Below are 72,089 nucleotides of genomic sequence, written 5' to 3'. Positions count from 1 at the left end.
TTGGTGCTGTCAGCAGCAACAGCTGGAGCGTCTTCCTCATTTTCTGGCCATCAGAGTAAATAAACAAACAGTGTTTTTCCTTTTCATTCGTTGCTGTGTTTTAGGCCGTAATGCTTCCTCTGAGTGAAGTTCATTCTGCTGTGGAAAATTCAGCTGGCTGACGTCAAACCAAAGCATGAAAAACTCCACGGCCCCCACATGAAGAGCGCCTTGAATGACCTGAATGACCAGGATTGTTTTCTACCATTTATTACAAAGAAATTAATATTTTTTGGAGGTGGTGGCAGATGGAGGAGGTAGTGGATGGAGGCGGTAGTGGATGGAGGCGGTGCCAGATGGAGGCAGTGGAGGACGGAAGTGGTGAAGGACTGAGGCGGTGGTGGATGGAGCTGGTGAAGGATGGGAGCCATGGAGGTGGTGGAGGATGGAAGTGGTGAAGGATGGAGGTGGTGGTGGCTGGAGGTGGTGAAGGATTGGAGCCATGGAGGTGGTGGTGGATGGAGGCGGTGATGGATGGAGGTGGTGAAGGATGGAGGTGGTGGAGGACAGAGGTGGTGGTGGCTGGAGGTGGTGAAGGATGGGAGCCATGGAGGTGGTGGTGGATGGAGGTGGTGATGGACAGAGGCGGTGGAGGACAGAGGTGGTGATGGATGGAGGTGGTGGAGGATGGAGGTGGTGGTGGATAGAGGTGGTGATGGATGGAGGTGGTGGAGGATGGAGGTGGTGAAGGACAAAAGCGATGGAGGATGGGAGCCATGGAGGCGGTGGTGGATGGAGGTGGTGGTGGATGGAGGCGGTGGAGGACAGAGGAGGTGGAGGACAGAGGTGGTGATGGATGGAGGTGGTGGAGGACGGAGGTGGTGGTGGATAGAGGTGGTGATGGATGGAGGTGGTGGAGGATGGAAGCCATGGAGGCGGTGGTGGATGGAGGTGGTGGAGGACGGAGGTGGTGGTGGATGTAGGGACGGTGGAGGACAGAGGTGGTGGTGGATGGAGGCGGTGATGGATGGAGGTGGTGAAGGATGGAAGCCATGGAGGCAGTAGTGGATGGAGGTGGTGGAGGACAAAGGTGGTGGTGGATGTAGGGGCGGTGGAGGACGGAGGTGGTGGTGGATTTAGGCGGTAGTGGATGGAGGTGGTGGAGGACAAAGGTGGTGGTGGATGTAGGGGCGGTGGAGGACAGAGGTGGTGGTGGATGGAGGCGGTGATGGATGGAGGTGGTGAAGGATGGAAGCCATGGAGGCAGTAGTGGATGGAGGTGGTGGAGGACAGAGGTGGTGATGGATGGAGGTGGTGGAGGACGGAGGTGGTGGTGGATAGAGGTGGTGATGGATGGAGGTGGTGGAGGATGGAAGCCATGGAGGTGGTGGTGGATGTAGGGACGGTGGAGGACAGAGGTGGTGGTGGATGGAGGCGGTGATGGATGGAGGTGGTGAAGGATGGAAGCCATGGAGGCGGTAGTGGATGGAGGTGGTGGAGGACAAAGGTGGTGGTGGATGTAGGGGCGGTGGAGGACGGAGGTGGTGGTGGATGGAGGCGGTGATGGATGGAGGTGGTGAAGGATGGAGGAGGTGGAGGACAAAGGTGGTGGAGGTGGTGAAGCCTTTCATAGGTTTAGCTGTGGTTGCTGCTTCATAGCCGGAGTTTGGAACCAACAACACAGGTTAAGATGTCAGATTTAACAACCTGGAGCTCAGGCTGTATCACAGGATTGTTAAATCTCCTTTCTGGAATATTCCCCTGATTTACCCAGTTAATGAATCATGGAATGATTATGGAGCTGGCTGAGCATGAAGCACTGTTTAATACCAGGGTCATTTAATTAACTGGCTGTTAGAAATTCAAGCCACAGTCAACTCTACTTTAATGTGTCACTGGGAAACCCGACACAGATTTGACAAAGAGATTTTCTCCATTTTGATGATGTATTTCACAAGGAGAAGCTAAAATAAAAACTTTTCTATCCATTTTAAATGCTGTAAACTGTTGTTGTAAATATTGTTGTGTTTTCATGAGTCCTTAGGCTTGGACTGAAGCAAAGGATCGGCTGCTTTGGTAGCAGGTCTGCAGCGCAGATAAAAACCATTGCCATCTGTTGTTTGCTGCAGATGATGAGAATAGATTGGAGTGCTCATTTTTAGCTCCTCCACAAGGCACAGCAAGACAAGGAAGGATTGTTTGTACATTGAACTTCATGTGCAAGAAGAACTCAGAGTTTTATATAAAAAGGAACATTAACTAGATGAAAAAGATGAAACAGAAACAAGGAGAAACAGACAACAGAATCCATGTAATGAGTTATATATAATACAAACAGATGTCAACAAGAACATCTTCACCACCATCATCATTCCTCCATCATCATCATCATCCCATCATCATTACAATAATTTCACAATAATATCGCTTTCATCATCATCATTATTATTATCATCATCACCGTCATCATCATTACCAACTTCTTCATCATCATCATCATCACTGTCATTACCATCACCATCACCATCATCATCATCATTACCATCATTACATCATCATCATTATTACCATCATCATTACCTTCATCATCCCTATCATTACAATCATCATAATTACCATCATCATCATTACGATCAACATCCTCATCATAATCACTTTCATCATCACCACCATCACCATCATCATTCCTCCATCATCATCATCATCCCATCATCATTACAATAATTTCACAATAATATCACTTTCATAATCACCATTATTATTATCATCACCATCATCGTCACCATCATCATCATTATTATCATCACCATCATTGTCACCATCATTAACTTCATCATCATTATTATTATCATCACCATCATCATCACCATCATCATCATTAATATCATCACCATCATCGTCACCATCATCATCATTATTATCATCACCATCATCGTCACATCATTAACTTCATCATCATTATTATTATCATCACCATCATCGTCACCATCATCATTATTATTATCATCACCATCATCGTCACCATCATCATCATTATTATCATCACCATCATCGTCACATCATTAACTTCATCATCATTATTATTATCATCACCATCATCGTCACCATCATCATCATTAATATCATCACCATCATCGTCACCATCATTAACTTCATCTTCATTATCATCATCATTATTACCATCATCATCATCACCGTCATCATCCTCATCATCATCATCATTACCATCATCATCATCACTATCATTACCATCACCATCATCATCATCATTACCATTATTACCAGCTTCATCATTACGATCAACATCATCACCATAATCAATCAATCAATCAATCAACCTTTATTTATATAGCACCTTCTCATACCCCAGGGTACCCAAAGTGCTGTACAGATAAAATTACAACAAATAAAATATCAGTCACTTTCATCATCATCACCATCATCATCATCAATACATTATTACTGTCATCATCACCATCATTACCTTAATCACCATCACCATCACCATTACCATTGTTACCATCTTCATCATTACATCATCATCATTATCATCATCCCATCATCATTATAATAATTCCGATCATCACCACCATCATTATCTTCATCATCATTACAATCATCATCACCATCATTACCTAAATAATAATAATAATAATAATAATAATAATAATAATAATAATAATAATAATAATAATAATAATACATTTTATTTAAAGCACCTTTCAGGGCACCCAAGGATGCTGTACAAAACAAATAATAAAACATTAACGGTACAGGAAAGGCACACATATTCAACACAATCTAAAAACCTAAACATAAAGGGCAGAGTGGCGAGGATGTGATACCATCATCACTATCATTATCATCATCGTCACCATCATCGTCATCATTACAATCATCATCACCTTCATCATCATCATTATTATTATCATCACCATCATCATCATTACAATCATCAACACCATAATCGTCACCATCATTACCTTCATCACTATCATTATCATCATCACCATCATCATCATCATTACAATCATCATTACACTCATGATCATCATCATTACCTTCATCATAATCATCATCATCATCATCATCTCCATTATCATTATTACCATCTTCATCATTACCTTCATCATCATTATTATAATCATCATCATCATCACCATCATCATCACTACCATTATTAACATTTTCATCATTACATCATCATCATTATTATCATCATCATCACTACATTACCATCATCATCATTACGATCAACATCATCACCATAATCACTTTCATCATCAACACCATCATCATCATCATTACATTATTACTATCATCATCACCATCATTACCTTAATCACCATCACCATCACCATCATCATTACCATTGTTACCATCTTCATCATTACATCATCATTATTATTACTATCCTCATTATCATCATCCCATCATCATCATTACAATCATCATCACATCATCACCATCATTACGTTCATCATCATTATGTCTTCATTATTACCATCATCATCATCATCATCATTACATTATTACTATCATCATCACCATCATTACCTTCATCACATCATCACCATCATTACCTTCATCATCATTATCATCTTCATTATTACCATTATCATCATCATCACCATCATCACCATCATTAACATCACCATCATCATCATCATAATCATCACCATCATCATCATCATCATCATCATCATCACCATCATCATCATTACCACCATCATTACCATGATCATCATCACTATCACCATCACCATCACCATCATCACCATCATCTTCACCATCACTACCTTCACCATCATTACCATCATCATCATCATTACATTATTACTATCATCATCACCATCATTACCTTAATCACCATCACCATCACCATCATCATTACCATTGTTACCATCTTCATCATTACATCATCATTATTATTACTATAATCATTATCATCATCCCATCATCATCATTACAATCATCATCACATCATCACCATCATTACGTTCATAATCATTATGTCTTCATTATTACCATCATCATCATCATCATCATTACATTATTACTATCATCATCACCATCATTACCTTCATCACATCATCACCATCATTACCTTCATTATCATTATCATCTTCATTATTACCATTATCATCATCATCACCATCATCATCATCATTAACATCACCATCATCATCATCATCATCATCACCATCATCATCATTACCACCATCATTACCATGATCATCATCACTATCATCATCACCATCACCATCATCACCATCATCTTTACCATCATTACCATCATCATCATCACCATCATCTTCACCATCACTACCATCATCATCATCATCACCACCGTCATTACCATCATCATCATCATCATTATTATTACCATCATCATTACAATCATCATAATTACGATCAACATTATCACCATCATTACCTTCATCATCATCACCATCATCATTACATTATTACTATCATTATTATCACCATCATCTTCACCATCATTACCATGATCATCATCACCATCATCATCATCATTATTTACATCACCATCAATACCATTATTATTACTGTCATCATCATCCCTGTCATTACAATCATAATAATTAATATCACCACCATCATTACCATCATCATAGAGCTCATGTCACTCCGCTGCTAATCGCTCTCCACTGGCTTCCAGTTGCAGCGCATCAGATTCAAAGCTCTGCTTCTGGCTTACAAAACAATAACCCAAACGGCTCCGGTCTACCTCCACTCCTTAATCCAGAGCTACACTCCCTCTCCACAGTTACGCTCTGCCAGTGAAAGACGCCTAGTGCTCCCACCACAAGGTGGCGCCACATCAGTAGCTAGACTCTTCTCCTCTGTTGTTCCCCGGTGGAGGAACGATCTACCAAACTCCGTCCAATCCGCAGAGGCCTTGCCCACTTTTAAAAGCAAGCTAAAGACTTGTTTAAGGAGCATTTCCACACTTAGCTTAACTCTTCTACTGAGATGATGATGCCAAAGCTAATTTGTCTGAGACAATAACCAAAGCTTTGTCTGGGACCAGAGTCACCTGGTGAGACACCAATATAAACCTGAGCATCATCAGTATATTTATGATCAGATATTTTGTTTTTTTTCCATGATCTCAGCATGTAGATGCTGAACAACAGGGGGTTCAACATGGAGCCTGTAGTGTTCTCATGCAGTGTGTTGAAACGCTGACCAAACATCAAGTTAAACTGCACTGAATGAAGACAGAGTTGCTGTAGGAGTCACCATTTACTTCAACACTTCTTCATCACCATTGGGTGAAAATTGAAACAAAAATAACACAAAGAACATTCAGTCCGTTCTTTAACAATGTATTTCTCTGAATTATTATCACATATTATCACATTAATATATGTCCTTAAATTAGCAAAATGAAGCTGATACCATGCAGGTTTGGCATGCATTTAAGAATAAACAAACTTCTCCTAAATCTCATAACTTCCTATCAAAACGTCACTTTTATAGTTACTTAACATTCTCAGTATTAACTTAATGAACTTACAGCATTGCCTCTATGATTCTTCATTGAGGATGACAACAGATTAAGTTTAGAGCACCTAAAGGCATCACAGGGCCTCGTGTTTGAGTGGATCCAGTGGCCTCAGGTGCAGCAATGACTGCACTACAGGTAGCTACTTACACATTGTGTACATGTCTTCTTCTATGGTGCTTTTGAGGCATTACTTATCCCAAAAGGTGCTCTGATCAAACAAGCTGCAGTTTTAAAGCGTCACACACCGAGTTGTTTGTCCGTTCAGAGACACCGTAGTAAAAGTGGTGGCAGCTGTCATCTATGTGGACCCCAGACAGGTAGACATCAGTGCTTCATTTCAGTAGAATAGCAGATTAAAAACATATTAGTTATTCTAGGAAAGTGATTAAAATGGTTTTAATTGGTATCTAATTACATTTTCCTGTTATTGATATTTGATTTTCTTACATGTTGCACTTTGGATGAGACAGAAACTGCATTTCTCCTGCTTTGATTTTCCCAGTTAAACCTTGATGAGTCAGCTTTAAGCTAGACTGGTACCACAAACCAAACGAGAGCAGGAAGATCAGCCTTTACACACCACTGAGGCACTTTGGTGTGTTGAAACATTATTCCAGTGGAATAATAAAATCTCTTCTGTAAATTTTACTGGTGAAAATGGAAGCAAAGGTTTACAGGAACAGAAGGCTTTGGGTCTGCAGGTCTCTGTCCTACATACTGAAGAGGACCAAACCAGCCACAGAAGTCCAGGACAACACAACCTCAGTAGTTTCAACCACTTCAGGGTTCTAGCTGAGCTGGAAATATATAGATGTGTGGTGCATTTTCAAAGGACACAGAGTTTGTGAGCAAATGGATTTACTTTGAAAATACTTTGAGAAAAATGTTGTTTACAAGAGGATAGATAGGATCAGGAATGAGTGCATCAGAGGGACAGCACATGTTAGATGTTTTGGAGAAAAAGCCAGAGACCAGACTGAGATGCTTTGGACATGTACTGAGGAGGGATAGTGAATATATTGGTAGAAGGATGCTGAGGATAGGGATACAGATGATTCGCTTTGGCGACCCCTAAAGGGAAAAGCCGAAAGGAAAAGATTATATATATATATATATATATATATATATATATATATCACTCAGTCTGATGACTGTTTCACAGTTATTTATTCTAACAGTCTCACAGCATCACATCTAGGTGTCACCAAAGCATGAACAGCTGTAGAAATATGCGTACGACAGCCATGAAGTTGGCATGAGGCACTGCATGTTTTCCCCGTCATTTCGCTCTAACACATCTGAACCTTCCCATGACAAAGAGCACACGGCACATTTAGTATGAGGCCCTAGGTCTGAGCCACTACCTGTCTTCTAAGAGGCCATTCCTTCTTTACATGGTGGTATGATCCTCCTATGAATTGACCACAATATGCGCCCATCAAAATAAAGTCTCACCTCTTCTAACAATTCGGCTCTTTGACATGAATCAGTTCTTGTGATTCACTACAAAGAATCGGCTTGTTCATGAATGACGCATCACTGTTGAGCTCTGTGAGAGCGAAGCAGCTAAAGGAAAAACTGGGAGGCAACTCTTCTGATTCCCTACAAACACACATCACTACTCTACATGTTTTTGGCGTTTTGTGGGACTTCTTCCTCAGCTGAGCAACGATCTTAAAGAAATAGCAAACCTAAATTCCTCTTGAACAATATTTTCCCACAAACCTGCAGAAAAGTAATGAGCCCTCCATCGTGGTTCACCACCTCTTCCTTGACTCAGTCTCCACCTTAATAAACATGCATTTACAAGCAGTTAAAGAAGCATGTGTAGGGATCCACCAGAACCAAAGTAGAAAGAGATCAGGCAAAAACTGCAGCTGACTAAAACCTCAGAACTTTGCAACATACCAGAGATAATGTGAGAAGATCTGTTCTGGTGAGACACAAACATAAATGAGTGTACCTGTCTGAGGGTAAATGCATTGCTTTGAGAATGTATTCATCCCACTTTGCATTTCACCCATTATAGTCTGAAACAAACAGAAGTTTTGTGGATATTATGTACTTGATCTTTGCACAATTATCCAGTTTGATGAAGTGAAACTAGACATGAATGTTAAAGAAAATTATTATAAAGTCTATGTGTGTGTATTAATGTCCTTTGCTTTGAAGCCATAATTACTTTAGGTGCTGCAAGTTCAGAAATTACAGAATGAGTTCAGTTAAATCCATCTGTGCAGACTTAGTGTCGTTTGATCTCATTACGCATCCAGCTGTTCTGCTTGCTGACATATGGAAGACGGCAATTTGCTCGGAAGAGACTGAAACTGGAACTTTCTGGCCAACATGAGAGGAAATCCCCCTACCTAACTACCTGTAGAAGACTTACATACATCTAATTACAGATAAATTCCTTCCTTCACCTTCCACAGAACTGAGACTGCGACGGCGGTTATTGAACCGGCTAATGGCTTGTTGATTCTCTGCCAGGTTAATGGCTGAAAAACCACCCTGCGCCCTGCTAGCTTCCGACTAGCCACTCTGCTAGCTTCTGGCTAGCCACCCTGCTAACTTCCAGAAAGCCACCCTGCTAGCTTACGGCTTGCCACTCTGCTAGCTTCTGGCTAGCCACCCTGCTAGCTTCCAGAAAGCCACCCTGCTAGCTTCTGGCTAGCCACTCTGCTAGCTTACGGAAAGCAACTCTGCTAGCTTCCGGCTAGCCACCCTGCTAGCTTGCGGCTAGCCACCCTGCTAGCTTCAGGCTAGCCACTCTGCTAGCTTGCGGCTAGCCACTCTGCTAGCTTCTGGCTAGCCACTCTGCTAGCTTGCGGCTAGTCACCCTGCTAGCTCCTGGCTAGCGACATTCAAATCTTAAATGTCCTGGGATGTCCCAGTCAAAGCCCGAGTTAGCTCAAGCAGGTTTCGTGAACCTAAACTTAAGGCAGATATCCAGGTCTGCTCGTGTCTTTGAGCTGAAACAGCTTAATACTAAACTTTAACCATCCACCCATGTAGGTTCACACAGTACCAGTCTGTTTGCTGAATTTATTCAGCTTCACCCAGCTGGTGGCTTTAGTTTTTTTTATGTTTTCTAAAGTACTCATTCTATCGCTGGAAAGTCTGTTTTCATCCATCCATTTATCTCATTTCTATACTCATTCCAGTGCAGGTGATGGGGCACTGGAGTCTATCCCAGCAGCTCCCAGGAGAGAGGCAGGAAACACATTCATGACTTCAGACTGCTGGAGGAAGCCAGAGAGCCCGGAGAAGCCACGCATTCATGGGGAAGACATTAAAACTGCACACAGAAAGACCCGGCTCGTCGGGAAATCATAAAGCACATCCTTCAGGGCAGATTTATCCATTTTTATTTCTTCTATTGGTCATTGTTGACCAGTAATTACTTATTCCCAAACTGAGCATAAAAAATGAGTCATTGCCTTTTTCTCATTTTTATAAAAGCTTTTATGAATAATCAGAGTACAGACATGTCTTTGGGTCTTTCTTAATGCGTCCTTTAGAAAGCCATTTACAAATGAATGAAGGAATGACTAGAATTATTCACAAGAACAGATATTTCTGTTTTGTAAATCAGCATATTGCCTTAAACACCTCAAATCATTCATACCTCAGCATAATGAACAGATTCATGCTCTATGATGTATAAAAAAAGAAAAAAAAAATCCTGAATTAAATCATTGTAGTGCAAATTGTTTACTGCTTCGTGTAATTTATGTTAAATAGATTCATGTGTCAGGTTTTAATCCTAATCTCCTTCGTTCTTCATCCACCGTGGCTTTGGGCATGCTCAGTTGTGCACAGAGGAGGTGAAAGCTCTGCAGGAGGCTGTAAGCCGCCCAGCTTTATGCATTCTCAGTGTAGCAGTGGATAACCTGCTTTCCTCTGAGAGCAAGTATTCCCAGAAATGCTGCAGTAAATACTTTGGTGCCCTCATGCCGGCTGTGTGGTCTTCTTCCTAATGAGCTCAGATGGCAGCCGTTGATCCGGACCAATCCAGATCTCTGAAGACTTTGTTGTTAAAACCACTCCAGACCTCACTGCTGTCGGCATTAGAGAGTCAGCAGAAGAAGCAGAGCGCAGACGCTAAAGGAAATTAAATCTTTTCTGTGGTGGCTCAAACTTTTAATTCAACAAGTTCTGTAAATAAAACTGTCAGATTGGTCATTTCTTTATATTCTTCAACACATCTCATGACTCCAGGACATTTCTCGCTATTGTTAGTTCACCTGCTTTTATTTAATCCCAGTATAAACCAATGTGTAGCAGGTTTTAATCCCAGTATAAACCAGTGTGTAGCAGCTTTTAATCCCAGTATAAACCAGTCTGTAGCAGCTTTATTCCCAGTATAAACCAGTGTGTAGCAGCTTTTAATCCCAGTATAAACCAGTCTGTAACAGCTTTTAATCCCAGCATAAACCAGTTTGTAGCAGCTTTTATTCCCAGTATAAACCAGTCTGTAACAGCTTTTAATCCCAGTATAAACCAGTCTGTAACAGTTTTTAATCCCAGCATAAACCAGTTTATAGCAGCTTTTATTCCCAGTATAAACCAGTTTGTAGCAGCTTGTAATCCCAGTAAAAACCAGCCTGTAACAGCTTTTAATCCCAGTATAAACCAGTCTGTAACAGCTTTTATTCCCAGTATAAACCAGTCTGTAGCAGCTTTTAATCCCTGTATAAACCAGTCTGTAACAGCTTTTAATCCCAGTATAAACCAGTCTGTAGCAGCTTTTAGTCCCAGTATAAACCAGTATGTAGCAGCTTTTATTCCCAGTATAAACCAGTCTGTAGCAGCTTTATTCCCAGTATAAACCAGTGTGTAGCAGCTTTTAATCCCAGTATAAACCAGTCTGTAACAGCTTTTAATCCCAGCATAAACCAGTTTGTAGCAGCTTGTAATCCCAGTAAAAACCAGCCTGTAACAGCTTTTAATCCCAGTATAAACCAGTCTGTAACAGTTTTTAATCCCAGCATAAACCAGTTTATAGCAGCTTTTATTCCCAGTATAAACCAGTTTGTAGCAGCTTGTAATCCCAGTAAAAACCAGCCTGTAACAGCTTTTAATCCCAGTATAAACCAGTCTGTAACAGCTTTTATTCCCAGTATAAACCAGTCTGTAGCAGCTTTTAATCCCTGTATAAACCAGTCTGTAACAGCTTTTAATCCCAGTATAAACCAGTCTGTAACAGCTTTTAATCCCAGCATAAACCAGTTTGTAGCAGCTTTTATTCCCAGTATAAACCAGTCTGTAACAGCTTTTAATCCCAGTATAAACCAGTCTGTAACAGTTTTTAATCCCAGCATAAACCAGTTTATAGCAGCTTTTATTCCCAGTATAAACCAGTTTGTAGCAGCTTGTAATCCCAGTAAAAACCAGCCTGTAACAGCTTTTAATCCCAGTATAAACCAGTCTGTAACAGCTTTTATTCCCAGTATAAACCAGTCTGTAGCAGCTTTTAATCCCTGTATAAACCAGTCTGTAACAGCTTTTAATCCCAGTATAAACCAGTCTGTAGCAGCTTTTAGTCCCAGTATAAACCAGTATGTAGCAGCTTTTAATCCCAGTATAAACCAGTCTGTAACAGCTTTTAATCCCAGTATAAACCAGTCTGTAGCAGCTTTTAATCCCAGTATAAACCAGTATGTAGCAGCTTTTAATCCCAGTATAAACCAGTCTGTAGCAGCTTTTAATCCCAGTATAAACCAGTTTGTAGCAGCGTTTAATCCCAGTATAAACCAGTCTGTAGCAGCTTTTAATCCCAGTATAAACCATTCTGTAGCAGCTTTTAATCCCAGTATAAACCAGTCTGTAACAGCTTTTAATCCCAGTGTAAACCAGTGTGTAGCAGCTTTTAATCCCAGTATAAACCAGTCTGTAGCAGCTTTTAATCTCAGTAAAAACCAGTGTGTAGCAGCTTTTAATCCCAGTATAAACCAGTCTCTAACAGCTTTTAATCGCAGTATAAACCAGTGTGTAGCAGCTTTTAATCCCAGTATAAACCAGTCTGTAACAGCTTTTAATCTCAGTAAAAACCAGTGTGTAGCAGCTTTTAATCCCAGTATAAACCAGTCTGTAACAGCTTTTAATCCCAGTATAAACTAGTGTGTAGCAGCTTTTAATCCCAGTATAAACCAGTCTGTAACAGCTTTTAATCCCAGTATAAACCAGTCTGTAGCAGCTTTTAATCCCAGTATAAACCAGTCTGTAACAGCTTTTAATCCCAGTATAAACCAGTCTGTAGCAGCTTTTAGTCCCAGTATAAACCAGTATGTAGCAGCTTTTAATCCCAGTATAAACCAGTCTGTAACAGCTTTTAATCCCAGTATAAACCAGTCTGTAGCAGCTTTTAATCCCAGTATAAACCAGTATGTAGCAGCTTTTAATCCCAGTATAAACCAGTCTGTAGCAGCTTTTAATCCCAGTATAAACCAGTAAGTAGCAGCTTTTAATCCCAGTATAAACCAGTTTGTAGCAGCGTTTAATCCCAGTATAAACCAGTCTGTAGCAGCTTTTAATCCCAGTATAAACCATTCTGTAGCAGCTTTTAATCCCAGTATAAACCAGTCTGTAACAGCTTTTAATCCCAGTGTAAACCAGTGTGTAGCATCTTTTAATCCCAGCATAAACCAGTTTATAGCAGCTTTTATTCCCAGTATAAACCAGTTTGTAGCAGCTTGTAATCCCAGTAAAAACCAGCCTGTAACAGCTTTTAATCCCAGTATAAACCAGTCTGTAACAGCTTTTATTCCCAGTATAAACCAGTCTGTAGCAGCTTTTAATCCCTGTATAAACCAGTTTGTAACGGCTTTTAATCCCAGTATAAACCAGTCTGTAGCAGCTTTTAGTCCCAGTATAAACCAGTATGTAGCAGCTTTTAATCCCAGTATAAACCAGTCTGTAACAGCTTTTAATCCCAGTATAAACCAGTCTGTAGCAGCTTTTAATCCCAGTATAACCAGTATGTAGCAGCTTTTAATCCCAGTATAAACCAGTCTGTAGCAGCTTTTAATCCCAGTATAAACCAGTAAGTAGCAGCTTTTAATCCCAGTATAAACCAGTTTGTAGCAGCGTTTAATCCCAGTATAAACCAGTCTGTAGCAGCTTTTAATCCCAGTATAAACCAGTTTGTAGCAGCGTTTAATCCCAGTATAAACCAGTCTGTAGCAGCTTTTAATCCCAGTATAAACCATTCTGTAGCAGCTTTTAATCCCAGTATAAACCAGTCTGTAACAGCTTTTAATCCCAGTGTAAACCAGTGTGTAGCAGCTTTTAATCCCAGTATAAACCAGTCTGTAGCAGCTTTTAATCTCAGTAAAAACCAGTGTGTAGCAGCTTTTAATCCCAGTATAAACCAGTCTCTAACAGCTTTTAATCGCAGTATAAACCAGTGTGTAGCAGCTTTTAATCCCAGTATAAACCAGTCTGTAACAGCTTTTAATCTCAGTAAAAACCAGTGTGTAGCAGCTTTTAATCCCAGTATAAACCAGTCTGTAACAGCTTTTAATCCCAGTATAAACTAGTGTGTAGCAGCTTTTAATCCCAGTATAAACCAGTCTGTAACAGCTTTTAATCCCAGTATAAACCAGTCTGTAGCAGCTTTTAATCCCAGTATAAACCAGTCTGTAACAGCTTTTAATCCCAGTATAAACCAGTCTGTAGCAGCTTTTAGTCCCAGTATAAACCAGTATGTAGCAGCTTTTAATCCCAGTATAAACCAGTCTGTAACAGCTTTTAATCCCAGTATAAACCAGTCTGTAGCAGCTTTTAATCCCAGTATAAACCAGTATGTAGCAGCTTTTAATCCCAGTATAAACCAGTCTGTAGCAGCTTTTAATCCCAGTATAAACCAGTAAGTAGCAGCTTTTAATCCCAGTATAAACCAGTTTGTAGCAGCGTTTAATCCCAGTATAAACCAGTCTGTAGCAGCTTTTAATCCCAGTATAAACCATTCTGTAGCAGCTTTTAATCCCAGTATAAACCAGTCTGTAACAGCTTTTAATCCCAGTGTAAACCAGTGTGTAGCATCTTTTAATCCCAGCATAAACCAGTTTATAGCAGCTTTTATTCCCAGTATAAACCAGTTTGTAGCAGCTTGTAATCCCAGTAAAAACCAGCCTGTAACAGCTTTTAATCCCAGTATAAACCAGTCTGTAACAGCTTTTATTCCCAGTATAAACCAGTCTGTAGCAGCTTTTAATCCCTGTATAAACCAGTTTGTAACGGCTTTTAATCCCAGTATAAACCAGTCTGTAGCAGCTTTTAGTCCCAGTATAAACCAGTATGTAGCAGCTTTTAATCCCAGTATAAACCAGTCTGTAACAGCTTTTAATCCCAGTATAAACCAGTCTGTAGCAGCTTTAATCCCAGTATAAACCAGTATGTAGCAGCTTTTAATCCAGTATAAACCAGTCTGTAGCAGCTTTTAATCCCAGTATAAACCAGTAAGTAGCAGCTTTTAATCCCAGTATAAACCAGTTTGTAGCAGCGTTTAATCCAGTATAAACCAGTCTGTAGCAGCTTTAATCCCAGTATAAACCATTCTGTCGCAGCTTTTAATCCCAGTATAAACCAGTCTGTAACAGCTTTTAATCCCAGTGTAAACCAGTGTGTAGCAGCTTTTAATCCCAGTATAAACCAGTCTGTAGCAGCTTTTAATCTCAGTAAAAACCAGTGTGTAGCAGCTTTTAATCCCAGTATAAACCAGTCTGTAACAGCTTTTAATCCCAGTATAAACCAGTGTGTAGCAGCTTTTAATCCCAGTATAAACCAGTCTGTAACAGCTTTTAATCTCAGTAAAAACCAGTGTGTAGCAGCTTTTAATCCCAGTATAAACCAGTCTGTAACAGCTTTTAATCCCAGTATAAACTAGTGTGTAGCAGCTTTTAATCCCAGTATAAACCAGTCTGTAACAGCTTTTAATCCCAGTATAAACCAGTCTGTAGCAGCTTTTAATCCCAGTATAAACCAGTAAGTAGCAGCTTTTAATCCCAGTATAAACCAGTTTGTAGCAGCGTTTAATCCCAGTATAAACCAGTCTGTAGCAGCTTTTAATCCCAGTATAAACCATTCTGTAGCAGCTTTTAATCCCAGTATAAACCAGTCTGTAACAGCTTTTAATCCCAGTGTAAACCAGTGTGTAGCAGCTTTTAATCCCAGTATAAACCAGTCTGTAGCAGCTTTTAATCTCAGTAAAAACCAGTGTGTAGCAGCTTTTAATCCCAGTATAAACCAGTCTGTAACAGCTTTTAATCCCAGTATAAACCAGTGTGTAGCAGCTTTTAATCCCAGTATAAACCAGTCTGTAACAGCTTTTAATCTCAGTAAAAACCAGTGTGTAGCAGCTTTTAATCCCAGTATAAACCAGTCTGTAACAGCTTTTAATCCCAGTATAAACTAGTGTGTAGCAGCTTTTAATCCCAGTATAAACCAGTCTGTAACAGCTTTTAATCCCAGTATAAACCAGTCTGTAGCAGCTTTTAATCCCAGTATAAACCAGTCTGTAACAGCTTTTAATCCCAGTATAAACCAGTCTGTAGCAGCTTTTAGTCCCAGTATAAACCAGTATGTAGCAGCTTTTAATCCCAGTATAAACCAGTCTGTAACAGCTTTTAATCCCAGTATAAACCAGTCTGTAGCAGCTTTTAATCCCAGTATAAACCAGTATGTAGCAGCTTTTAATCCCAGTATAAACCAGTCTGTAGCAGCTTTTAATCCCAGTATAAACCAGTAAGTAGCAGCTTTTAATCCCAGTATAAACCAGAATGTAGCAGCTTTTAATCCCAGTATAAACCAGTCTGTAGCAGCTTTTAATCCCAGTATAAACCAGTCTGTAGCAGCTTTTAATCCCAGTATAAACCAGTCTGTAGCAGCTTTTAATCTCTGTATAAACCAGTCTGTAGCAGCTTTTAATCCCAGTATAAACCAGTCTGTAACAGCTTTTAATCCCAGTATAAACCAGAATGTAGCAGCTTTTAATCCCAGTATAAACCAGTCTGTAGCAGCTTTTAATCCCAGTATAAACCAGTCTGTAGCAGCTTTTAATCCCAGTATAAACCAGTATGTAGCAGCTTTTAATCCCAGTAAAAACAAGTCTGTAGCAGCTTTTAATCCCAGTATAAACCAGTCTGTAGCGGCTTTTAATCCCAGTATAAACCAGTCTGTAGCAGCTTTTAATCCCAGTATAAACCAGTGTGTAGCAGCTTTTAATCCCAGTATAAACCAGTGTGTAGCAGCTTTTAATCCCAGTATAAACCAGTCTGTAGCGGCTTTTAATCCCAGTATAAACCAGTCTGTAGCAGCTTTTAATCCCAGTATAAACCAGTCTGTAGCAGCTTTTAATCCCAGTATAAACCAGTCTGTAGCGGCTTTTAATCCCAGTATAAACCAGTATGTAGCAGCTTTTAATCCCAGTAAAAACAAGTCTGTAGCAGCTTTTAATCCCAGTATAAACCAGTCTGTAGCAGCTTTTAATCCCAGTATAAACCAGTGTGTAGGAGCTTTTAATCCCAGTATAAACCAGTCTGTAGCGGCTTTTAGTCCCAGTATAAACCAGTATGTAGCAGCTTTTAATCCCAGTATAAACCAGTATGTAGCAGCTTTTAATCCCAGTATAAACCAGTCTGTAGCAGCTTTTAATCCCAGTATAAACCAGTCTGTAGCAGCTTTTAATCCCAGTATAAACCAGTGTGTAGCAGCTTTTAATCCCAGTATAAACCAGTCTGTAGCGGCTTTTAATCCCAGTATAAACCAGTCTGTAGCATCTTTTAATCCCAGTATAAACCAGTATGTAGCAGCTTTTAATCCCAGTATAAACCAGTCTGTAGCAGCTTTTAATCCCAGTATAAACCAGTCTGTAGCAGCTTTTAATCCCAGTATAAACCAGTGTGTAGCAGCTTTTAATCCCAGTATAAACCAGTGTGTAGGCATGATGTTTCCAGTCTCAGCTGTCAGATTTGACTAAAATCATGGAAAATAAATGTATCTTGGAGTGTTAAATTTAACCTACAGTCAGATTTGATTGTGTTTTGGGGGAAATTTGGAACAAAATTGTGATCTAGAACATGCAGAACCTTGTTTTTTCGTCTGTGGCTGCAGAAGGACGTGGAATACATCCTCATGATCAAGTTGTCATTTTTAAGCCTGATTTCCTCTTAAAGGCGGCGTTTTGTTTTTTTTATGACTAAGCATGGAAAGCAAAGCCATCCAACAGGGTCAACTATCACATGAAATAAAAATAAAAACTTTTTTGATTCATGAAGAAAAATGATTAAACCATTAGTAATGATGGCAACTGTTTGCAGCATCTTGTTTTTCTGCATGAAGACGTAAACCTGGAGCTATTCACCATTTCTTCCCTTCCCTGAGTCTGAGGAACTCCCCGTACCCTTCTCTCTTCCAGCCGTCTCCATTTATAAAACCAGAAGTTCTTAATCATTTGTTTCGTCTTGATTACCGGGTCCTGCCCTCTCCCTCGCTGTCTGGTTCCCTGAGTGCTGTGGCGCCACTGGACGCTCAGAGCTACAGCCGCCATCACCTGATCTGCTCTTTTCATCCACGGAAATGAGCAAATGCAGAGGCTGAAATGCTTTTCATACTGTCAGCATAATGCTGCTAATGGCTTTTAGAATACAGCTCCAGCCTTGTGCATGATGTAACCATGAAGAGTTTAGCTGCCGTTCCCGTAACAGACGTATAGACCCGCCATCTTTTCAAGTGGAAACCACTGAGTCAGCGAATGATACAGCTGGGTTAAACTTCTCCTTGCTGTCATTTCCCATCTTTTAATGGTATTTTTGTCTCCTTGCTGATGTTTTTATCTGGGTGATGATTGTGGATTGATTTTGCTGACATATTCAGGGCGTCCCGCCTCCTCTGGTGCAGATTGTGACATCGGTCTGGCTTCAGAGACGTAACAGTGGAATGAAACCTGGCATTATCACATGACTGAGGCTAATGAAAACATCGGATATGGATCTGATGTAGGATGACTGAGAAAGGACTGGGTCTCACCTGGAAATGTCAGATTTGTGCTGTTCAAAGAAAAAAAAAGAAATCATCAAGGTATGGAAAAAAAAGTTCTTTTTCTCTGCAGTGTGAATGCAGTTCAGTGTCTTCACAGAAAATCTAATGCAGACTATTGTGAGTTATATCATAAAAATCACTGTAAAACTAAAACCATGTGAATAGAAACTACAAAGCTCAGCAAAATGAAAATCAGATCAGGTCTAGCCTCCGATAGAAACCAGTGATGCTGCTGGACATGAATCACACCAGTTAGAGCTCCGTGTCACCGGAGGCCGTCACATCCAAGTAGCTGCAGTACTTTAAAATAAAAGATTTTGTGGTCGGTGGCTTTTATAGACCAGGGTGACATGCAGCGAAAAGTCAGGACTGGAAGCAGGGCAACTGAGCTGAGGAACAGTAGCCACCTCTGTGTATACCACACCTGCTCTACCAGGTGAGCCAACCACAGCTCCATGTGTTGCACTTGGATCGTGAGGAACTGGCTGAATCCCGATGGATGAAGTACAGAAATGACTGGAAGAAATTTGGCTCAAATCACAATTAAAACCACTAAAACTTTTTAAAAACCATCAAAACTTGTATTCCAGGTGAAAAACCGCTGCTGAGGTCTACTGCTTTGACTCTGTGCTAGTTGGAAATGACCCACAAAGGTCCGGTTATTTATATGAAGAAGTTCTTTTGCTGCAAATGCAACATCTTTCTACGATATACCAGCTCTGGGTTCATTTCCTTCTGGATCATTGCTGTTCGGACGAGCTAGCCCTCGTCTCTCCTGACTGACACTCACATCAACTAATCATCAAAAGTGATGCCCCCCCCCCCCCCCCCCCCCCCCCCCCTTTTTTTTTTTCTTTTGTTTTTTTTTTCTTTTGTTTTTTTTTTGTCCTGTCCAGCACGGTGGAGGCAGAATGATGGTCTGGCTGCTGTGTTGTGATAAACAAATTAGCTTTGCCAGGAGGAGATTTATGGGTTTAAGGCTTCTCTGGACAATCTCATTTCTTATTTCTTAGTTTATTTAAATATATTATTTTATCTTATTTACTTTAAATCATGGAATTTATGTAATCGTGCTGGAACTGACTGGAGGAGACAGAAAAAAAGGACAGTAATGAAGTAAAAAGGAAAGTGGGAATAATGAAGAGGAGACAAAGATCCAGTAGATAGAAGCAACAAGCTTCAGTCCAACCTAACAGCAGACAAGCAGCTGCTACACCTGTACAGAAACACAACAGAGAATTTCCTACAGCTTTTACAGGTAAACTAAGCAGACAATCATCAGGAGTTCCTAAAAAATAACCAAGACAGCAACAACATGTATCACAACAACAACCAAAGAACCAGAAACACACACACCTGAACCAAAGCATCTCTTAGTGTGTAAACTGGACACCGCAGTGCTGAGTCAGCATGCAGAGGATGAGGAATGAGGAGGGATCAGAGATGAGGCCACGCCCCCTCAGAGGATGAGGAATGAGGAGGGATCAGCGATGAGGCCACGCCCCCTCAGAGGATGAGGAATGAGGAGGGATCAGAGATGAGGCCACGCCCCCTCAGAGGATGAGGAATGAGGAGGGATCAGAGATGAGGCCACGCCCCCTCAGAGGATGAGGAATGAGGAGGGATCAGAGATGAGGGTGATCCTGCAGATGTGACCACGCCTCTACGGAGGCTAGAGGCAGACTGGGGTGGCCCAGAGACCCGGGCCAAGGAACCAGGGCACCATTTATCACTCCCCCCATCCTCCTACACCAGCCCCCCTATAAATCCACCCTGTAACCCCTCACTCACAGCTTCCTCCATGCTGTACCCACAAACACTCCTGTTCACACACCCACATCTCATCACACTGAACCCTCCCACCATGCCCAGTAGGAGGCATCCCCCGCCACCTATAAGCGCAGCCAGTCTGGATCCTGGTGGTCTCTGAACTCGCCGTTGAGAAACACTTTCATCGATGTTCTCTCGACTAAGTGAAACTTATCTTTAAAAATGTTAAAACTTTTATTTCTGACACCAAGACGCTTGAATTGCTGCAGTTTCTTTAGAAATATTTTATTCTTTAAAGACGATTGTTGATTCAGTTACAAATCATGTTCATTTATGTTCAAAAGTCCCTCATGTCTTCATGATTACCACAGAATGAAACAACGTTTTCATAACACAAGAATTTACTATAATTTACTATAAACAAGCCAGTGTATACATCACTGAAAATATGAGAAACAGGAAGAAGAGTTATTTGGGGAGATCCGGGAGGGAAACGGTAGCCTGGAACGGTTCAGGGAGAGGCTAAAAGCACATCTCCATCTCAGTCTGATTACAGCTGCTGTTATCTCAGAGCTGAGACTTCACACAGAAAACAGTCACTCCAGTATTTAAAAACAAAAAGCAAAAACCTTGGAAACACATACAAGCAGCATCTTCTGAAGTGAAACTTGATGTTTGAAAGATGAAGAAGCTGGAGCGGAGTTTGCTGAGGCACATTTTAACAAGCTCATAGTGGAGCATCCTCAGGCCAGATAAAACTACACCAGACCCCTTTGTTACGTTACATCAGCCTCATGCTCAGAGAAAATAGAAAATTTGAAGCTTTCAAAGAAAAAAGCTGCAGAGTTGCAAAGAAAAGTGAAGGACAATCAGTGGGTTATGGAGTCCATGCAGCATCTGTCCTTTGATCTGTTCAGTCCACAATCACATCAAAGATAATTGTTACATGAAACCAGTCTGAAGTGGCCTGCTATAAATCCTGATCTGAACCCTGTCAGTCCTGTTTGAGGAGCTGAAAGAGAGCCAGGAAATGAGAGAAGGTCTGAGGAAGACCACCACTAACAGACCGGTGTGAAGAGAAGGACTGGGACCCAACTCTGGACCTTCAGATTTTGGTCTGACTTATGGCTGAACCAAAGGTCTTGGTCCAGTCAGTTTAGCATTTTCTCCCAGCATCAGCTAACCACCCCGGCTAGAGCTGAGGATCTGGTCTACCTCCCTTCAACACAAATTACTAGACCCGTTTGGTAATTTATGCATACGTCCAGTGTGCATAGCGCCGTAGAAGGACAGAAAGCCAAGCTGTCAAGTGTGTTCGTCTTTACCGAGGAAGTTAGATTAATTCCAGACGGTGGTCGTGTCTTTTAGTGTCGCAGGTGAGTTACACAAAACCCCGGAAAACACAAAGCTGGTTCTCCATCTGAGTTCATACTAAGATATTATTGGAAAAAAATGGTAGATAATAAAACTGTAGAATTAGAATTTAACTTTAATAGGACTGTTTATTTGCCTTTACTTTTTAAAAATATTATATTTCATAAAAAAAGAAACATCTTTTCCAGTAAAGGTAGAGAAGGTAGCTTTATAACAGCAGCCACCCTCTTGGGACAATGACAAACATCAGAAAACATCCATTCGTCTGCTGTCTTGTGCTTCCTGCCTCAGAAACATGATGAGTTGTAAAATGGAAAAAAGCTCAGCTGTGTCTTGTTATTGGAAACAGTCGCATCATCGCCCAACAGGTAGAGGTTAGAAAAGTACAAACACAGCTACACAACGCAGAGGATACAGCTGGTACCGTGTGATGGGACAGGTCAGAGGTTAATGGATAGAAAGTAGAGGAAAGGAAGGCAAAACTTGGACCTGAATGAGTGGGAAATGAACGTCGAACAGACAGAGAACTAAAGACTGAAGGTATGATGCAGGGAAGAATGCATGAATTTATCCAACGTTAAGAGAAGGGAGCCCTGGGCCGGGTGGCCTGGCTGTTCTGGGACAGGCTAGGCTGGTTCTGAACTCTGGTGCCTGGAGGTGGCCGCCTTGCTTCAGGGTGGAGGGGTTGGATGCCCTAGTTGCCACCCCAGGACCCAGGGTATTGCCTGGCGGCAGGAGGGGTGTAGGGCTCTGTGTGTGTGCCAGGATGAGTGGGCGACAATATAGGTGTGTATGTGTGGGCTCGGGGGTGGTGGGCCATGGGCCTGGGCTCTCCCACTACCCTCCTTCCCCTTCTCTCCCTCCCTCCCCCCATCTGCATGGGTACTGGTTAAAAGACAAGAAAGTGAGAAAGATTTAGAAGAAAAATCACTTGTGCGAACGAACGAGCGAACGAACGAACGAACGAACGAACGAACGAACGAACGAACGAACGAACGAATGAACGAGCAAATGAACGAACGAACGAACGAACGAACGAACGAACGAACGAACGAACGAACGAGCAAATGAACGAGCGAACGAACGAACGAACGAACGAACGAACGAACGAACGAATGAGCGAACGAACGAACGAACATGCAGTTGTTTCTTTGTTGGTTGCTTATCCCAGAGGAAAGGTATGAGCTGCCACATGGAGTTACCTCCGCCAATGAAGCACATCACTTAACTGCAGCTTTGAATGCAGCATTTAATCAAGGACAGCTCAGCAGGTCCAGTGGCAGGGTACCGGGTCCACCATGGTCATACATCTCAAAGAGTCTATCTTGGTGACAGCAGTTCATCTGATGACTCAGGGCCGTAAGAGATTCAGAAGTCAGGGATCAGCCTTTCATGTGGTTGCTTCTCACATTCAAACCCTTTAGATGGAAGCCTGAAAGCAGCTGGATGTTATTTCTACTGTGTTTCGAAACCACATTAAAGAACTTAACACGTCCAGAGATCATAACTACTATTTATCAGTCAACTCAGACACAATGACAAACTTCCACGAGAGGATTCTGGACTCATTTTTATTTCTTTAGTTTTCTGCTTGTGAATTGAGAGTTTGTTATTTCTGTAATGGTGAAACCAGCATGATTCTAGCATAACTAACCTTTTTTCCTGCTCATAGAACTGCCTACCATGCATATGAATGAAACTGTTGAAAACAATTATACTGGATTAGATCATTGGAATGATGAGCCTGCTCTACAACAGCCATGTGGTTGATGCTGTTTTCATCTGCCTGCATGTTGGCTGCAGCTTCATGTCTGCCATTTTTCAGATTCAGAAAACTTTATTTACAGCATGTGGCCAATCTAAGGTCGTTGGATTTACATGTGTGCTTCTCTCCCATTCTGTCTGCTGATGTAAGCTGCATATTAACACCTCCAAATTCATGAGTTTCCTTGATCCATTTATTTTAGTTTCTTTTGTATAATAGCTAAATGAAGCTGAAACTGTGACTTTTTGATTTGACAAGCACAGCAATACACTGACCTCAAAGGAAAACATGGTGCCAGGCTTTAGCAAAGATGCTAACTTCAGCCTAAATAGTGGTTTATTAAGAGTCAAAGTTCAAGTTCAAAGTATTGTCAGGTGGTTGTGTTCTGATGAAATTCCCCATACATACATACATATATATATATACATACTCACACATATATATATATATATATATGTATGTATGTATATATATATGTTTTTTTTTATTTTAACTAATGTTGTCTTAACTGTGTTTGTTGGTGATAGAAATGGTTTTTACTGAGCTGGTAGCTGAGATTCTGGACTTTCTGTGGATACCACACATGTTTATAGTTACATCTACAGACCTGACGCTACACCCGGAAACCAGATGTTAACTCTTAACTCCCGGTAGCGGAGGCTGCAGGTGCAGAGGTGAAGCTAAACAGTCAAGCTAAGAGTGAAAGTTTAGAGAATTTATATCCAGAAATCTGGATAATGAAGCAGTGAAGCTGCATGGATGGAAGTTATTGTGCATATTGTGAATATTTCTCTCTCCTCACCATCTAGAAGCTGTGAGATTCTCATCCTGCTTTCTGTCTGTTCACCTGATGCTGATATTCATCACATATTGTTCCTTCTGTGTTTAGAAGGAAGCAGCTTCACAGCTTTAAATCATTTATGACAAGACATTTATCCTGGAAGTGGAGACTCACAAGATTCTCCTGTCATTTCGTGATCTCTGATCCTGCTGGGCGGATGGTCATACATCTAGATTTTCTACTTCATGTTGCTCAGGCTTGGTGGAAAACATCTAAATTAGTGGGGATAATAGTTAACAACCTCATATGAGCAATTTCACCACATTCCATGTTTTACAATTGATTCCAGCTTCCGTGATTCTCGTCTGTGTCGTCGGTCATACCGGATGTCTAACATGCACTGCTGCTCATTTCAGACCAACAACATGGTGTCCACCTGAAGACCAGAGCCAATCACAGGTGAAGACCCACCCCTTCTTTTGGCTTTTTATCAGCGTGTTGCTCTTCTCTGAGCTCGGGTAAGGAGGGAATGAACACAGAATATGCAGACACACATTCAGGGCGGTAGTTAAGGGCCTTCGCCTGGACCTGGGAAATGTTAAGGTGTATTTATAGTCGCGCAGTGTCTGCGTCACCGCCGTAGGCTCGGCGTAGCTCCGCAGAGGCTCGGCGTGCACCTCTTCCAGACCTCACGTGCACCTCTTCCAGACCTCACGTGCACCTCTTCCAGACCTCACGTGCACCTCTTCCAGACCTCACGTGCACCTCTTCCAGACCTCACGTGCACATCTGCTATGCAGATGGTTACAGGGATCACGTGTTGCCGATATCTGGATCTTTTTGCTGAGTTTGTGTGTTAACCACTGTTTTTAAAAACAGTAACCGGTGGATCAAGTTGATGAGATTATTCAGAGTTATGCATCTATTTTTCTATTGTTTAAAGTTTAGCTCTATTTATTAACATTAAATTGTATTTTAGTTTTTCTGTTTGGTATTTTCCAGATTTTTTTCTGTATGCATTTAGTTTTTTTTTTTAGGAATTTAAATAAATTTACGTGTTATGGGGTCAAACCTGTTGAAACACCATTTTTATTTCCGTTTAATTTATTTTATTTTTTATTTGCTTTTTCATTTGTGTTTTTTTTCATTTATTTATCATTTTGCTTAGTTAATTCATTTATTTAATTGTTTATTTTATTTTGGGCTTTTTTTGTGGTATTTTTATTCTATTCTATTCTATTCTATTCTACAGTCATTTAGCAGACGCTTTTATCCAAAGCGACTTACATTTTTTCCTGTATTTCTTTAGTTTTTATTGAACTGTAAATAAATTCATGCATGGAGAGTAAAACCTGTTGAAAGAACAGTAAACATGTAACTGGAAAGTAGACTGTTAATATTGACATGACTGGCGGCTGCAGCAAGGAAACAATAGGGGGACAGTAAATGCACCTTCTGTGAAAATTTGCTTGTAAAAGACTAATTAGCTCAATTACCAGATGCATGAGCAGCTGTGTTGGAGATGGAAGTGAGAGACCATCACACAAACCCTTTTCCTTCATTGTAAATCCTCCAGCGTTCATGCATCGATCACTTCCAACACACCAAAATCTCTCATAACATTTGATTTGTGATTAATCTTTTTCCATATTTTAAATTCACGTCAAATCTACACAGTAATTATTGCAGTGGGGTTACAGTTAACACAAACACATAAATCTAACTGGTTATTGGTTACTGGACAAATTATTACACCCATAACACCCTAATTCTAATAAGAATATCTCTGCATCAAAGACGTCTTTAATATACTTTAAAAAACAACAAATTAATTTCAGAATAAATACACGGGTACACCACGAGGCATGAAGCTGAAAATACCTTCACACCTAAAGACAAAACATATTCTACCAAAAAGACAAAAAGAGTTTTTGGTACCAGGATTATGGGGCTATTATTGTAGCAATATTATCTACAAATCCGTGTTGAAAGTCACAAATGCATACAGAGAGTCGTGTATCCGTATCTTAATTTGTGTGTGCACAGTTGGATTCGCAAATGTGTAAATAAATCCACAAATGTGTGATGAGATTTCTGTGTCTGTACAAGAATCTGCAAATGTGTAAAACAACTTGTGTGTAACCCGGTTTGCAAATGTGTAAAAAAATTCCACAAATCTGTATTTAAAGTTGCAAATGTGTAGACCAATCTGTAAATGCGTGCTAAGATCTGCACATGTGCAGACCGATCTGTATCCACAGAGAGACATGAATGCCTGGAGTATTTCAGCTACAAGACCCAGAAATACAGACAAATCGCTGGTTACGAGTCAAGCAGCTTCTGGATTGGCTCTCTCTACACACGTGGATTTTGCTACACTTGTTCCGTGAGAAATCCACAAATGCGTGTCAGGATTCGTATCCGTAACGCTTGGGTTTGCGTGCCCTGACCGCTGGCTCACAGGCTGCCTCACTCCGGCTGCCGTTGGATCGCTTGCTCTGCTGCTGGCGGTAATATAATTACTGCGGTCAAGCCAGCCGCCTTTCGTTTTCGCGTAGTCAAGCCAGCCGCTCCTACATTTTCAGTGCGCACCTACCGTCAGTTTACGGTAAATGCAAGCGTACTGCTGCAAGGAAATTATTTCCGGTTCACAAAATAAAAGCACGAATTTAAATGTGTATTATCAAGTGATGTTTTAAGAAACTGATTCACGTTAACTGTAAACTATCGGGGTATACTGCTAACATTTACACTAAATAAATACCTTAGAATGTATGGAGTTGAAAACAGTTTTATCTATCTATCTATCTATCTATCTATCTATCTATCTATCTATCTATCTATCTATCTATCTATCTATCTATCTGTCTGTCTGTCTGTCTGTCTGTCTGTCTGTCTGTCTGTCTGTCTGTCTGTCTGTGCTAATAAACATATACTGAGGCCTTAAAGCAAATACTAAGTGGTGTATGTTGACCATCCTTGACGGCACTATCATTCTGGACTGCTTTGGGGTCAATAGGTCACATGACCTCAAAGCTATTGAGCAAAAATGCTCATATTTACACTTTAAAAATCATTTAAAATATATTAAGACCTTAAAGCAAATACTAAGTGGTGTATGTTGACCATCCTTGATAGCACTATCATTCTGGACTGCTTTGGGGTCAAGAAGGATGAGAATGGACAGTAAACCAGAATCTGAAGCTATAAGGTCATTGGAGATTTTGAGGAGTGCCGTTTCAGTGGTGTGGAGGGGACGAAAACTGTACTGAAACTGCTCGTAAATATTGTTTGTGATGAGGTGGTTATGAAGCTGAGAGGCAACAGACCTTTCAAGAATTTTGGAAATGAAAGGTAAATTGGACATAGGGCGTAAGTTATTAAAATTGGTGGGGTCCAAACCGGGTTTTTTCAGGATAGGTGTAACTGTAGCCGTTTTAAGTGCAGGAGGGACGATTCCGGAAAGTAAAGAGGAATGAATGATGTTGGTAATGAGAGGAGCAAGAGAGGAGGAACAGGTTTTGTTTTTTGTTGTTGTAATTAGGTTACACATGTTAAGGAAATGTTTTTGTTTTAAAACTATTTGAAAAGTGCCTTTAAGATAGTTTGATATTGATGTGTAAATAGTTACAGTAAATATATATATGTTTACCATTTTTGGTCATTTAAATATTATTGTCTTTGTTTATTTGTTATTATTATTATTGTTGTTATTTTCAATTTTATTGGTACTATTGTTGTTCTTATAGTGATGAGGTTACACATGTTGAAGAATTATTTTTCTTTTAAAACTATTTGAAAAGTTCATATACCATTTGACCATTCTATTTATTTTATTTAATTTTATTGTTCTATTGGTTTTAGATCTACTTTACTTCCAAATATATATTTTGATAGACATTTTGAGAGTGACATGTGTAAATAGTTAAATGTATATATTAACTATTTTATGGTCATTTCCTAATTCAAATTGTTATTATTACTAGTATTATTTTTATTTATTATCATTGTGTATTTATTGATGTTGTTTTTGAGGTCATTTTAATGTTAGATATCATTATCATCATTTTTTTCCCCACAATGCTTAAGTTACACATGTTGAAGAATTGTTTTTGTTTTAAAAAGGTTTGAATTTGAGATATCTGAAGTCCTTTTACTGTGTGACCACTGTATATATTGTATTTCATTTCATTATTCTATTGGTTTTTGATCAAATTTACATAACAAATGGGAGCATTTTCGGCTCAATAGCTTTGAGGTCATGTGACCTATTGACCCCAAAGCAGTCCAGAATGATAGTGCTATCAAGGATGGTCAACATACACCACTTAGTATTTGCTTTAAGGTCTTAATATATTTTAAATGATTTTTAAAGTGTAAATATGAGCATTTTTGCTCAATAGCTTTGAGGTCATGTGACCTATTGACCCCAAAGCAGTCCAGAATGATAGTGCCGTCAAGGATGGTCAACATACACCACTTAGTATTTGCTTTAAGGCCTCAGTATATGTTTATTAGCACAGACAGACAGACAGACAGACAGACAGACAGACAGATAGATAGATAGATAGATAGATAGATAGATAGATAGATAGATAGATAGATAGATAGATAGATAGATAGATAGATAGATAAAACTGTTTTCAACTCCATACATTCTAAGGTATTTATTTAGTGTAAATGTTAGCAGTATACCCCGATAGTTTACAGTTAACGTGAATCAGTTTCTTAAAACATCACTTGATAATACACATTTAAATTCGTGCTTTTATTTTGTGAACCGGAAATAATTTCCTTGCAGCAGTACGCTTGCATTTACCGTAAACTGACGGTAGGTGCGCACTGAAAATGTAGGAGCGGCTGGCTTGACTACGCGAAAACGAAAGGCGGCTGGCTTGACCGCAGTAATTATATTACCGCCAGCAGCAGAGCAAGCGAACCAACGGCAGCCGGAGTGAGGCAGCCTGTGAGCCAGCGGTCAGGGCACGCAAACCCAAGCGTTACGGATACGAATCCTGACACGCATTTGTGGATTTCTCACGGAACAAGTGTAGCAAAATCCACGTGTGTAGAGAGAGCCAATCCAGAAGCTGCTTGACTCGTAACCAGCGATTTGTCTGTATTTCTGGGTCTTGTAGCTGAAATACTCCAGGCATTCATGTCTCTCTGTGGATACAGATCGGTCTGCACATGTGCAGATCTTAGCACGCATTTACAGATTGGTCTACACATTTGCAACTTTAAATACAGATTTGTGGAATTTTTTTACACATTTGCAAACCGGGTTACACACAAGTTGTTTTACACATTTGCAGATTCTTGTACAGACACAGAAATCTCATCACACATTTGTGGATTTATTTACACATTTGCGAATCCAACTGTGCACACACAAATTAAGATACGGATACACGACTCTCTGTATGCATTTGTGACTTTCAACACGGATTTGTAGATAATATTGCTACAATAATAGCCCCATACAGTATGTAATTTATGACTGGAATTAACCAAGGTGTGTTGGAGCAGGTAAACACTGAAAACATGCGTATGCATATGGATTTTAGTCCATGAACAGAAATTTACCACGAAAAGAAGCTCAGGAAACACGACGGGCCCCAGACGGATGCTCTGACCAAGAGACAACTGAAAGCAAGGGGAATAAATACACTGAGGGAAGCTAACAAAGAACAGGTGAAGCAAATTAAACCAGCTGCTCAAACTGGGGAGGGAAGGAGCTAAAAGATGAAACCAGGCAAGACATCGAGCCCAGAGGACAGCAAAACTAACCTAAAACACTCAGACCATCACCACTCCTACTTTCCCACGTCTACCAGTTGGAAGCTGTGACTTTGACAGGAATAAAATTCCAAATAAAACAATTAGAAAGATATTTGATGACGCCGCACACCTTCTTTCCAAAACTCCATCAAACATAGATATTATATATTCTTTAAGCTCTAAATAATTCAAATTCCCCATAAATCCGAAAGCAAAAGAAATCCATTTTAAAAGTCTAAAAGGTGTCGATCCATCTGGTGAATTATTACGACAGAGATTTGGTCTGGAAACAAATAAATGGGTGTTTTATGATGATGTGGAAACTTCTGATCATTTATTGTTTCAGTGTTTTCTAAAGCTCTGGATTATTATCTACGACAAGAGCCCAAACAAAGCCTTTCTCTTTGTTTAAAGAAGATTTTACTTTCTCCGGTTGACATTCGCCTCCGTAGACGTCCTCTGCTCCTCCAAAACGTAAAAAAATATGTTTAACATGTTTGTGATTTTGTTAAATAAAGCGAAAAAGAAAAAGCTTCCATCTTCTGTATGAAATGACTACGGAAAGACTGAAGGGACAAAACACACACTGCTCTACTGCAAAACATTTTTATAGATGTCCCAGTAGTAATGATGTTTCCTGATATTATGAAATAGAAACTAGATAGATAGATAGATAGATAGATAGATAGATAGATAGGTAGATAGGTAGATAGATAGATAGGTAGATAGGTAGGTAGGTAGGTAGATAGATAGATAGATAGATAGATAGATAGATAGATAGATAGATAGATAGGTAGATAGATAGATAGATAGATAGATAGGTAGGTAGGTAGATAGATAGATAGATAGATAGGTAGATAGATAGATAGATAGATAGATAGATAGGTAGATAGATAGATAGATAGATAGATAGATAGATAGGTAGATAGATAGATAGATAGATAGATAGATAGATAGATAGATAGATAGATAGATAGATAGATAGGTAGATAGATAGATAGATAGATAGATAGGTAGATAGATAGATAGATAGATAGATAGATAGATAGATAGATAGATAGATAGATAGATAGATAGGTAGATAGATTGATAAATAGACTTTATTAATCCCAAGCTGGGAAATTACAATGGTTTACAAAGGTTTGAGCAGGACTGAAGTTTTTCCAGAAATTTTTAGAGTAAAAGCTGTAAAAATAGGATTCTGTAAAGATTTATACCATTTATTTGGAAGTTTTTGGTTGTAATGACTTAAGAAGGTGGTAAATTAAACTGATCCTGAGGGTTAATGGTGAGAATTTACATTAGAAATAAATACCAGTGAACTGGTAAATACGTAAATCTTCTTTTTTGGGGTGGCTGACATGGGGTGTGTGTGGGTGAAGGGGGGCCTTTGGGCCCCCAAACGGCTAGCAGCGGCCCTGGAACTGATAAAAATGAATTGACATCAAACACAGCATAAAAGAAAACACTAAAACTAAAAGCACATTTTCCTTAAACACTGTCAGGAAAGGAAGTGAGATTCATCTGGTTCCCTACAGGCCCCGTCACCGGTTGGATGGTGTCACTCATCAATACGCCGGCTGACACTGAGGACCATATTGACAGTTCATTACCCCATGTGTCCGTCCTGCCTTCCTATTTCAGCTTCACATCTCTATCACTCGGCTGAGCTGTCAGTCATTCGGTAGCTCTGGGTGTCATCATGTTATCTGCAGGTCTGAGATGGGACCACATAAACATGCACTACAAATTCATTTAGCATTAGCATGTTCCTGGTTATACTCGGATTTTGGCTGGTTGCTGAAGCCCAGATAAGCCTCTAGCATCAGAGAGGAGCCGAGGTTTTGGTATTTGGAGGTATCACGTAACTTTTAAAATCAGAGCAGTATCTAGCCCGGATCACCAGCCCCCCACCACCGTGCTGACAGCTGCTGGGAGGTGTTTGTGCTGATATGCTGTTTGTTTTTTGTTGTTTAGTTTGAATATGATGGTCTGAATTATGGCCGAAGATGATTATTTTAGATGCAGCCCTGCAAACGTCTCCTGCAGCCGTTCCAAACAAGCCATACAGGATATTTTATTTTCTAATTTTACTATCATTTACTTTGAAATTAAACATTTTCCCCTGCATTAGGTTTAGTTGGCTCTGGTAGCCATTTACAGCAAAGACTGGGAGATGGCATGCAGCAGGACTTCCTACTACAAGCAGGGGTGGAGCTACAGGGGTTGGAATCTGGAATCTAATTGGACACCACAGGTGCCACCCCAGGTGATTGACAGGTCACTGGAGAAGGACTAAAAAGCATCTTTCCAGACCGGCATGGATCAGCATTATCACTACACCAGTTTGAAGTAAATTTTAAAGTAATTAGTCAGCCTTTTAATCTTTATTTATAGAGCCCTTCTTCATGCAAAGATATGCAACACAAAGTGGTTTAAAATAAAAAACAACAACAACAACAACAACAATAATAATAATAATAATAAAAACATCTTTACCCATCAAGTAAAGCACCCCAGCTCATTGCAGTCAGCTCTACTCCTCTTCCTCCCCCAACCCCAACAAAGGGCCTCCCTCCCCACACACACACTAAATCTGCAGCTCCAAAATACCCATCCTAGCCCCCCCTTAAGTAGCTGGGTGTTCAACCCAACAAAACCTGGACTGGACAGACAGCACAGACCTGATCCAGGAAGGGCCAGAGTCACCTCCACCTCCTTCGGTGTGCATGGAGCTCTGCTCCGGATGTTTTATGACACTGTTGTGGACCCTGCAGCCTTCTATGCCATCATGCTGGGGAGGGAGCAGCTCAGACTGAGACAGGAAGACACTGGTTAGAAGAGCAGGATCTGTCCTGGACGCACCACCCGTCTATCTGCCACCTCATTACCTGTCTATCTGCCACCTCATCACCCGTCTATCTGCCTCCTCATCACCTGTCTATCTGCCACCTCATCACCCCGTCTATCTGCCTCCCCATCACCCGTCTATCTGCCTCCTCATCACCTGTCTATCTGCCACCTCGTCACCCCGTCTATCTGCCACCCATCACGCTGTCTATCTGCCACCTCATCACCTGTCTATCTGCCATCTCATCACCCGTCTATCTGCCTCCTCATCACCTGTCTATCTGCCTCCTCATCACCCGTCTATCTGCCTCCTCATCACCCGTCTATTTGCCACCTCATCACCCCGTCTATCTGCCTCCCCATCACCCGTCTATCTGCCTCCTCATCACCTGTCTATCTGCCTCCTCATCACCCGTCTATCTGCCTCCTCATCACCCGTCTATCTGCCACCTCATCACCCCGTCTATCTGCCTCCCCATCACCCGTCTATCTGCCTCCTCATCACCTGTCTATCTGCCACCTCGTCACCCCGTCTATCTGCCACCCATCACGCTGTCTATCTGCCACCTCATCACCTGTCTATCTGCCATCTCATCACCCGTCTATCTGCCTCCTCATCACCCGTCTATTTGCCACCTCATCACCTGTCTATCTGCCACCCGTCACACTGTCTATCTGCCACCTCATCACCTGTCTATCTGCCTCCTCATCACCTGTCTATCTGCCTCCTCATCACCCGTCTATCTGCCTCCTCATCACCCGTCTATTTGCCACCTCATCACCCCGTCTATCTGCCACCCGTCACGCTGTCTATCTGCCACCTCATCACCCCGTCTATCTGCCACCTTATCACCCGTCTATCTGCCTCCTCATCACTCCGTCTATCTGCCACCTCATCACCAGTCTATCTATCACCTCATCACCAGTATATCTGCCTCCTCATCACCCCGTCTATCTGCCACCTCATCACCCTGCTATCTGCCACCTCATCACCTGTCTATCTGCCTCCTCATCACCCGTCTATCTGCCTCCTCATCACCTGTCTATCTGCCTCCTCATCACCCCGTCTATCTGCCACCTCATCACCAGTCTATCTATCACCTCATCACCAGTATATCTGCCTCCTCATCACCCCGTCTATCTGCCTCCTCATCACCCGTCTATTTGCCACCTCATCACCCCGTCTATCTGCCACCCGTCACGCTGTCTATCTGCCACCTCATCACCCCGTCTATCTGCCACCTTATCACCCGTCTATCTGCCTCCTCATCACTCCGTCTATCTGCCACCTCATCACCAGTCTATCTATCACCTCATCACCAGTATATCTGCCTCCTCATCACCCCGTCTATCTGCCACCTCATCACCCTGCTATCTGCCACCTCATCACCTGTCTATCTGCCTCCACATCACCCGTCTATCTGCCTCCTCATCACCTGTCTATCTGCCTCCTCATCACCCCGTCTATCTGCCACCTCATCACCAGTCTATCTATCACCTCATCACCAGTATATCTGCCTCCTCATCACCCCGTCTATCTGCCACCTCATCACCCTGCTATCTGCCACCTCATCACCTGTCTATCTGCCTCCTCATCACCCGTCTATCTGCCTCCTCATCACCTGTCTATCTGCCTCCTCATCACCCGTCTATCTGCCTCCTCATCACCCGTCTATTTGCCACCTCATCACCCCGTCTATCTGCCACCCGTCACGCTGTCTATCTGCCACCTCATCACCCCGTCTATCTGCCACCTTATCACCCGTCTATCTGCCTCCTCATCACTCCGTCTATCTGCCTCCTCATCACCTGTCTATCTGCCACCTCATCACCCCGTCTATCTGCCACCCGTCACGCTGTCTATCTGCCACCTTATCACCTGTCTATCTGCCACCTTGTCACCAGTCTATCTGCCAACTCATCACCCCGTCTATCTGCCACCTTATCACCCGTCTATCTGCCTCCTCATCACCCGTCTATCTGCCACCCGTCACGCTGTCTATCTGCCTCCTCATCACCCCGTCTATTTGCCACCTCATCACCTGTCTATCTGCCACCCGTCACACTGTCTATCTGCCACCTCATCACCTGTCTATCTGCCTCCTCATCACCCTGCTATCTGCCACCTCATCACCTGTCTATCTGCCTCCTCATCACCCGTCTATCTGCCTCCTCATCACCTCTCTATCTGCCTCCTCATCACCCCGTCTATCTGCCACCTCATCACCAGTCTATCTATCACCTCATCACCAGTATATCTGCCTCCTCATCACCCCGTCTATCTGCCACCTCATCACCCTGCTATCTGCCACCTCATCACCTGTCTATCTGCCTCCTCATCACCCGTCTATCTGCCTCCTCATCACCTGTCTATCTGCCTCCTCATCACCCGTCTATCTGCCTCCTCATCACCCGTCTATTTGCCACCTCATCACCCCGTCTATCTGCCACCCGTCACGCTGTCTATCTGCCACCTCATCACCCCGTCTATCTGCCACCTTATCACCCGTCTATCTGCCTCCTCATCACTCCGTCTATCTGCCTCCTCATCACCTGTCTATCTGCCACCTCATCACCCCGTCTATCTGCCACCCGTCACGCTGTCTATCTGCCACCTTATCACCTGTCTATCTGCCACCTCGTCACCAGTCTATCTGCCAACTCATCACCCCGTCTATCTGCCACCTTATCACCCGTCTATCTGCCTCCTCATCACCCGTCTATCTGCCACCCGTCACGCTGTCTATCTGCCTCCTCATCACCCCGTCTATCTGCCACCTCATCACCAGTCTATCTATCACCTCATCACCAGTATATCTGCCTCCTCATCACCCCGTCTATCTGCCACCTTATCACCTGTCTATCTGCCACCTCGTCACCAGTCTATCTGCCAACTCATCACCCCGTCTATCTGCCACCTTATCACCCGTCTATCTGCCTCCTCATCACTCCATCTATCTGCCTCCTCATCACCTGTCTATCTGCCACCTCATCACCCTGTCTATCTGTCACCCGTCACGCTGTCTATCTGCCACCTCATCACCCCGTCTATCTGCCACCCGTCACGCTGTCTATCTGCCATCTCATCACCCCATCTATCTGCCACCTTATCACCCGTCTATCTGCCTCCTCATCACTCCATCTATCTGCCTCCTCATCACCCCGTCTATCTGCCACCTCATCACCAGTCTATCTGCCACCTCATCACCCCGTCTATCTGCGACCTCATCACCCCGTCTATCTGCCACCTCATCACCAGTCTATCTATCACCTCATCACCAGTATATCTGCCTCCTCATCACCCCGTCTATCTGCCACCTCATCACCCTGCTATCTGCCACCTCATCACCCCGTCTATCTGTCACCTCATCACCAGTCTATCTGCCACCTCATCACCCCGTCTATCTGCCACCTCATCACCCCGTCTATCTGCCACCTCCTCACCAGTCTATCTGTCACCTCATCACCAGTATATCTGCCTCCTCATCACCCGTCTATCTGCCACCTCATCACCCCGTCTATCTGCCACCCGTCACGCTGTCTATCTGCCTCCTCATCACCCCGTCTATCTGCCACCTCATCACCAGTCTATCTATCACCTCATCACCAGTATATCTGCCTCCTCATCACCCCGTCTATCTGCCACCTCATCACCCTGCTATCTGCCACCTCATCACCTGTCTATCTGCCTCCTCATCACCCGTCTATCTGCCTCCTCATCACCTGTCTATCTGCTTCCTCATCACCCGTCTATCTGCCTCCTCATCACCCGTCTATTTGCCACCTCATCACCCCGTCTATCTGCCACCCGTCACGCTGTCTATCTGCCACCTCATCACCCCGTCTATCTGCCACCTTATCACCCGTCTATCTGCCTCCTCATCACTCCGTCTATCTGCCTCCTCATCACCTGTCTATCTGCCACCTCATCACCCCGTCTATCTGCCACCCGTCACGCTGTCTATCTGCCACCTTATCACCTGTCTATCTGCCACCTCGTCACCAGTCTATCTGCCAACTCATCACCCCGTCTATCTGCCACCTTATCACCCGTCTATCTGCCTCCTCATCACTCCGTCTATCTGCCTCCTCATCACCTGTCTATCTGCCACCTCATCACCCTGTCTATCTGCCACCCGTCACGCTGTCTATCTGCCACCTCATCACCCCGTCTATCTGCCACCCGTCACGCTGTCTATCTGCCATCTCATCACCCCATCTATCTGCCACCTTATCACCCGTCTATCTGCCTCCTCATCACTCCATCTATCTGCCTCCTCATCACCCCGTCTATCTGCCACCTCATCACCAGTCTATCTGCCACCTCATCACCCCGTCTATCTGCCACCTCATCACCCCGTCTATCTGCCACCTCATCACCAGTCTATCTATCACCTCATCACCAGTATATCTGCCTCCTCATCACCCCGTCTATCTGCCACCTCATCACCCTGCTATCTGCCACCTCATCACCCCGTCTATCTGTCACCTCATCACCAGTCTATCTGCCACCTCATCACCCCGTCTATCTGCCACCTCCTCACCAGTCTATCTGTCACCTCATCACCAGTATATCTGCCTCCTCATCACCCGTCTATCTGCCACCTCATCACCCCGTCTATCTGCCACCCGTCACGCTGTCTATCTGCCTCCTCATCACCCCGTCTATCTGCCACCTCATCACCAGTCTATCTGCCACCTCATCACCCCGTCTATCTGCCACCTTATCACCCGTCTATCTGCCTCCTCATCACTCCATCTATCTGCCTCCTCATCACCTGTCTATCTGCCACCTCATCACCCCGTCTATCTGCCACCTGTCACGCTGTCTATCTGCCACCTCATCACCAGTCTATCTGCCATCTGATCACCCCGTCTATCTGCCACCTTATCACCCGTCTGTCTGCCTCCTCATCACTCCATCTATCTGCCTCCTCATCACCTGTCTATCTGCCACCTCATCACCCCGTCTATCTGCCACCCGTCACGCTGTCTATCTGCCACCTCATCACCTGTCTATCTGCCACCTCATCACCCATCTATCTGCCTCCTCATCACCCGTCTATCTGCCACCTCATCACCTGTCTATCTGCCACCTCGTCACCCGTCTATCTGCCACCTCGTCACCAGTCTATCTGCCACCTCATCACCCCGTCTATCTGCCACCTCATCACTCCGTCTATCTGCCACCTCATCACCCGCCTATCTGCCACCTCATCACCCCGTCTATCTGCCTCCTCGTCACCAGTCTATCTGCCACCTCATCACCTGTCTATCTGCCTCCTCATCACCTGTCTATCTGCCACCTCATCACCAGTCTATCTGCCACCTCATCACCCGTCTATCTGCCACCTCGTCACCCCGTCTATCTGCCTCCTCATCACCTGTCTATCTGCCACCTCGTCACCCCGTCTATCTGCCACTTCGTCACCCCGTCTATCTGCCTCCTCATCACCTGTCTATCTGCCACCTCATCACCTGTCTATCTGCCTCCTCATCACCTGTCTATCTGCCACCTCATCACCTGTCTATCTGCCTCCTCATCACCTGTCTATCTGCCACCTCATCACCTGTCTATGTGCCACCTCGTCACCCCCGTCTATCTGCCACTTCGTCACCCCGTCTATCTGCCTCCTCATCACCTGCCTATCTGCCACCTCATCACCCGTCTATCTGCCACCTCATCACCTGTCTATCTGCCACCTCATCACCCGTTTATCTGCCACCTCATCACCTGTCTATCTGCCACCTCATCACCCGTCTATCTGCCTCCTCATCACCCGTCTATCTGCCTCCTCATCAGGATCCAGTTGCCATTGACTACAGGCTACCCAGTAACCCATTTTAGGGTGAACTTACTGGGACTTCCACTCACACATGTTAATAATGTTTTCTACTGTAAAATGATGGGCTTGTTCGGACGTGGTCATGTGATTAGTGGACGCTGGCAGCAGCCTCCATGTTGATGTCTGTCCTCCATGTAATTGTACTAACACCCCTGGATGCTGCAGAAAGGAGACTTCTGGTTTCCAGACCAGAAGAATACGCTTATGATGCTTATTGTTCACTCACTGCATCTTTAGCTGAAAGTTTTAATAGTGTAAAGTTTAAATGTCAGGTTTTCTTTTTCAATGTAAAGAGTAAACTTATGAGAGGGTGCACTTTTTTTTTCTCCATAACAACAAAACCTGAACACAAAGCAGTGTGTAGATGTCTGGAGCAGCTGATCAGTGCTGACTGGTCCTCTGAGGACAGCTTATTCATAAAATCTCTCTCTGGCTGGGTTTGCAGATTTAGGTGAACGCCTCGTGTGCAGAGTTGTGGCAGTAACCTGGGCCCAGGTGGTCCAAGAGATTGCTGCAGTTTTTCCATGTTCCATGTTGATAAGAAATAGGTCTGTCGCCTTGGAGATAAAGATATCACATCAGATGATTTTATTTTTACAGGCTCTCTCAGTCATTCAGGTATAAGGTCTATTTCCCAGCTGTATTCCCGTTTCTATTCCGAGCCACTTTTTCACAAAAGGCTTTGAAGATCAATTAGAAGTAAAGCGGTGACTCAGTCAGCAGCTTGTATCACTTCTCTGTGATCGATTCTGCTACCTGGGACTCTTAGATGTAATATTTTCTATATATTCAATGTATTTGTGTGGCACGAGTGCAGGATAACAACACAGATGAAGCTTATAATAAAAGGACATTCCAGGATTGCAGGAGCGACTTTCTCCTCAGTCAGTTTGCCATCCTCAGCCAAAGCTCACATCCTTCTTGGCACCATCACTGTGATATATGGCCACCTCTCCCAGGTAATGAGGTCTAACTGTTATGACTCAGTGAAGCTGGCAATCCAAATTAAAAACAGTGCATTAGCAGTCCTTGCTAACATAATTAGCTACTCTTTGAAAGTAGCTATAATCACAGAGCAGAATCCCCTGGGCCACCATGCCAACGGAGAGGGTAGGCAACACTGAACTGATTAAAAATCTGTCATGTATAGACGAGGAGGGAGAAAACCTCCACAGCAAATCGGCTTCTCATTTGGCAGCTGATTCAGACATGAGTTGGACATTTGCACCATAAAATCCTCATCCATTAAACTCCTGTTTAAAGCTGATCTGTGCACATGAATCTGTCCAGATGAAGAAATGTTCCCGTCCATTTAGCTGCAGTTATAACCTAAATCCAATCTCCTTCTAATGATGAAGCTATTAACCCTTAAAAACCCAGTTAAAACTCTTCATAAGGGCTGAAACATGATCTATCTATTAATAATAAACATGATAACAGTGTTTATTTAAAGTGTGAGCTAAACAGAAACAAAGAACGTTTATGGTATCAGTAAATACTACAATATTAGATATATCCAGATATTAGAAAAGAGTCAGATTATGGGGCTAAAACACAAATTGTTGCAACTATCAACACAAATTCAAAGGGATGGAACACATACAATAAAAAATGGAGCCAAATTTCCCATATTAGCAGGACAACATGGCCTGTTGCTGAAATCACTTTCATTTGGCTCAGTTTGTGTTTCTGGAGGGACGATTCGGGCTGAGATTGCTGTTGTTACAACATACAAAGACGAGACTCAGCAGCTGCTTGCTTGTCCTCACATCGTGTCCTTGTCCTGCTGCTGCGTTGCCTCCGGGATTTACATGCTGAGTTTATTTGTAATTCTTCTGGTGTTGGTTGTGAAGTGTTCAGCAAACTACTTAAATATGTATAGATAATTTGTTGTATTACATCTCTATTTCAGAATGTCATTGAACAACCCAAACCGAACCTCTCTCTGTACGTCTGTCGTAGAATAATTACCTTGACATGACGTCATGGCATCAGCAGATATCGACTTTCTGCTAATCTAAGTGAACGAAACACGAAACAATGCAAACAGTCTGATAGATACATGTGGGTGGAGCTACATCTGCCAAACCTCCTCAGGAAATGCTTTAGTTCTTATCAGATAACACGAGAACTAAATCAGCTATAGAAATTATAGACACTATGAACTTCATTGGATTAACTTCTTAAGGACAATAAAGTCTCCGTCGGGTCGCTCACATGGCCAGCTGTGCCTGTTCGGTGTTTTATGAGCACAACGGGCCTCGTGCACACTTTTGTTTCCTTTCCCTTGAAGTCATAATGCCAATCAGCGGCTCTGACACGAGACAGAGGGTGGGCTCAGATCACGCCAAGCCACTCAACATGTCTGTAACCCCGGGTCCTCATGTCAGCCATGTCAGCAGACGGAATTGATTGACACGGTTGCTACAGCAACTGTCCAATCAATAATCGTACTGCAGTGACTCCAGGTGCTGCCAGATAGTCTCATGATGAACCCGCAGCAGCAGTTTTATTTAGAGAAGCTGCTGCTGGCAGATGGTGAATTTTCAGCTAAATGAGCTTAGACCAACATGAACTGGTCTAGTCAATTTGTTTTAGATGTTCCTGTCCTCTGATGAAATATGGATTCAGTCATGATGTGATGGAGAGAGGTCATTTTCATCTCTGGAGCTGAAACTACACGGCAGTTTGAATGAAGCTGGATTTAATGGTAGACAGTAAAACAAACAGTCCAGGTCTGGTAAAAGTTATAATTCATCCAGAAGAGAATTAACCAAAGAAGAACGATGCAACTGTATACTGAAACATGAACAAATCAGAGACCATGGACAGCCAGGCTTCTTGCAGGGCGTCCTGTGGGTGGGCATCCGAGCTTTTCCCACCTTCATTTGATGGTGGGCGGTATCAGGGTGGTAGTGGGTGCCACCAAAACACACCAGCCCGACAATGTGGGAAAGATTCATCTTTTAAATGACAGGGGATGTATGTGAAAGGGAGACCGTGTCCAGTCCAAAAATCCTCTGAACCCTATGAGATCATCAAGGCCAAGCAGTGAAACTTCCATCACCTGCGGATGAATAAGCCATCATTCTAACACACATCTGCATATATTTGCTTAGTATTCCATTTCTGTTGCAGATTTCAGTGTCTACCTCATCGTGCAGCTTTGACTTAATCCTCACAAAACTTTTGACAAGATGTGCATCTTGTTTGGGGGAACTGTGCTTCGACTTCTGCTCTGCTCCATTTAACAAAAAGTCAAAGCACTTCACATACACATTCATACCCTCCTGATAGACACACGGGGAGAAAACACATGCTTCAGTGTCTTGTTCGGCTTATAGTCGGGGGAAGCCTGGAATCAACCCACCGACTTCCAGGTTTGCAGACGACTGCTCTTCCTCCTGAGCTACAGCTGCTCGTAGCTAACTCTTAAGTCTGCTGTGGTTAATTATGGAAACTTGAGTGTGCAGGTGCTGGGCCAGGATTGGTGCATGCTCTTCCTGCTGTTCAGGGATTGGATATCCATGAAGTGGTTCCATTTAGAGGCCTGGATCACGGGCAAAGACGTCACTCAGCTCCCCCTTTTCGCCGAATCAGCCACAGCTTATCCACAGCAGTTCACATGAAGGGTTTGAAGGGTTTGTAGGGGTGGGCTGCCATGTTCCTTTCATTTTGTTTTTATCTAAGGCTGGGTGATACTGCAAATTTTGGTATTGATCTGATACCAAGTAAATCCAGAGCAAGTATCACTGGTACCAAGAAGATACCAATCGGCCCATTTTAAAACATTTTGTACATTTTCTGCAATTCTGTGACAATGGCTTTGACATCATCAAGTACCTTCTGGTCCAAATGCAGGACGGGTTTACTCGCGTCCTACCATCCGTGGACGTTTCCACATCCTAGTCAAGTCCAGATTAGCAAGTGTACAAGTACAAGAAACAACTAATGTCTGTCGTCATAGCAACAGTTACCAGCACGTACAGTTCTGTGTCTGGGTGGGTGGATGGATGGATGGATAGATAAGATAAGATAAGATAAGATAAGATAAGATAAGATAAGATAAGATAGACTTTATTAATCCCAAGCTGGGAAATTACAATGCAGCAGCAGCAATACACACAGGGACAATAACAATACCACAAAATAAAGAGAAAGAAAAAACCTATACATATTTAAGCAATATAAGATGCTATATAGAATTGTATAGAAAAAAATGTATAAATAAGTTGTCTTGGTTACATATAAGGTGCATTGAACATATACAGTGAACAATGTGTATAAAAAGTGAGTTATGACCAGAGTATTAGCCGTTATTGTACAGTGAGATGGCGGGTGGAGGGAAAGTATCTGTCCTTTCCACAGCGGAGCTGCAGCAGCCTCTGAGGGAAGGTCCTCCGCTGTCTATCTACTGTGTGATGGAGAGGGTGCTGATCATTGTCCATGATGGATAATAATCCATCCAGCATTATCCTCTCCACCACGGTCTCAAAAGACTCCAGCCTGGGACCAAGCACAGAGCCAGCCTTCTTGATGATTTCATCAAGTCTGTTAGTGTCGCCCCAACACACGGCAGCAAAGAAAATGGCAACAACAGATTGGAAGAAGATCCCCCACATCCTGCTGCCCACGAACCACGTTCTGGTTCTGATTAAGGTTTTTGATCCTAGTTCTGGTCCTGATGGAAGATTTACTTCTTGTTTCTGGTCCTGATGGAGTTTTCCTTCCGGGTTCTGGTCCTGATGGAGGTTTCCTTCTTGGTTCTGGTCCTGATGGAGGTTTTCCTTCCAGGTTCTGGTCCTGATGGAGGTTTCCTTCTTGGTTCTGGTCCTGATGGAGGTTTTCCTTCCAGGTTCTGGTCCTGATGGAGGTTTCCTTCTTGGTTCTGGTCCTGATGATGGTTTTCCCTCCGGGTTCTGGTCCTGATGGAGGTTTTCCTTCCAGGTTCTGGTCCTGATGGAGGTTTCCTTCTTGGTTCTGGTCCTGATGGAGGTTTTCCTTCCAGGTTCTGGTCCTGATGGAGGTTTCCTTCTTGGTTCTGGTCCTGATGATGGTTTTCCCTCCGGGTTCTGGTCCTGATGGAGGTTTTCCTTCCAGGTTCTGGTCCTGATGGAGGTTTCCTTCTTGGTTCTGGTCCTGATGGAGGTTTTCCTTCCAGGTTCTGGTCCTGATGGAGGTTTCCTTCTTGGTTCTGGTCCTGATGATGGTTTTCCCTCCGGGTTCTGGTCCTGATGGAGGTTTTCCTTCCAGGTTCTGGTCCTGATGGAGGTTTCCTTCTTGGTTCTGGTCCTGATGATGGTTTTCCCTCCGGGTTCTGGTCCTGATGGAGGTTTTCCTTCCTGGTTTTGGTCCCGACGTTTTCGCCCTGCTGCTCCATATGAGCTCATGACCGTGGAACCTGGTGGTTTTACCAGCTAAATATCTCATTTATTTATATTTTTTTAATATTTGGTTTTGGCAAGCAGCAGGTCTGTTAGCCAGCTAGCTAAAGAAACTATTAGCTATGTATAAATGGAGGCTCCTCTGGTAGTTTAGTTTATTATTAAGCTTTCCAGGTTGGAGCATGTGCAGAGCAGTTGGGCCGTTTAACTCAAGACGTCTTGGATCATCATCGACTTTATACAGATGTGTTAGTCTGACTTTGAAAGGTTTGATTTCAGTCAGTTTCATTTGGACTAACCTGTTTACATGTTTAAATCAGCTTAGCCTGATGAACATGTACATGTTCCTACAACACGGGTGTGATGTTGACATTGGAGGAGGTGCTCAGTGGTTACCGTGGAAATGAAAACTACGGAGGAAAGTGTGCAAACTGAAATCTTTAAAAACTATTAAATTCTCAAGTTCTGGTTTTATGAGGCCATGAAATAATAAAACTAACAGCTCTTCTCGTGATCCTCCCTCTCCACCTCTGCAGACTTCATGTGTGTGATGTTTCCACACGTCAAAGACATGAGCGTGCACGTATGCTGAGTAAGCACTGGTTTGACTGGTTAGTGACTGATGATCAGTCATTGTTGGGGGGTGAGGGGAGATTTCCATATTGATCACCATAAGTGCAAAGTATTGATCCCATAGGTTCTCTGCCGTGGTTAATGGTGACCTCCTTCGCTGTAACTCATCTCTCCATCAATCCCTCAGTTCTTGGACTTCATCGTCCTTCTTTCCCCTCGTTTTCCCTCCAGTGCTGCTCTTTTACCCACTTCACCTCTTTTCATTCACTTCTAGGTTCTCTTTGGTCTTTTAGGTTTGTTTCATTGTAACTGTAATATTATAACTCAGACTGAACTCCTATGATGCCAGCAGCTCGTAAAACCCGTGACTGGCTGACATGTTGCTGCCTGACACTGAAGTTAACACTGCATGGCACTTTATTAGCATAATTTGTGACTCAATCATCGCCTCATGACACTTGCTGTAAATGCTGCAGGATGGACTCTGCTTTCCTCTGGCAGGTGAATATTACTCAGCCTGAACTTGACCCTTGAGTAATTTTCTCTGTGAGCTTTCTCTGCATCTTTTCTGGCTTTTTAGCTGCTGATGTTGAGACATGTAAACTTGACCTTTCACTCTGCTCTGCAGCTGAACTCAGTAAGAAGGAAGAAATGTTCTTTGTCCTGGTCGTGCTTGGTTTGTTTCTATCCTGTTGTTGTTATAACTTGTTGGTGGACGTGAATGTGTTTGACAGTTTTTGAGCCCATGAAGTGATTTTCTGTCACAGAATCACTGGATTTTATAGAGCAGCCTCAGGGTCTGTGCATCTCCACCGAACAGGCGTGTTTTCAGACCACTCTCTTAGAAACAGAGATTAATGTGGACTCTCTGAACCTTCTGATGAAGAAGTGAACTGTAAGATAAAATTTAAACAAAGTAATTTGGAAAAACCCTTCTAATGTTACTCTCTGGAAACTCCAAGAGGCTTTTTTATGCTCAACAAGATTCAAATACTTGGAAGGAGGACAGGGGTTAACCTTCAAAACTGTAAGCTTTTACTATTTTTACTCCGTATCAAAATCTAAACCAGTCTGTAGCAGCTTTTAATCCCAGTATAAACTAGTCTGTAGCAGCTTTTACTCCCAGTATAAACCAGTCTGTAGCAGCTTTTAATCCCAGTATAAACCAGTCTGTAGCAGCTTTTAATCCCAGTATAAACCAGTCTGTAGCAGCTTTTAATCCCAGTATAAACCAGTCTGTAGCAGCTTTTAATCCCAGTATAGACCAGTCTGTAGCATCTTTTAATCCCAGTATAAACCAGTCTGTAGCAGTTTTTAATCCCAGTATAAACCTGTCTGTAGCAGCTTTTAATCCCAGTATAAACCAGTCTGTAGCATCTTTTAATCCCAGTATAAACCAGTCTGTAGCAGCTTTTAATCCCAGTATAAACCAGTCTGTAGCAGCTTTTAATCCCAGTATAAACCAGTCTGTAGCATCTTTTAATCCCAGTATAAACCAGTCTGTAGCAGCTTTTAATCCCAGTATAGACCAGTCTGTAGCATCTTTTAATCCCAGTATAAACCAGTCTGTAGCAGTTTTTAATCCCAGTAGAAACCAGTCTGTAGCAGCTTTTAATCCCAGTATAAACCAGTCTGTTGCAGCTTTTAATCCCAGTATAAACCAGTCTGTAGCAGCTTTTAATCCCAGTATAAACCAGTCTGTAGCAGCTTTTAATCCCAGTATAAACCAGTCTGTAGCAGCTTTTAATCCCAGTATAAACCAGTGTGTAGCATCTTTTAATCCCAGTATAAACCAGTCTGTAGCAGCTTTTAATCCCAGTATAAACCAGTCTGTAGCAGCTTTTAATCCCAGTATAAACCAGTCTGTAGCATCTTTTAATCCCAGTATAAACCAGTCTGTAGCAGCTTTTAATCCCAGTATAAACCAGTTTATAGAAGCTTTTAATCCCAGTATAAACCAGTCTGTAGCAGCTTTTAATCCCAGTATAAACCAGTCTGTAGCAGCTTTTAATCCCAGTATAAACCAGTGTGTAGCATCTTTTAATCCCAGTATAAACCAGTCTGTAGCAGCTTTTAATCCCAGTATAAACCAGTCTGTAGCAGCTTTTAATCCCAGTATAAACCAGTCTGTAGCATCTTTTAATCCCAGTATAAACCAGTCTGTAGCAGCTTTTAATCCCAGTATAAACCAGTTTATAGAAGCTTTTAATCCCAGTATAAACCAGTCTGTAGCAGCTTTTAATCCCAGTATAAACCAGTCTGTAGCATCTTTTAATCCCAGTATAAACCAGTCTGTAGCAGCTTTTAATCCCAGTATAAACCAGTTTGTAGCGGCCTTTAATCCCAGTATAAACCAGTCTGTAGCGGCTTTTAATCCCAGTATAAACCAGTCTGTAGCAGCTTTTAATCCCAGTATAAACCAGTCGGTAGCAGAATTTAATCCCAGTATAAACCAGTCTGTAAGAGCTATTAATCCCAGTACAAACCAGTCTGTAGCAGCTTTTATTCCCAGTATAAACCAGTCCATAACAGCTTTTAATTCCAGTATAAACCAGTGTGTAACAGCTTTTAATCCCAGTGTAAACCAGTTTGTAGCAGCTTATAATTCCAGTATAAACCAGTCCATAACAGCTTTTGATCCCAGTATAAACCAGTCCATAACAGCTTTTAATCCCAGTAAAAACCAGTGTGTAGCAGCTTTTAATCCCAGTATAAACCAGTCTGTAGCAGCTTTTAATCCCAGTATAAACCAGTCTGTAGCAGCTTTTAATCCCAGTAAAAACCAGTCTGTAGTAGCGTTTAATCCCAGTATAAACCAGTCTGTAGCAGCTTTTAATCCCAGCATAAACCAGTCTGTAGTAGCTTTTAATCCCAGTATAAACCAGTCTGTAGCAGCTTTTAATCCCAGCATAAACCAGTCTGTAGTAGCTTTTAATCCCAGTATAAACCAGTCTGTAGCAGCTTTTAATCCCAGCATAAACCAGTCTGTAGCAGCTTTTAATTCCAGTATAAACCAGTGTGTAGCAGCTTTTAATCCTAGTATAAACCAGTCTGTAGCAGCTTTTAATCCCAGTAAAAACCAGTGTGTAGCAGCTTTTAATCCCAGTATAAACCAGTGTGTAACAGTTTTTAATCCCAGTATAAACCAGTCTGTAGCAGCTTTTAATCCCAGTATAAACCAGTCTGTAACAGCTTTTTATCCCAGTATAAACCAGTCTGTAGCAGCTTTTAATCCCAGTATAAACCAGTCTGTAGCAGCTTTTAATCCCAGTATAAACCAGTCTGTAGCAGCTTTTAATCCCAGTATAAACCAGTGTGTAGCAGCTTTTAATCCCAGTATAAACCAGTCTGTAGCAGCTTTTAATCCCAGTATAAACCAGTCTGTAGCAGCTTTTAATCCCAGTATAAACCAGTGTGTAGCAGCTTTTAATCCCAGTATAAACCAGTCTGTAGCAGCTCTTAATCCCAGTATAAACCAGTGTGTAGCAGCTTTTAATCCCAGTATAAACCAGTCTGTAGCAGCTTTTAATCCCAGTAAAAACCAGTCTGTAACAGCTTTTAATCCCAGTATAAACCAGTCTGTAGCAGCTTTTTATCCCAGTATAAACCAGTCTGTAGCAGCTTTTAATCCCAGTATAAACCAGTCTGTAGCAGCTTTTAATCCCAGTATAAACCAGTGTGTAGCAGCTTTTAATCCCAGTATAAACCAGTCTGTAGCAGCTTTTAATCCCAGTATAAACCAGTCTGTAGCAGCTTTTAATCCCAGTATAAACCAGTGTGTAGCAGCTTTTAATCCCAGTATAAACCAGTCTGTAGCAGCTCTTAATCCCAGTATAAACCAGTGTGTAGCAGCTTTTAATCCCAGTATAAACCAGTCTGTAGCAGCTTTTAATCCCAGTATAAACCAGTCTGTAGCAGCTTTTAATCCCAGTATAAACCAGTGTGTAGCAGCTTTTAATCCCAGTATAAACCAGTCTGTAGCAGCTTTTAATCCCAGTATAAACCAGTCTGTAGCAGCTTTTAATCCCAGTATAAACCAGTGTGTAGCAGCTTTTAATCCCAGTATAAACCAGTCTGTAGCAGCTCTTAATCCCAGTATAAACCAGTGTGTAGCAGCTTTTAATCCCAGTATAAACCAGTCTGTAGCAGCTTTTAATCCCAGTAAAAACCAGTCTGTAACAGCTTTTAATCCCAGTATAAACCAGTCTGTAGCAGCTTTTAATCCCAGTATAAACCAGTCTGTAACAGGTTTTATTCCAAGTATAAACCAGTGTGTAACAGTTTTTAATCCCAGTATAAACCAGTCTGTAGCAGCTTTTAATCCCAGTATAAACCAGTCTGTAACAGCTTTTTATCCCAGTATAAACCAGTCTGTAGCAGCTTTTAATCCCAGTATAAACCAGTCTGTAGCAGCTTTTAATCCCAGTATAAACCAGTCTGTAGCAGCTTTTAATCCCAGTATAAACCAGTGTGTAGCAGCTTTTAATCCCAGTATAAACCAGTCTGTAGCAGCTTTTAATCCCAGTATAAACCAGTCTGTAGCAGCTTTTAATCCCAGTATAAACCATTGTGTAGCAGCTTTTAATCCCAGTATAAACCAGTCTGTAGCAGCTCTTAATCCCAGTATAAACCAGTGTGTAGCAGCTTTTAATCCCAGTATAAACCAGTCTGTAGCAGCTTTTAATCCCAGTAAAAACCAGTCTGTAACAGCTTTTAATCCCAGTATAAACCAGTCTGTAGCAGCTTTTAATCCCAGTATAAACCAGTCTGTAACAGGTTTTATTCCCAGTATAAACCAGTCTGTAACAGCTTTTAAGCCCAGTATAAACCAGTCTGTAGCAGCTTTTAATCCCAGTATAAACCAGTCTGTAGCAGCTTTTAATCCCAGTATAAACCAGTCTGTAGCAGCTTTTAATCCCAGTATAAACCAGTGTGTAGCAGCTTTTAATCCCAGTATAAACCAGTGTGTAGCAGCTTTTAATCCCAGTATAAACCAGTCTGTAGCAGCTCTTAATCCCAGTATAAACCAGTGTGTAGCAGCTTTTAATCCCAGTATAAACCAGTCTGTAGCAGCTTTTAATCCCAGTAAAAACCAGTCTGTAACAGCTTTTAATCCCAGTATAAACCAGTCTGTAACAGCTTTTAATCCCAGTATAAACCAGTCTGTAGCAGCTTTTAATCCCAGTAAAAACCAGTCTGTAACAGCTTTTAATCCCAGTAAAAACCAGTGTGTAACAGCTTTTAATCCCAGTATAAACCAGTCTGTAGCAGCTTTTAATCCCAGTATAAACCAGTCTGTAGCAGCTTTTAATCCTAGTGTAAACCAGTCTGTAGCAGCTTTTAATCCCAGTATAAACCAGTCTGTGGCAGCTTTTAATCCCAGTATAAACCAGTCTGTAGCAGCTTTTAATCCCAGTATAAACCAGTCTGTAGCAGCTTTTAATCCCAGTAAAAACCAGTCTGTAACAGCTTTTAATCCCAGTAAAAACCAGTGTGTAACAGCTTTTAATCCCAGTATAAACCAGTGTGTAGCAGCTTTTAATCCCAGTATAAACCAGTCTGTGGCAGCTTTTAATCCCAGTATAAACCAGTCTGTAGCAGCTTTTAATCCCAGTAAAAACCAGTGTGTAACAGCTTTTAATCCCAGTGTAAACCAGTCTGTAGCAGCTTTTAATCCCAGTATAAACCAGTCTGTAGCAGCTTTTAATCCCAGTATAAACCAGTCTGTAGCAGCTTTTAATCCCAGTAAAAACCAGTCTGTAACAGCTTTTAATCCCAGTATAAACCAGTCTGTAGCAGCTTTTAATCCCAGTAAAAACCAGTCTGTAACAGCTTTTAATCCCAGTAAAAACCAGTGTGTAACAGCTTTTAATCCCAGTATAAACCAGTGTGTAGCAGCTTTTAATCCCAGTATAAACCAGTGTGTAACAGCTTTTAATCCCAGTATAAACCAGTGTGTAGCATGTAACGTAAGTGGACCTTCATTAATCAGGCTGTACGGATGTCTTTAACTTTTTACTTCGAACTTGGTATAAACAGAACAACAACATACATTTCTCCGCTGACATCGTCAAAACATTCCATCAAGACCGAACTTCCTGTCCTACAAAATAAAGCATTACAAAATAAGACATTCATAGCTCTAAGAAACCAAAGATTCTTGTACATGTCACAATTATAACAGCAACTAATGAATGAATACAGACTAACTCTTACTCAGTAAACGAAACTTGTCAACATCAGCCAGTTAAATGAACATTTTACAACATCCTCCCTGCCAAATGAACAGCTGTTCATTACTAATCAGCACATCGGTCCAACTTATCTCTAAAGGATTAATTAGCTGGACAGGCCTCCTTAACAAGCTACCGGAAGAGGCTTGAATAGTACATGAACGAACGAGTCCATCTCTTCCTGGAAACAGTTCCATTATTCTACCCATTTTCCAAGTCTGCCTGGACATGTTGTTCTCTTCGATCAGGACATGTCCCACACTGAGCACAGTGGGTGTAGGTGTCTCACACCTGTGGGCTGACTTCAAGCTCATCAAATAGTCCTTTTGCCAGCTGTTCCAAAAACTGGTCAAAAGTCTCTGTCGGTATCTCCATCGCCGTCCCATATCCTCTGTGCTTGGTGATGAGAGGTGAGTGAGGCACAGTTTTTGGTGGTCAGCCTTGTCCCGACCAAGAAGTGAGAGGGTGTGAGAGGCTGAGGTTCTGATGCTTCACTGTGTACATAAGAAAGAGGTCTAGAATTCAGTACAGCTTCCACCTCTGCCAGAACAGTTGCTATTTCTTCAAAGCTTAGTAAAGCTTTGCCCAGAACTTTTTTAAACTTGTCTTCACAGATCTCACAAGTCTCTCCCAGAAGCCTCCCCACCACGCAGCTCACTCTGCTATATACGTCCAGGTGATCCCCTTGTCGGCAAAAACCCTTGTGAGCTCGGAGTCCTTTAAGGATTTCCACAGTTTTTTGAGGTCTGCCCTTTTTAATGTCCTGGCATTGTTTGAGTAAATGACTCTACACAGTCCACGCCTTGTGATAAACCTCCGAAAAGCTAAGACAAAACTTCCAGTGCTGAGATCAGAGACCAGCTCTAAATGTACTGCTCTGGTGGCAGCACGAGTTAAAACAGCTATGTAGGCTTTCTTCGATTCAGAACATGACTTGACATACAGTGGCCTGCAAAGTGTACACCAGTAACTTCAAAAGGTTGAGACTCAGTCACTCTTTCTCTTGGTAATGGAGCTGTGATCTGTTGTGCTGGCTTTAGCCTGAGTCTCCTGCAGATGAAACACTGATATCAGCTGCTTGATCAACTGTCTCCCTCTTAAAATCCAGTACCCCTCTCTCACCTGGACTACTGTGTCCCTGACTCCAGAGTGCATCACCTTCTCATGAACTAACAGCTCAGAAAATCTATGATTTGTAGGTAGCACATACGGATGTTGCTCTCTGAAACTAAGATCCGAGTGCTGTAGTCTTCCACCTACACACACAAGACCATTTTCATCTAAGAAAGGTTTCAGCTCCGTATCTTTGAATCTTTGTGAACATGATGTCCTACTTTCAGCGGATCGTTTTCTTGCCTGAAACTTTGCTCCTGAGCCAACTTCATCCAATACTGTTCAGCTACATGAAGTTCCTCAGATGTTAGCTCTCCCAACTTCTTTTGGCTAGAACGAGCATTAGCAACAAATCTTTTCACCCACGCTCTCAGCACCGTCTTTAAACTACCATCTTTCTCCAGATCTCATAGTGGCTGGATTTGCTCGGTGCTTGCCAGCTGTTTGAAACGTAGGCCTGACTTCATCATGTGTAACACGGTCCATGTCAGTGTTCTCTGCTGTGTCATTTGTGGGGTCCTTTCCACCAAGGTTATAATAGTTTTGGATTTTTCATTAGTTTTAGTTTTTATTTCGTTTTGACTTTTTATTTTAAAATTCAGTTAGTTTTAATTAGTTTTTACAGCAAATTTTCTAGTTTTTATTAGTTTTCGTTTTTTTAAAAAATGCTTAGTTTTAGTTTTTTGTTTGTTTTTTCTAAATTAGAGTATTTGCCAGGTACAAAATTCAAAATAAGCAGAATAAGCAGTGTATAATAAAAACTTAAGATACTATTTTTAAAAACTGTATCAGGAGGAAACATGAACAGCCAACGACAAATCAAAGACAACAGCCCATAAGACAGCAGCCTTAAGTAAAAAAATGTGTGCAATGCTGCTTCTGAGATAGTGTGCTCGGTAAAAATCACCATACTAAACACACACATCAACATAACATGAATCCATTTCACAGTCCCTGGCAGCCAGGCGTCTAAAGGAGCTCAATCTGACTCATCATGAACCTCAACAACCCAACAAACATTAGACCAGAGCTTTAATGCATTCAGATGAAACAATTCATAATTAACTACATAAAGAATTGAACTAAAGGTGCAGCAGCTTTAGTACAAATCACTGCAGCTGGTTAACAGAACCTCACATGTTACACTGGACATGATAAAGTAGTGGATATTTTACACACTGAAAGTGAACGTTTCTGGTAGAACACAGAGCCAGCAGCTGGTTAAGATACTGATGGATCAGCTGGATGATGATGAGCTTTTCTTTTCCTTTCAGAATTAAAAGTTTAGTCTCCCAGAAAGACCAGAAGAAACTCATCCATGCATTCATCTCCAGTAGGCTGGATTACTGTAATGGTCTTTTAACAGGACTTCCTAAAAAGAGCATTAAACATCTGCAGCTCATCCAGAACGCTGCTGCTAGAGTTTTAACCAGGACTAAGAGATCTGAACACATCACACCAGTTTTGAAATCTTTACACTGGTTTCCAGTTTAAACTGGTTTCCAGTCAGTCACAGAGTAGATTTTAAAACCCTTCTGCTTGTTTACAAATCCCAGAATGGTTTAGGCCCAGAATCCATCTGTTATATGTTCAGAGAATATAAACCTAGCAGAGCTCTTAGATCCAAAGACTCTGGTCAACTAGTCCAGACCAGAGTCCAGACCAGAGACCAGACCAGAGACCAGACCAGAGTCCAGACCAGGGTCCAGACCAGAGTCCAGACCAGAGTCCAAACCAGAGACCAGACCAGAGACCAGACCAGAGTCCAGACCTGGGTCCAAACAAGAGTCCAGACCAGAGTCCAGACCAGAGTCCAGACCAGAGTCCAGACCAGAGACCAGACCAGAGTCCAGACCTGGGTCCAAACAAGAGTCCAGACCAGAGTCCAGACCAGAGTCTAGACCAGAGTCCAGACCAGAGACCAGACCAGAGTCCAGACCTGGGTCCAAACAAGAGACCAGACCAGAGTCCAGACCAGGGTCCAGACCAGAGTCCAGACCAGAGTCCAGACCAGAGACCAGACCAGAGTCCAGACCTGGGTCCAAACAAGAGTCCAGACCAGAGTCCAGACCAGAGTCCAGACCAGAGACCAGACCAGAGTCCAGACCTGGGTCCAAACAAGAGTCCAGACCAGAGTCCAGACCAGAGTCTAGACCAGAGTCCAGACTAAACATGGAGAAGCAGCATTTAGCTGTTATGCTGCAAACAAATGGAACAAACTGCCAGTGGAGATTAAACTTTCCCAAACGTAGACATTTTTAAATCCAGGTTAAAAACATTTCTTTTCTCATGTGTATGCATGAAATCTGCACGTTAACTTTTTAACTTATCTTACTTTTAATCATTTTAATGTAATTTATGATTTTATTGTGATTATGTGTTGATGCTTTTTATTATTTCTTAATATCTGTAATGTTTTTGTTTTATGTAAAGCACTTTGAATTGTCCTGTACGTTAAATGTGTTATAAAAATTAACTGCCTTGTCGTCTATAGGCACGTTGACAAGTGACGTCACGCCCACGTGCTCATTGACCCAGTTTCTAGTTGGAGGGCAAAAAGCTGGTGCCCTCCACTGTTAGAAGACGTGAAGTTGACAGCAAGTTATGTTAAATCTAAATCTCGCCCTGAAATATTATTAAATCAGTGTGGTTAACACGTGTAGCGCTGTAGGCTGCACAAATAGACGAAAGAAGGACAGTCATGTAAAATTTCATAGGTTTCCAGCGGATGTAAAACGCAGAAAGCAGTGGATAACAGCCATGAGGAGAATGCGCTGGATATGAATTCTTACTCTGCTTTGCATGTGCAGTGGGCAGACACTACGTGACCTTTTAATTTGTCCAAGCAGATCCACACCTGATGCTTCCGTTTCTTGTCGGTTATCTTCTGCGATGGCATTACGGCACACTTTAAGAAACACACTACATTCATGTGTTCATTGCTGTGGTACAATATCTGCCCCACATGTCCAGACACAAAGACGTTATAGCCATCTAGTGACTTGTATGCCTTCATCGCCTCTGCTGTATAAATTCCTGGCATGTTAATGAGGTAGTTGTAGATATCGCCAAACTGAACTGGCGGTCATTTCTGAGGACTGTCAACCCATTGATCGTCAGCTATTTTAAATGGGTCTGTAAGCTTTTCGCTAAATACAGTTAGCTTTGCACTGTACCTGTCGCGATCATCTGCACAAAGATGATCTAAACTAGTAATACCTAAATCTTTAGTTTTCATTATGTGAACAGATTTGGTCAAAATGACGACATACTTGTACACTACAATGTTTTGGTCATCACGAAAGCAGAGCTTTTTGCCCTCCAGCGTAGTGCGCATGCGCGGGATTACCGGACGTAAATAATAACATTCAACGTGCGTATACTAAACGTACATAACCTGCTGTCCAACATTGTAAACAAAAACGAATTTAAGCCACTCAAATTCAGCTTTTCAAGATTTTGTGTGCGACTGAGTGTGTAGGTCTGTTTGTGTGTGTGTATGCATGCGTGTGAGACTGTGTGTGTGTGTAACTGTGTGTGTGTGTGATTCATGTTCCCCCCCATGCTGCTCGGCCTGGCTGAAGCTTATCTTTCTAGGGAGGGGGGCAGAGAGGCTACCTGGTCCAGGGATTCCTGGTTAACCTTCTCGTGCAGCTTTTTAAATGGATTTTCAGATTTGTGGTTTTTCCTCCTACATATTGAACCACCTGCTTCTTCTACAAGGTACTTTATCTTTGACATGGTCATTACGAAAGAAATCCCAAACAGGACTCTCCTCGCTTTCTCCTAACTTTCTCCGTAGCATCACGCTAGCCGGCGTGCGGACACGCTGTTGACACGTGACGTCATGGCCGTACGACGCACACACCTGGCGTAAATCCGGCAGAGCGAAGTAAACAGATTTCATATCAACCCTGAGGCCTTATGTATGAAATAAATTTACAAAAAACGAAAACGAAGGACATTTTTGCTAAAATTTTAGTTAATTTTCAGTTCGTTTTGTAAACACACAATACAGTTTCAGCTAGTTCACCTAACAAGAATGTTTTTTTTTATTTTAGTTTTCGGTTTTTCGTTAGTTTTCGTTAACTATACGCTTTCGATGAGGGATGCTACACTCTGACCTCTGGTAGGTAAATCTGCTGGGTTGGTTTTACCACTGCAGTCAGACCATGACTCTGGATTGGTGAGAGTTTGTATTTCACTTACTCTATTTGCCACAAATGGCTTCCACCTTTGTGCTGTGCGACTCACACAGTGAAAAACAATTGTTGAGTCTGTCCACATGTTTAGTTGATTTTTCTCCAGGATTAAAGGCTTGAGAAGGTTGTTCCCTAACCTTGCTCCAATCAGTGCACCCATAAGCTCCAGACGTGGTAAGGTCATTTTTTTAGTGGTGCAATCTTTGACTTGGATGCCACAAAACTAGTAACAACCTCGTCTTCCTTGTTCTGTCCTTGCAGATAAGCAACAGCACTGCATGCTTTTTCACTGGCATCGCAGAAGACGTGCAGTTTTCTGCCATCTGAATTCTGCTGGATCTCAATTTGATACCATCTTGGAATGACCACTTAGTGGAGCTGTGACAGTTCTCTACACCACTGATCCCACCTTTCAGCCAGGTCTGGAGGTAGCTGCTCATTCCAGCCCACTCCCCTTTCCCACAGTTCTTGAAACAAACACTTTACTCGTATAGTGAAGGGGGTGAGAAAGCCAATAGGGTCAAAGATAGGAGCAGAAATCTGTAGTACACTTTTCTTTGTGTTTTCCTTAAACCTTAAAAGGTTAAGCAGTCCATTCAGATCAAACACAAAGTCATCAGTGTCAAATTTCCACACCAATCCCAACATTTTCAGTGGACCTCCAGCAGTCTTTGCTTCTTTTGTGGACTCCATTCCACATTCTGTCCACTTCGTTCTCAAATCTGGTGAGTTTGTTGCCCATTTGCACAAATCCATGCCAGCATCGTGCAGAATCTCCTTTGCAGCTGTGGTGATGGAAAGGGATTCTGTTACACCAGGAGAGCTTGAGATAAAATCATCCACATAAAGGGACTCTTTCAGAGTCTCCGTTATCTCTGGCCTATCCATCTCATACTGCTTGATGTGTTTTCTTACTGTTGCGGCTAACAGGAATGGGCTGGGGGACACTCCAAACACCACTCTGTTCATTCTCAGTATGCGCAATTTATTTTCACGGTCTTTGGTTGGAGGTCGCCTTAGCAACAGAAAACGAACGGCATCTCTGTCTCTCTCTTCTAAAGCTAAGAAAGCCTTTGTGATGTCTGCAGTGAAAGCTTGACTGTGCTGTGATTGGCTGGTTACTTCACCATGTCTACATGACTGTGTGCTGTGATTGGCTGGTTACTTCACCATGTCTACATGACTGTGTGCTGTGATTGGCTGGTTACTTCACCATGTCTGCATGACGACGTGCTGTGATTGGCTGGTTACTTCACCATGTCTACATGACGACGTGCTGTGATTGGCTGGTTACTTCACCATGTCTACATGACTGTGTGCTGTGATCATGGATGTATTATAAGAACTGGATAACGGACTGAAAATGGCGGCCCATTCATTTCTATGGAAGTTGCTCACCCAGCGCATACGCCGAAAAAGTTCTCAGGCTTCCGGGTTACTTCCGCATATTGGGCCCATAGAGCATGCGCAGTAGTGTCACCTCCCATCATGCTTCACGTCACTGCGAACGAGCAATGCGCAGCCCAGTGACCTGATCCAGCGACGCGCGGTCACGACATTAATCTGCAGTATGAGAGCTGTACAAACTCAGATGATGATTTTCTACGGCACACGATCGGACCTCGATGTAAAGTAATGATATAATATACGTGGAAAAAGTTGTGTAGTAATTGTTAAAATGATGGTTTGTTTTAATCTGATGAATTTCTATATGGGATTCGTAATAGCCCAATATAAGTCAGTCTATATTGTATATTTGTATAATCCCGTGTCAAATTTTCACGATGACTTACAATTCCTACCTTTATTCATGAATAATTTCAGGCACATCTTTTGTAATAAATGTTAGAAGTCCTTGTTAATGCATTATTTCATTGTGCTACCCATGCATATTCTCTTTATTTTTCTGCTATTCCCTGGATGACACCAAGATTATCAATTGCGTCTCTTAAAATGTTCCTTTCTTGTGTTTTGCCGGATTCCACTTTGTTAAATGCTGCAGTTTTTTAATTGACAAAGAAAAAAAAACTTTGTTTAAACTGAGGACTATGTTAAGGAAAACTAGGCCACTTGGGTTATCACCATTCTATATTTATTATGTAGTTATGTATTTTATGTATCGTGATTTCCGTTAGGGATTGAAAATGGTTTTGTAGGCTATTTTACCTAACTTGGCGACATTGTGTCGCTGTCATGAAATGGCTCAACACTCCCAAAATATTTAACTGTATATGTATAACAAAATATCACTGACAGCGATGCGTCAAGACTGTTATTCATATTTTATTTGAACTAACGAAAATAGAATAGCAGCTCATAAGACAAAATATTTTAATTAAAAAAAATTCTATTGCCCTCTGGGTGAACAGTGTGATTAAACTACTTAACAAAAAGTGAACTAATGTGAACCAAAATATAAGAAATTAACAAATAAAAAAAAAAGCCACCCTCACTTTCCCCGATCTATTCATGGGCTGAATCTCTCTTTACATAAAATAAACCAGTAAAACGCACTATCAGGTGGTTTAAACAGGTGGTCGTAACTACAACCTAGAGCTAATTAGGATTTAGGTCACAATACGTTTAAAAACAGGAACTATCATGCATGTAATATCAAACATTAAGAATACAAATGTATTAAGTTACTCGATATCAGAAAAAAGAAACTTAACTTTAACTTAACTTTTACGAACAGCTTTCCCATCATATTGAAGTCAACAGCCGTCCTCCTCGCTCCCGACACAGCATGACCGCGCTTCGGCAGTGCATGTACACAGCCGTGACGTCACCGGAGAAATAGAGACTTTTCTGTGGCTTTTATGGCCTTTTGAAAAATAATTGACGGATTAAATGTCCATGAATTAAAAATATTGAATAGAAAGATTAGTAATTAGCTGTGTTTAAAGCTGAAGACGTCCTGTCAACAGTTTTACAGCCGTGTCTTTTACCATTGTGGCCTATGGGAAAAATGCTTTTTGGGCCCCATGGGATTTTTTGTTGCAGTACCACGAGTGGCCACTGGGAAAAATCGGCGTGCCGCCATTGTTCAGTCCGTTATCCAGTTCTTATAATACATCCATGGCTGTGATTGGCTGGTTACTTCACCATGTCTACATGACTGTGTGCTGTGATTGGCTGGTTACTTCACCATGTCTACATGACTGTGTGCTGTGATTGGCTGGTTACTTCACCATGTCTACATGACTGTGTGCTGTGATTGGCTGGTTACTTCACCATGTCTGCATGACTGTGTGCTGTGATTGGCTGGTTACTTCACCATGTCTGCATGACTGTGTGCTGTGATTGGCTGGTTACTTCACCATGTCTGCATGAGGACGTGCTGTGATTGGCTGGTTACTTCACCATGTCTGCATGACTACGTGCTGTGATTGGCTGGTTACTTCACCATGTCTACATGACTGTGTGCTGTGATTGGCTGGTTACTTCACCATGTCTGCATGACTACGTGCTGTGATTGGCTGGTTACTTCACCATGTCTACATGACTACGTGCTGTGATTGGGCTGGTTAGATATTTATGATAACAGGAAGTAGACAATTTTGACAGAGTTGGGAGTAACGCGTACAAAGTAAAGTAGCAATATTACTTTTTTGGGTAACGAAGTAAAGTAGTAGGTTACGCTTAAAATATTGGTAACAAAATTACTTTACTGGACTACAGTAACGTGTTTTTTGCGTTACTTGAGCCATGTCTGCCTGTGTGTAAAGTCCTGATCTGCTGCTGCCTGTGTGTGTGCTTGCCTGGGCACGTTGCCATAGAGATCGATTTGTGTGATGTAGCTGATTGTTGCGCCAACTAAAGAGAAAGAAAAGCTTTCTCTGGAGAGTCGGAGATACGGGCTGGAGTAACTACCCAAGCACAGGAAGTAGAACAGGTGGAGCTGATAAAGAGGACGGTGGGTGTAGATTTATTTTTAATCTTTAATCCCAGTAAACTGGAGGGTTTAAGTAGTATTTAGAAGTTCCAGACCTCTAATGGTTCTCTTTGAAACAATGAAGACTGGAAGAAAAAGTCATTTAAACATAATTTTCACATGTAGACTCCACCCGTCTCCGTCCATCCACGGTTGTGAGCACGAGATCCGTCTGCTTTTCATCCACCTCCAGGGCCCAGGAGCCTCTCATTGAGAGAGAAAATTAGTTTACCTCCAATTAGCATATTACTCCAATTAGCCTGCGCCTAATTATCACTGAGGTCTAATGAACAAAGTCTAATTAGAAATTAATCATCTTTTTTTACTTTTGGTATTCAGATGACCTTCAGGCATTAATACAGGATAAGACAGACTAAAAAATAAACCATTCCTAGTTTCAATGCTACAGAGTTTTATGACTACTAAAGCTAAATTTAATAATAATAATAAAAAGCACCAATTATCAGGTTAATATGTTTAGCTGGATGCTGGGAGAAGCTGCGAGATCCTGTTTCTAGCTGACAGAAAGCGGCTTTTTGATGATCTGAGCAGGTAATTAGATGCTAATTGAAAAACGGTACGGTGTCTGAGAGGATGCTGACAGCTTCATTAGAGGCGGCTGCAGAGGCTGATGGCCGAACAAAACACAGACCGTGTCAACTTAATTTTAACCTCTCAGCTGGCAGCTTCCTTATCATCTCGGAGCATGGGAGTTCAGACAGCACTTAAATGCCCCGCAGCACAACTGGCCTCCAGTGAATGAGACAGTGGGATGGAGGAATGGTGATCTGCAGTCCTGAGGTGTGTTTACCTGTGCAGTCATTTTGTGTGAAGCAGCTTTAAAAAGAAGAATAAAGTCTTTAACCAGAAAGGTGGTCTAAACCAGGGGTTCTTAACCTTTTTTTTATGCTGCCCAGTGTTTCCAGTACAAACTGGTTCACGGCCCATTCAAATATGAACTCTGTACTGGTTTAACTGATGTCACTTTTGGATTAATTTGTGTTCGATGAATACATGGGCGGCAGTGGCACAGGTGGAAGAGCGAGTCGTCAGTCTGGGGCAGCTACCATCACCAGGTATGAATGAATAATGGATACAAAGGGAAGCGATATATAAATCTAATCCATTACTATTAAACCAGATCTACTCACAGCTTAACAGCTAAAACCTTGTAAAATATGACATGATAAAAAAGATCTAAAAAATACGACATGGTCCAATGACATCATCAGAAAGACATTTCTGTGTGACATGTATGTATAACTGTACATACAACAAGACGCCCAGCAGGCTGATAGTTCATGGAATAACCAGGCTCCTGCAAAAAACCTTTAAAAGTCAGGATCATAAACACAAAATCGACTAAATCTGATATTTTACTAAAGGAAGAAACTGATGGAAAAAGATGGAAATGTGATCAATAAAATGAGGAAGTGATAAAAAATCTAGAAGCACTCAGAGAGCAGACCTCCACCAAGCCACAGGGTCACTGAGAAAACCAACAGCTCACCCCCTACATTACAACTTTCTGGATCTGGTGATCCAGAATATCAACATGATCCAGGTCAAACAATGTTGGATTATCTACCAGGATGTCACCTTAAAGGAAATAATCCTCCAAACATTCCTGGATCCAGACGGTGATCCGGATCACCCCCAGAACATGGTCACTTGTTCCTTATTCTGGAAAATGTAATCAAACTCCATCCGTAACTTTTTGAGTAATGTTGCTAACAGACACTGCTGGAAACATCCGCCTCGGCAGAAACGGTTCAAATCAAATAAACTGTAGATAAATTAATAACTTAAATAGATGTTTAAATGGAAAACATTTAAGTAAAGTATTTATTTTCTAGAGTCCAGACATGACGGATGTTTTCTGCATCTGTAGCTCATTTTCTTCCAGTACCTTCCGTCCAGTGTTGGCTGTCTGGTTTCTAGATGTTCCTTTGGTGTTTAAGGCTTCAGAGCATCGGTGATGAATAGAGTTAGCTAATGTTAGCTAGCATAACGTTAGCTAGCATCAGCTAACTCTCCATACCGACCTCTTGGCTCTGCCTTGTTAGCTTGTTAGCATACTTAATGAATTTAATTATTCTAGTGCAGTATATGCAATATTTTACCTTTAAGGGGATATATATATATATATATATATATATATATATATATGTATGTATGTATGTATGTATATATATATTAGTGCTGGGCAACGTTTTGAATTTTTAAGCACCAATAATCTCATGAAATTCTGCGATTAATCGTGATTAATCACATTGTTACCAAAAAAATGTCCTTTTCCTCTAGAAGCAGACCTGCTGCTATATGAAGAAAATGCAGTAAATTTTGCTTTACAAACACTAAATCAGGGGTGTTCAACTTGCGGCTCCAGAGCAGCAAGTGGCCCTCTGGACCTTCTACAATGGCTCTTAATACACGGCTAAACATGCTAAAAACTAACTCATGTTTTTAAACACAGATATAATAACAAATGCAAATTGTCCCATGGAATATTTGTATTGAATATCCAAAACACCTGCATCTTCAAATGAGTTTTATTTAGCTGGCTGAGGGAAAAATGGCTCTTTGAACCAGAAAGGTTGCAGACCCCTGCACTAGAGGGTTAAACTGAGATGGACGAGTTTGTATCAGGCCCTGAATCACATTAAAACTCATACTATCAGGAATCCAGAGGACTGGTACGTTGCACATCCACTCCAACATCCCAGTGCTGAACAGTGCTTTCTACATGAAAGCTCTTGTTAACCCCCCCAGGAAGGTTAAAGCTCCCACGCCTTCCCTTGTTAATCTGATGCCTTCCTTCTCTGTCTCGTCCTGAAATGTTTTCACACTTTGTTCTCAGTCTGAACTCAGAATTCAACCTAAAATCAGTTTGTTGCCTCTCCAGCCCCCTTCCCTTTTCATCCTCCTCATTCCGTGTCAGAAGGCAAACCCACATCATTTCCCATCTCTCCTGAGCTTCTTTCCTTTTACTACCCATTCTGTAACCAGACCTGGAAACGGTGCAGTAAAAACTGATCTAATCCGGACATCCGGGAGCCATCCTCCTCCGTCCACCGTGTCCACCGTGTCAGCGCTGTGAAAAACATGAAGCTCGCCGATGTTTGAGCACCAAATATCACTGAGAACACACAACCTGCAGAAAAATTTATTCTAATTATGGTAATTTATTATTATTTATTATTATTATTATTATTATTATAATAATAAATAAATGTGACATTATTAGGAAAATTAGCCTCTGCATTTCTCATCTGTGGTTCATATCTTATCTCTATCAGAGAGCAGTGGGGGCCATTTTTCGGTGCTGGGGGGCAGTAGGTGGGTATGGGGGCCTCAGTCAGGGGCCCTAAGTGTTCCTCCTGTATTGGCATTTATTTAGTGCCAGTATGAAAATAATTATAAATAAATAAACTGTAAATTATAACAAGGTTTGAAAGTAAACGCTGGTTCCCAATGGAAGGCCTGACATGTAAATGGCCCACGGCGAAGGTTCAGGTCTCTGCTACTGGATTTAATGTCATGAAGGCAGAACTTGGAGAGACTGATTTCCACTGAGGTAGAAGGTGATTTGAAGAACTTCTGGATTTGAGCATAAATGCTGTGAAACCAGTAACTCAGAGGCATCTAGAGCTTTAGCTTAATATCTGAACCGAACAGAAAAACAACTTACAGAAAGTTTCTGAGAGGAAATCTAAGCTACAGACACAAGAGTAGAAACTTTGCCTGGTAAATCTTTCTCTACCATCCCCCTATCCACCCATCCTCTCATCCTGCCTTTAGCTCCTCTGGTTACTTGTTTGTATGTGGCCGAGCTTTAATCCATCTATGTGCCTCTCCAGGCCTGCATCCATCCATTCCTGCCTCTGGCCTTCCATTTCTCTCCACCTGCTGCAGGAACTACACATTTTTATCACCTGCTCTGGGCAGAAATCATCCTCAGAACTTCAGAAAATGTGACGAGTTCAACTCGTCCACTAGTAGAAAACAAGATCTGAAGGACTGTCAGAGCATTGTCTCCATAGCAACAAGGCATGTTGGCCCTCACAGGAAAACCGTATGTGAACCGCATGTGCTAACATGAGCTAACATGAGCTAACATGCGCTAACATGAGCTAACATGCGCTAACATGAGCTAACATGAGCTAACATGCGCTAACATGAGCTAACATGAGCTAACATGAGCTAACATGCGCTAACATGAGCTAACATGCGCTAACATGAGCTAACATGAGCTAACATGAGCTAACATGTGCTAACATGAGCTAACATGAGCTAACATGCGCTAACATGAGCTAACATGAGCTAACATGAGCTAACATGCGCTAACATGCGCTAACATGAGCTAACATGCGCTAACATGAGCTAACATGAGCTAACATGCGCTAACATGCGCTAACATGAGCTAACATGAGCTAACATGCGGTAACATGCGCTAACATGAGCTAACATGAGCTAACATGAGCTAACATGCGCTAACATGAGCTAACATGAGCTAACATGTGCTAACATGAGCTAACATGAGCTAACATGAGCTAACATGCGCTAACATGAGCTAACATGAGCTAACATGAGCTAACATGTGCTAACATCAGCTAACATGAGCTAACATGAGCTAACATGTGCTAACATGTGCTAACATGAGCTAACATGTGCTAACATGAGCTAACATATGCTAACATGAGCTAACATGCGCTAACATGAGCTAACATGAGCTAACATGCGCTAACATGAGCTAACATGTGCTAACATGCGCTAACATGAGCTAACATGCGCTAACATGAGCTAACATGAGCTAACATGAGCTAACATGTGCTAACATGCGCTAACATGAGCTAACATGCGCTAACATGAGCTAACATGAGCTAACATGTGGTTTTGGAACATTTTAGAGGGATCCACATGTGAAACGTGGTTGACAGAGGCGGTTTACAGGATTTTCATGTGTATTTTCTGTAGGGGGAGTCCAGTGAAGAGAAGAGGTGCAGTGGGTTCATATTTCAGCTTTAATGGTTCTTCTGTTGTTACTGGGCTGAAACCACTGAGCACCAGTTTAACTCCTGATGCTGGTTGTTTTAAATGACCAATAAACCGTTTTTAGATTTTATTTATTTAATTCATTAATAAGTATGTTTTATCTATTTATTAATATTGGATTTTCTTTTCATATTATTTATTACTTATTTGTTTTTAGTTATTTAAAAAAAAACATTTAATAAATATTTAACTGTAATTTATTTTATTTCAGTTTTTTTCTTTTTATGTTATTCTTACTTTTTATTTTATTTGTTACTTTTTTCATTTATTTATTTATTTTTTTCTGGATTTATTGGTGTCTAAATCCAGGCTTTAGGGGGTAAAGGCTTTTCTTTCATTGCTTGGTAAAAAGTAGAGTATGACCAGAAATTTCAATCTGATAAATAAAGCTGAGCTATGAATGATTAACAATAAAAACATAAAGTGCTTTAACACAGATGTAAACTGTGACACAATAAACCGGTTTTACAACAAACCCAGAAAACCCAGCCAACCGGTTTAAATAAAACCTGAACGGCTTAATGTTCAGTTTCCAAACCCTGATGTATTTAGAGAAACATTAACTGAAGTCGACTCGAGTAATTGATTATAAGCAATGCTACTAGTCTGAAGTAAGCTAGCAAGTTAACACTGCTCTAACAACAGTAACTGAGATCCAGAAACTATTTACCGGGTAGGCCCACCCCCCTCCCTCACAGAGGATGGGTAGGCCTGCACCCCTCCCTCACAGAGGATGGGTAGGCAACCAGCAGTGAAGCAACCATGGAACCAGAAAAAATGCCTCAATCATTGAGCTACAACACACTAGAATCTAGAAGTTTTTTTGTACCTGGGCTTCCTTCTTTGGAGGGTTTTGTGGTCCTCATTTAACATTTTATACAAACTACATAAAAGCAAGTTGTAGTCTGCAGAGGTGGAATGGGAGGGATAAACGCATTTATATGGGTGTTTTTGTTTGTTTTACATCATTTCGAATGGCTCTTTAAACAGTCAAACTGAAATGCTGACTTTACCTACAGTGTTTTCAATATTTGTCAGAAAACGGTGGTGTTCCACATCTCCTGCCTGATGCATTAATTCTGCATACCTCAACAAAAGAGGCTCCTTTCTGCCAATTAAAAGCACATTAGCCTAATCACCCAGTAAAACTACTCATTCATTATTTCTCCCTTTGTAGATTTTATCGGTGCATTTCATCAGAGAAATGGCTGCACTTCACTGTGAGGGCCCTGTAAGTCATTAGTGCTTCTGCTTTAACGCAGCTAAAAATGTGTTGACAAATGAACTCATGCATGATGATAAATTCACTTTATATGCAACCAAGGCCTTGTTTTTCTGTTGAGGTGGTTATTTTGGGTGGAGTATATGAAGTTTACAGTAAGTCTATTGTCAGCAGGGCAGATAATAGGTTTTTAGCTTTATCAGTGTGTGTGTTCATGTAAATGAGAAAGAGATATAGCTGCCTTCAGTGGGATTCATGGCAGTATGGTTGCATCTTTCTGGGGAACTCTCACGCCTTGAAGTGAGAAGTGAGTCACTCAGAAGTTTCACAAAGTCAACAGCATGCTGCCTCTGTCGTGATGTCACTCACAAGTCACATGCTGATTGGTTAAAAGCTAAGAAAGACAAGAGAGTGCTTTGTACATCACATTTCATGTAAAAGACATCTAAAGCTAGCTTTACGTAAAAGATGAAAAGCACTGCAGCTAGGTGCAAAAGAAACATTAGAACCAGGAGAATTTCAGAGAGAAATCGAATAACAACAAAGCAAAATATCAGAAACCTGCACTTCCTGATCTAAAGTTATTTTAAGGCATCAACATCATGATTCTGTAAATTTTATTCGCTTACAATATTAAGAAAAACAAATCACCACAAGACCAGGGTACTAGACTCGGTACGATACGGGACTCGGTTCAGTTGGGGGTCAGGATAGTCCGCTAGACTAGGTATGATACGATACGAGCAGTACCACCAGAAACCATGGGGGCAGTGCTGAGCAGCATGGCTGACATGCAATGAGCAAAAGGAGTAGAGAAGAAGAAGAAAAATCTGCTGTCCTGCACATTTTCCAATGTTTCCTGCTTCAACACACCTGACTCAAATGAAATGGATCCAACAGCCTGTTAAGTTTTGCACGATGACTCATCAATTTGAGTCAGCTGATTCTGGAGCAGGGACACATCAAAAACCTGCAGGATTGTGGCCCTTGAGGACCGGAGCTGGGCACCCTTGCCATAAGTATTTAACCTTTAAAACTCACAGTCTTTCATTTATTTATTTATTTATTTTACTATTTTTGGTCCTTCTGGTCTGTTTATATATATAGAAGCCTCATCTATCTATCTATCTATCTATCTATCTATCTATCTATCTATCTATCTATCGATCTATCTATCTATCTATCTATCTATCTATCTATCTATCTATCTATCTATCTATCCATCCATCCATCCATCCATCCATCTATCATCTATCTATCTATCTATCTATCTATCTATCTATCTATCTATCTATCTATCTATCTATCTATCTATCTATCTATCTATCTACCCATCCATCCATCCATCCATCCATCCATCCATCTATCTATCTATCTTATGATTTAACTCTTTAATGCTGCATGTATCATATTTGACAGTTCCTGAGAACTTTTGCATCACTTTGTGGTAAAAACTTTGCTCAAAACCCTGTTAAACACAGACTGATATGTGTTTTCTGCCCCCTGGTGGCCACCTTTTACACTACAGTAATTTTGACATTTTACAGGATAATAAACAGTAAATATACAATAATTAATATTTTAATTAAGTTAATTATTGGTAAAAGACTAATCAGACTTTAAATTTAAAAATGTGAAATTTAGTATTTGATTATTTACATGTAGTTATCTATTAATAATGTTTATTATCATTAATATGCTGTCATGGTGCTGCATGCGGCCTCCCGCCGACCATGTCTTCTTCTCTGCTCCAAGGCTGGACCACATGGTTTATAGGCGGAGTGATTTTTTATTATTATCTGTCAAAGCAGTGGAACTCATTTAGTCCATTAACAATCCCCCACACGGGTGCTAGAAACCATGCTGTGGACCGGGAGCTTTATATCCTGGTTGTTTAACTTCCAGGCTGAATTTGGTTAAACTGATTTACACTCTAATGGTTTGCAGCATGGTTAACCATGACCATGGACTACGGTACTAATCTGCACTTATGAAAGGAAGGAGGCTGAAGGATCCTCCGTGAAGATAGATCATGTTAAACGGGATTCATGTCTACTGAGAATTAATTAAATGTGTGACTCAGTTCATGTAATACCGACATTATTAGTGGTAGAAGTATGCTGATGAGCAAAGCAGATTATTTATATCTCAGTCAACTAAAAGCCCGGAGCTGCTTGACTCATAGATAAGAGACAGAAAGTGGGACTTGTCATCTCTTCGGTGCTCTAAGACATTGTCCCTTAGAATAAGTATTTAATTTAAAAACTAAAAATAAATGTAAATGTTGGAACATCAGTTCATAAACAACAAAAAAGGTTAGTCCTAAAATCATCATTTTGGCCTGTCCTCTAGTCTGTCCTCTGGCCTGTCCTCTGGCCTGTCTTCTGGTCTGTCCTCTGGCCTGTCTTCTGGTGTGTCCTCTGGTTTGTCCACTGGCCTGTCAGACTGGAGGGGGAGGCTTTGCAGACAGTTTTCAGGTTACAGCGTACTGCTTGGGGGGACCCTTGGAGCTTTTTTGTGCTTTTTTATGTAGTGTCGCTACTTTTAAACTTCCGTGTGGAAGGGCATCAATCTACCGATAAATCTACACCCGGGAGTTTCTTGTCTCTCTTCGGACTTCTGCAATCGGTGTTGTTCCAGTGGATATACTGGTGGAGCTGCATTAACTGGAAACAAACCCAAGCCAAAGACGGGGTGGCCTGTGACTAAAAACTCTCCGTTTAGACAACCATTGTAAACTTCCACCGCTTCCTTCAGTGCTGCTGTCTAATGTCCAGTCTGTTAGGAAGAAGATGGATGAGCTGGAGGTGTCTAAGTTTCAACACAAAGTAGAGGATATTTGTCTTTTGGCCTTTACTGAAACATGACTCAGTGAATCACACCTGGAGTCTGACTCGGAAGTGAGTCGGAAGAGGAGCATGTTTCTATAGTAACCACTGTAATAATGTTGTGATGAGAGAGAAGATCTGAACACTGATATGGGATTGTCAGCAGTTTGCCTTCCTTCCTTTTATCTGCCTCGTGAATCTCAGCAACTTCAAGGAGGAAGGAATAATTGTCCCGTGAGGGTAATTTGTTGTACAGCAAGCAGTAAAAACAATCAGTCAGTGCACAAACAACAATGAATATCTAAAAGGACTATGACATATTGCCTTTAGTGAACATCATGCGCATGCTGATGCCGCAGTAGCTGCCCAGCTGATTGCTGACGTCTCTCCCAGCTTTGATGCTATTTGTCCTGAGACACCAAAGTTTATTCCTTGAGATTTTAACTAGTGTAAATTAAATAAGACGGTGTCCAGCCACTCACAAGAATTCCACACTTGCTCTTGGTTATGGTTCAGTGGGTGGAGCCTATAAATCCCTGCAACTGCCTTCCTTTGGAGCTTCTTACCACGTCCTTCTTCTGCCTGTACACGCCGGTCTTCAGACTCCTGCAGCAGGAGGTGAAGACTGAAAAACTGGAAACTTCTCTTCTCTTGCTTTGATTGCACAGACTGGCAGTGTCTCTTTGATGCATGTGAGAACATTAATGAACCGTCTCATCATACTTTATATTCTGTGTGGATGTCATAATTTCTGTAAGAAAGACAGTCATATACCCAAATAAACCCTGGGTCACCACAGAGCTTAAATCAGCAATCAATAAAAAAAACTTTTTTTTTCAGATGAACCTCAGGAAAAGAAAACTGTAGCCAGGGAGGCCAGAAATGAAATTAGGAAGGCTAAACTAAGATATAAGGACAAAACTGAAAAACAGTATAGTGGAGGAGATCTCAGGGTGGCCTGGAAAGGCATTAAATCCATGACAATAGTGTGAACAACAATGACCTAGCAGATTCTTTTAATTCATGTTTGCCTCAGTTTGAAAGGACAGACTTTTTAACAAACATTTCCATTCTTGGTGAGTCTCCCACCCCTCTCTCACTTGGTCTTCAGACTGATCTTCTGATTACTCAGGACCAAGTCTTGAACCACTTTAAGGGAGTTAACATACGTAAAGCTGCAGGTCCTGGTCCAATTTGTGGGCACTGTGCAGTCCAGCTTAGTGAAGTCTTCTCCTCCCTCTCTCAGTTATGTGCTTCTCTTGGCCAGATCCCGACTCTGTGGAAAACATCCAGTATCAAACCAGTTCCTACAACTAGCAGACCAACAGACCTGCCTGGATTCAGGCCTGTTGCCTCAACGTCTCTTGTCATGAAAACTTTGAGAAGATCATTTGCGATGGAATTGTTTCTTCAACTGCCTGCAAATTGGATCCTTTACAGTTTGCGTACCAGGCAGGAAAAAGTGTGGATGATGATAAGATTATTATTTTGGACAGAGTGTACTGGCATCTGAAACTCTCGTGTCTCACGCTAGACTTTTATTGGCTGATTTTTCTTCAGCTTTTAACAAGATGCAGCCTCACATGCTAATCCAGTGATTTGCTTCAGATTTTAAACTTCCAACTCAATCTCATCGTTAATCTTAAATTTTTGAACGGAACAAATTCAGCGTGTTTTTGTGAATGGGCATTTGTCCACAAACATCATCTGGAATACTGGACCCCTCAGGGCTGAACGCTCTCCCTTACTTTTTATTTTGTACACAGACAGCTGCAGGCGTCCCAGAAAGGAAGCCATCTTGTCAAACTCTCCGATGACACCTCCCTGTTAACATGGATTCATGGGACAGAAGAGGCTCATGCTGCTGTTTGGTCAGCATTTGTTCAGTGAGGTGGCCGTAATTATCTGGACGTAAATGTTACAACAAGGAAAGAAATAATGACTGATTTCAGAAAGAGCTCTGCTCATCCAACAGCCAGCTTCATTCTCAGTGGAGAATGTGGATTCCTGCAAGTACCTGGGAACTGTGTTGGACTCAAATCTAAAGTGTGATAAAAACACAGCGGTAACTGTTAGAAAGGCTCAGCAGAGGATTCACCTGATGCAGAAGCTGAACGCTCAACGTTTCTGAAAAGATTTTTTTCTCATTTTTATTATTCTTGCATCGAGTTTTTTAACCTTTTCTGTTAGTTTCCGGTTTTGTCTGTAAGAGAAATACGTTGACTTAATTATTGGAAAACCATGAGATTATATTGAAATAAAATGGTAAAAAACTTTGGACCCAGGTTTCCCTTGCCGAGAGGTGGGTCACCGGGGCCCCCCTCTGGGGCCCGGCCTGGAAGTGGGGCACAGAGGTGAGTGCTTGGTGGTCAGGCCCTCACCCGAAAGAGTGATATGAGCCCCCCTCCCCTGTGTTCACCACCTGCAGGCCTGGGAATGCCTTGGGATCCCCCCGGATGAACTGGTGAATGTGGCTGTGGAGCGGAAGTCTGGGTTTTCCTGCTTAGGCAGCTGTCCCCTCGAGTCCGGATAAGCAGTGGAAAATGGATGTATGGATGGATGGATATATTAAAATATTGCCAACTAAACCACGGAGTTCATGAGGCCGCTTTTCAAACATAACAAAAAAAACAATAAACTTTTTGTAGTTTTCAGTGTTTATCAGGTTTAGACGTAGATGAGGAACCAAATGCAGGCAGATGTGGTAAGAGGGAGACGAATGCAGAAGAAGGTTTTGATAATAAAAAACTAACCTTACAAAACAAAACATGACAGAGGCAAGACTGTGACATGACATGGAGACTACAATGAACTGGCAGAGA

This window comes from Melanotaenia boesemani, chromosome 7 (assembly GCF_017639745.1).
Source record: "Melanotaenia boesemani isolate fMelBoe1 chromosome 7, fMelBoe1.pri, whole genome shotgun sequence".
Classification (NCBI taxonomy): domain Eukaryota; kingdom Metazoa; phylum Chordata; class Actinopteri; order Atheriniformes; family Melanotaeniidae; genus Melanotaenia; species Melanotaenia boesemani.
Note: the sequence above shows the minus strand (reverse complement) of the source record.